General features: G+C 39.6%; 8 protein-coding genes across 8 annotated transcripts; 6 read left to right on the top strand and 2 right to left on the bottom strand.

The window, feature by feature from the left end:
* The first annotated feature begins 20818 nt into the window (after positions 1-20818).
* On the top strand, positions 20819-22892 carry LOC6043191 (luciferin 4-monooxygenase). Its single transcript, XM_001857207.2, has 3 exons — positions 20819-21139; positions 21199-21409; positions 21488-22892. Exons 1-3 carry the CDS (start codon positions 21005-21007, stop codon positions 22777-22779), a joined length of 1638 nt encoding a protein of 545 aa, XP_001857251.2. The 5' UTR covers positions 20819-21004; the 3' UTR covers positions 22780-22892.
* An 8142-nt stretch (positions 22893-31034) lies between these two features.
* On the bottom strand, positions 31035-31636 carry LOC119765102. The gene is made up of 2 exons (XM_038248245.1): positions 31527-31636; positions 31035-31461 (listed from the first exon to the last, which is right to left on the bottom strand). The coding sequence occupies exons 1-2, from the start codon at positions 31581-31583 to the stop codon at positions 31153-31155; spliced, it is 366 nt and encodes a 121-aa protein (XP_038104173.1). The 5' UTR covers positions 31584-31636; the 3' UTR covers positions 31035-31152.
* Positions 31637-43205: 11569 nt separating this feature from the next.
* On the top strand, positions 43206-45014 carry LOC119771189 (4-coumarate--CoA ligase 1-like). Its single transcript, XM_038266789.1, is given in 3 exon segments — positions 43206-43433; positions 43503-44809; positions 44811-45014. Coding segments are annotated over 3 exon segments (1569 nt in total). The 5' UTR covers positions 43206-43316; the 3' UTR covers positions 44956-45014.
* A 74-nt stretch (positions 45015-45088) lies between these two features.
* LOC119771187 (4-coumarate--CoA ligase 1-like) lies at positions 45089-47073 on the top strand. The gene is made up of 2 exons (XM_038266787.1): positions 45089-45447; positions 45509-47073. The coding sequence occupies exons 1-2, from the start codon at positions 45316-45318 to the stop codon at positions 47009-47011; spliced, it is 1635 nt and encodes a 544-aa protein (XP_038122715.1). The 5' UTR covers positions 45089-45315; the 3' UTR covers positions 47012-47073.
* Positions 47074-47142: 69 nt separating this feature from the next.
* On the top strand, positions 47143-49213 carry LOC119771188 (4-coumarate--CoA ligase 1-like). The gene is given in 3 exon segments (XM_038266788.1): positions 47143-47386; positions 47443-47517; positions 47520-49213. Coding segments are annotated over 3 exon segments (1596 nt in total). The 5' UTR covers positions 47143-47266; the 3' UTR covers positions 48921-49213.
* Positions 49214-53041: 3828 nt separating this feature from the next.
* On the top strand, positions 53042-54385 carry LOC119765309 (uncharacterized protein C7orf26 homolog). The gene is made up of 2 exons (XM_038248929.1): positions 53042-53208; positions 53277-54385. The coding sequence occupies exons 1-2, from the start codon at positions 53133-53135 to the stop codon at positions 54308-54310; spliced, it is 1110 nt and encodes a 369-aa protein (XP_038104857.1). The 5' UTR covers positions 53042-53132; the 3' UTR covers positions 54311-54385.
* LOC119765311 (ribosomal RNA-processing protein 7 homolog A) lies at positions 54361-55369 on the bottom strand. The gene is made up of 2 exons (XM_038248930.1): positions 55229-55369; positions 54361-55169 (listed from the first exon to the last, which is right to left on the bottom strand). Exons 1-2 carry the CDS (start codon positions 55254-55256, stop codon positions 54436-54438), a joined length of 762 nt encoding a protein of 253 aa, XP_038104858.1. The 5' UTR covers positions 55257-55369; the 3' UTR covers positions 54361-54435.
* A 9703-nt stretch (positions 55370-65072) lies between these two features.
* Positions 65073-66504, top strand: LOC119765464 (histone deacetylase complex subunit SAP30 homolog). The gene is made up of 2 exons (XM_038249342.1): positions 65073-65551; positions 65703-66504. Exons 1-2 carry the CDS (start codon positions 65375-65377, stop codon positions 66072-66074), a joined length of 549 nt encoding a protein of 182 aa, XP_038105270.1. The 5' UTR covers positions 65073-65374; the 3' UTR covers positions 66075-66504.
* Positions 66505-70561: the final 4057 nt, after the last annotated feature.

Below are 70561 nucleotides of genomic sequence, written 5' to 3'. Positions count from 1 at the left end.
TGTCGTGGTGAAGACGATTGGAGTGTTCTGTCAGCTATCACAAAAAAGTCAAAATTTCGCAAGCCATGGTTATATATACCAAAAGATGCGCAAGGATCTGGCCTTAACGCCAGTGATGTTAAAAATAAACGCTTTAGTGGCCAAAATGCCTCAAAAAGTGACATTTTTGAAAAAAATCTTTTTTACGGATTAAATCCCATTCAAAATTAAAGGGCGGAGCGCCAGCCCTTTTTACGTCCAATCAAGCTCAAATTTGGGATTTGGGCTCATTATGCCCACTGGAACAAACCCCTGAATGCCCGCCAAAAAGTCATTTTTGTTACCTCCTAATAATTATGCTTGAACAAAGTATTTTTATGTTTATTTTGAGCAGATTTTAGAGAGCCGTGAAATTGCCGTGAAATCCGTGGTTTCAAAAACTGACATGCCACGTAATTTCGATTTTTTGGCCGTGAAAAATCACTAGCCCTATTCAGAATCTTATGGGACCCCAAGACGGATCTAATTAGCCCAAAACGGTCAAAATCGGTTCTGCCGATGCTCAGAATTTGATTCTGAGTCGATAAGTATACGTGAAGGTAGGTTTAGGAGGTCAAATGAAGAAGTTCATTTTTTGAGGGATTTTATAGCCTTTCCAAGGCAAAAATACAAAGAATGTTACAGATCTGGAGCAACACTTGAAAGGGGAGGTACAACATTGCTTTTACGACATTTTGTCCCATTTAAACGCGAGTAATGAAAGGCCCTAAGAGCAATGTCCCCTTTTCAAATGTTGCTCCAGAGATATAATTGCAGTATCCAAGTTATGGTAAATTTTCAGTGTCTAAAAACCATAAACATGATACCCAGACTGCGAAAACACATAAAAAAAACATATATGGATCGAAAAAAGTGTTTACGTCCACTTTTCTGTGGCCACTCTGAATTTGGAAACACTGTGCAGAACCTTGGGGGTAGGGCGAACGATTGGCCACTCTCGAAGTGGTGACCTGCGACGGTGGCAACAAGATTGATTGAGGAAGTCGGTTTTGGCGACAACACCACCACCACCACCAGAGAGTCCGTGGGAAAATCCTTTCCTGTTTGCATTGTTGTGTGTCTTTAATTGATTCACGGGGGGGGGGGGCGGAATTTGTGAGACACGGGTTTTACATGTCATCAAATAATGGGATGGATTGGTGATGAACCCTTCTCACTTTTGATGGATTGGTGATGATGGAAAGGGCATTACTGAAGATTTTGGGGTATTTTTAAGGTAATTTTTTTTAAAGAGATTAAACAGTTTAATGGTGATAAATTTGAAAATTGATATCGATTTTCTTCAAGACTTTCCTATTTCTCTGAAAACAAAGCTAGTTGTAACAGACTAGTATGTATCACTGCGACCTCTCCAAATGTGTATTTGCAAGACTATTTTCTTTCCATTTTAAACTCCCTCCGGAGAGCTTGACATGGCACCGTTTTTCCACAAGTGGAGGTCTTTCGCTTCCGGATTATGTGGATGTGACAGGCTGAAGAACGACCACCGGGGCAGAGCACCCGAGGAAGAAGAAGACCCATGCACCATGTGGGAAATTACATTTACATATCCGGCGGGGTTGCCAGCCACGAGGAAAGCTGATGGGAGCAAGCGGAACCGCGGCGGCTCTAGTTTTCGCTGCTGTCTGTGAACGAAACCATTTTTATTCTGCTGCCCTCCAGACGGGCCCAACTCCAACAGCATTTTCCGTGATGAGCAGCGCGCGAAGAGATTCCTTCCCCGAGCAGCTTCCGGAGACAAAGCCACTCAATTATTCATACTGTTTTTGTTGAACATCGTGTGCGGAGGCCATACAAGGGGAACACTCTTGTATCAGGTTAGGAACGGAGTGGAATGTCACCGGCAGTCGGTTTTAATATCTACCTGCTGAGGACCGAGTTCACTAGGAGGCTTAGTTCAAGGACATCCCTTAAGAGAAAGGACTTTAAACACATTCGAATGCATTCCGGGGCCGGAACTTGCCGTGTCCCAGATGGTTCCAAAGCTGCATCGCAACGAGCGATCCAGGGCGGTAGTCTGCTTAATATTTATGAGCAAGAATTAGAAGAACAAGTTGAAGGACTCGCGGAACGCTTTCCCATATGACGCTCCCATACCGGTTATCGGCGCTTTACTCAATCAATACCCGGAATGATTGAAATCTTTCCCAAGTGGTCCACCCGTTCTTCTTGGAAGAGGCCACACCCGAAAGGATCAGAACTTTTTCTTCTCCCACCAGTCTCGCAAACATAACCTCTAAAGCCCACGTGTGTTTCACTCGGGACAACCAGCCACGTGTTTATGAAAACGAATCCGTCGTATCGATGGATATGTCCTTTGGGCATCGAACTTTGTTCGCAAACTCGCATCTGTCATCTCAATCTCAGCGCCGCCGGTCTTACGCTGGTGGGGTTACGGATTTCTGAGGAATCCGATCAACTTCTAGACTAAACGGTCTAATGAGTATTTGGAATCGAGTCGCGACGCCGCGGGAATTATTTCACGGAGGTTCAAGTAAATGCTTAAAACTGTGTTTTCGAACAGGTCTGAAATCGACATGTTTGATGCTTGTTTTATTATGTTATACTTGACGAAATTCTAAATCAAAATCCATCGAAATAATAATCCCCTTATATCAAGAAGGTACTCAAAACAACCAACAAAAGTCGTTATAAAACAATTATAATTGGATGACATCTCTGGCAAAGGCGTTCATGCACGCTGTGTTTCACAACAATTAAGTGCGCATCCTTCTGCTAACAAAAAAGAAAGTCAAATAAACCCATTTGACACTTCCACAAGCGGTGTTGACGCCGACGACGACGCCGGTGATAGGGCAAAGTGCAACAGCGGAACGATAAAAAGCTCCACACGACAAACTGCATCTGCATAATCATTGCCCGAGAGTTGCACAATGAAACCTCGCTGGTTTGACACTGATTGTTCAGATTCGAAAAAAAAAACAGTTACAGTTTTTCGTTTTCGAGTACAAATTCAACACAACAATTTTCACGGATAGAAATTCTGAAAGCAAACCCGTTAACTTATTGTGTTTCAATTTCACTGTAAATGTTTGCAAACCCGAACATTTTTTTTTTTTTCCAAAATTGGAAAAAATGTTCACGGTTTTAGACACATTTCAATTTTTATGAACTCAACAACATAAAGTAACCGGATTTACAATTCTTCCAAGAACGGGTACATTTTTGCAAAATATTGAAATGTTCAATAGGGATGGATCAAAGCAAGCTGCGCCTTTGGTCGGACGCGTTTTTTTCGTTCGTTTTCACTTTCTGATTGTCTGAAAATTGTCCTAAAATTTGTGCAACAATATAATACAATATTGTAATGTTCAATAATATGTATGTTGAGAACGGATTTTCTGATCAATTTGGTGTTCGGCAAAGTTGTAGATATAGCTTAGGACTTCTCATACCGGATGTTTTCCAGATCATTTTAATTCTCGCTAGTTCATATTTCAAAAAGGTCCTATGTACATACGAAATCCTCGGTGCATTGGTTAGTTTGAAAACAGTACTACAAAATTGTTTTGCCTGAAATCAAGGAGTGTCTAACTAAGAGGTGTCAAAGCATGGGTGTTTCACCACACCACGAGATGTCGTCATTATGTTCCACTGTCGTCATCATCATCATTGCAGATCTATGCATATGTTCGGGGTGTAATGTTTCGCAATCTACGTGTCGTACATCATAAGTTTGCATGTTACAACAACGCTTGTGACAGATGGCTACTGCCAACAGTGATGGTGGTGGCATGAGAGTAGAATCCTGTGGGGGGGGGAGATGTTGTAGTAAAATATAGCTCGTTGCACTGATATGAAAGCATATTATGCATGCATACATGATATAGACAGCATACTGAGAAGATACCTCCATAGTAACGCACTAACTCGATCAAAACTAATTGCTCCGACGCGAATCTGCTTATTGTGATGTACGACGAAAGTTGTAGTTTGACATATTTGAGCTGTTGAAATTCGAATTGAAGGGTCATGAATAAATTATAATCTCTTGGAGAATTATCTTTGATGAAATCACTAAAACAGAAATTTACCAAGCAGTCATTTTTTCAAGTTGAACTGATAATTTTTCATGTTTTCCAACTATTTGAACCACACAAAAAAACGTATTTCCATACCAAAGTACATATCTTAAAGATGTACATATCTTGAAGTTGTAAAATGTTTGAATGCTGCAAATTTTTAATTTCTGTCATACATTTTCAACAAATAACTCAAAATAATGCATGGATTGCAAATATTTAATCATTCTAAACGGATTTTATAGTAAAATGACTCTTTTGTAAGCCCCTTTTAGAAGGACTTTTAAAAAGGGGCTATATGAAGCGTTGTCCCGTCGCGAAAAATAACAATTGTTTAGTTTGCAATGGTTCGTGAAATCGGATTTTCATCATATTTCAGGTTCTATTATTTAAAAAAAAAACCTTTGAAATGCTTCTTAGAAATTATAAATTGGTCAAAAGGAACCAGAGTTAGGATTGAAAGAAAACATATGGTCCAATTTCGGTAATTTTCCGGATTATCTTAAGGTAGAGTCAACGCACGAATTCTAAAAAGGAGCTCATTTTTCGTGTCTAGAAGCAAATCGTGTAACAGGCCACTTTTTGATCGGTCTAGACTAAATCGACCCTCCTGAATCCGAATCTGCTTGTTGATTTTCCTGATTCTCAAAGAGAACCGATATATTCAAGATGGCGTCCAATATGGCGGTTTTAAGTTCAATCAACTCATTTGGGATCGCTGAACTCGAATATTCCCTCTTGAATACTTCAAAGTATTCAAGGATGGCGACCAATATGGCGAAGCTACACGGAGAAAAAAGAGTTCCCAAAATCGTGAACAAGCGTTCATGAAATTGGGAACCACGAACAAAGTGTTCAAATCTCATGGTACGCTATTGAAAAACGTGCCATGGAATTTGAATACTTTGTTCGTGGTTCACAATTTTCGGAACTCTTTTTTCTCCGTGTAGAACAGCGATTCTCAACGGGGGTACCGGGCCTACTTGATTTACATGGCAGGGGGTACCGGCGTAGAAGAAGGTTGAGAATAGCTGGTGTAGAATATTGGAAATTTGCATACAGAAATGTAACAGGCAATCAACAAGTCATACTTAACAAAGCAAAATAGTAGCAAAATGTACGTTTTTCAATTTCGATTTTTTTCATAAACACACACGATGAGCAGAGTTCTTCACTTTTATGTAGGGGAAATCTACCCTTTCCAATCAAACACCTATCTTCGTCATATGGAGAGTTTGATGCTCGATTAAAGCTCCAAAAATACTATTTGTGCTATAAACTTACCAGCAACAGCACCGCCTCGAGTAAGCACGCAAATGTATGCCACTTACTGGCCAAAAAGATCACATTTTATGCACTTTTGATCATAATTTGTATTTTGCAAGACCACTTCTCATCATTTTGTTGGCACACACAGTGACACACACAAGAATCCCTCAAACGCTTAATGAATATCGCCAAAATTAACTTTTCACTTTCGCTTACTTTTTCACGGCGCTTAAGATATGAAATTGTTTCCAACTACCGGCAACATGTTCTTTTGATCATTAGTAAGGCACTAACTTGAAGAATAATCCCGAAAAATGTAATAAATTAGCAAGCACCATCAAAAAAACAAACGCGCCAAGTCGTTTGACGTTTCAATTTTCACTTTGCATTCCAATCGAAGGCTGAAGAAAACCGAGCGAGAGACGAAGGCAAAAAAGAACAAAGGCTGGCCGTCAACACCACCAGCAGCACAGCCAGCGATGCCAGGAAACTTTCCCTATAAATGCCACTTTTCGTGAGTGTTCGTTTGAACTGTCAGCGCAAATGGCAACACTCGACAGAGTGTTGGAAGAAAAAAGAACTAAGCCGATATTAGAAAAATGGGCGTGGCCCAATGCATTCGCCTCGATTAGAATACCCTTGGGAATTTTTTTGTTAAATGCTTGGTAAAGAAATAGAATAACTTTTAGTGAAAGTGAAAATAAACAGAAATGTTCACAAAAACTTGCTCTACTCGTTGGTGTACTTGGTTTTAGTAAAATTCAAGGGAGACTTTAGATTATCCAGCATCATTCAAACACGACCGCTTATTAGGATTAAAATGGGTAGATTTCCCCTATAAAAATCAAAATGATCAAATTTTACCACGGACGAACGGACATGACACCAGGTTTGTCTTAATGATTCTATGTAATTTATCATGGTTACTAAAATTGCCGAAAAATTGAAAGAAATTGTATTTTTATAATAAAATCATACGACCATTTCAAAAAGTGCCCATGAGTTTGCATCATCAGCTGGCTTTGTTTACGTTTAAGACCACGTGGCGCGAAGATTTTGACATAAGCCATCTCGCCGTCCGTTTGTCCGTGATTTTACGATGTTGTTCCGTCACGCTACATTTTTATATCTCTTGACTCAAACTTTGTTTTTTATGTGTTCTGGAGTGTTTCTTATGGAAAATTTTAATAATTTTTCGAATTTTTATGAATATAAGTTCCTTTTTCCACAGGTTTTAAAGTTACAAGCAAAAAACGGAAGAATCGGTCTTATAAAGAGAATCAAAAATAGTTTAACAGATTCCATCCTGAAGAAACACTTGAGGTGTCGAAATTGAGCTGGTAAAATTGTTAGAAACAGGTAGCAATATAATGTTTAATTAAAATCCTGGACAATCGAATAGTTTCAGGATTTAATTCGTAAGTGCATCAATTTTTAAGAGTGGAAGAACACAACAATACCCCCTGTTGATGTGTACCTTCAAACACGTATGCCGGAATAATATTGAAATTACACGCTCCGACTCAAATTGCGATGATCATGCTCTCATCTCAGCACAATGCGCTCATTGAAACCCATCCACCGTGACCAAATTCGATCATCCTTCCGGCAATGGCAAATCGCAAATATTGAGATGGGAATCTTCACTCAACCAGCAGCAGCCGGGCACAATAAAAGCTGTACAAACACTAGGATCTCGTCGAACACACAACAATGACAAGTGCCCTCCCCAGTTGCCCCAAACTCCCTCCTACGACAACGAATGGCAGAACCTTTGACGTACACGCCTCTCACTCAAATGACTTTTCTTTTTCTCCTCCGCTTTCTACTTATGTTCAACAATGTTTACAAATCACATAAATCGTGTCAGCATGTGTGTGTGTAAATATGTGTGTTCGATCGCAGTGTGTTCTCAAGTCTGTTCAACACACACACACACACACATCAACTTTGGAAGGGGAACATGTTTTCCAAACGCTTCTGTTCTGTGCACTGTTGACTGAAAAGACTTCCGCCACGAGTTTGTGTGTGTGCTGTGTTTTCCGGTAGTTCTTCGAAGACGACGGCACTGAATACCAAGATGGTGGACACAACTGGTGCTTACTTACAAACTTAAATATTTGTTTTTATAAGAAATAACCGAAGAACTTTTCCTGACCCTTGCAGCAAAATCATACTGAACTCAAAAAAATATTATAATTTGATAGGCGTGTAACGTACAGTGGAGCAGAACCACCTTTACCAACACTCTTCTTGCACCAGAAGCTAAAACGAAAATCCTTGTTGCCATGGTTGAACCGAAACGGGATATTTATTTTCCACTGAATACAATCGAAATTTGATTAGCTCGTTTTACCCCCCAGTTCACCTCCCTCCGCGTTGTCATCGGTTCCACCTCGACCCTGTGGCGTGGCCACCACCGGAACCAAAGGCTGTTGCCACGATTCTGGAGGAAAAGAATGCAAATATTGCTACTGCTTGATGTAGATGTTTGTTTGAGACGACGACGACGTTTTCGGTTGGCTTCCGACTCCTATTTGGTGCTTTAATCTTGAGCTTGCTTCCCAACTCGGTCGAACGTCGGAATAATTGAACATGATTGATTTATGTGTTTGCTCACTTGATTCGGTACAGATTTTTTCTTTGTGGTGGTTTGCAGTCATGCATTTCGTCTTGGTTCTACTAGTACAAATCTATAGTTATTTTTTTATAAAAGGTCCTATAAGCTATTGTGGTTCATATGTTTATAGGACCCAATTCTGATTTTTTTGCCTTCCTCACTGAGGTAAGGCTATAATCCGGCTCTGAAAATGAACTTTTTATTAAAAGCTCCTAGACCCACCTTCATGTATACATATCGACTCAGAATCGAAAACTGAACAAATGTCTGTGTGTGTGTATGTGTGTGTGTATGTGTGTGTGTATGTGTGTGTGTATGTGTGTGTGTATGTATGTATGTGACCAAAATTCTCACTGAGTTTTCTCAGCACTGGCTGAACCGATTTTGATCGAACCAGTTGCATTCGACTTGGTATAAGGTCCCATACATTGCTATTGAATTGTTTGAAATTTCGATAAGTAGTTCAAAAGTTATGTATAAAAACATGTTTTCGCAAATATCCGGATCTCAATTATATGCATGTAAATGATGTTCGGATCCATCATCCGACCCATCATTGGTTAGGTAATTGAAAGGCCTTTCCAATGAGTCCAAAACATTGAAGATCCGGTAAGCCTGTCTCGAGTTATGACCACTTAAGTGATATTTATGTACTTTTTTGAAGCCGGATCTCACCTAAATGTATGTAAACTATGTCCGGATCCATTATCCGACCCATCGTTGATTAGGTAATTAAAAGGCCTTTCCAAAGAGTCCAAAATATAGAAGATCTGGCAACCCTATCTCAAGTTATGACCACTTAAGTGATATTTATGTACTTTTTTGAAGCCGGATCTCACTTAAATGTACGTAAACTATGTCCGGATCCACCATCCGACCCATCGTTGGTTAGGCAATTGAGAGGCCTTTCCAATGAGTCCAAAACTTTGAAGATCTGGCAACCCTGCCTCGAGTTATGACCACTTAAGTGATATTTATGTACTTTTTTGAAGCCGGATCTCTTTAAGTGTATATAAACTATGTCCGGATCCATCATCCGACCCATCGTTGGTTAGGTAATTGAAAGAACTTTCCAATGAGTCCAAAACATTGAAGATCTGGCAACCCTGCCTCGGGTTATGACCACTTAAGTGATATTTATGTACTTTATTGAAGCCGGATCTCACTTAAATGTATGTAAACTATGTCCGGATCCATCATCCGACCCATCGTGAGTTAGGTAATTGAAAGGCCTTTCCAATGAGTCCAAAACATTGAAGATCTGGCAACCCTGTCTCGAGTTATGACCACTTAAAGGTAAGAACAAGATTGTCCGTCAGGACTGAACGCAAACGCAAAATTTTGCGCCTGTCATCATAGCCTGCCAGTCATCGACCATTGAACAAAGCAACCCCTGCAGATTGTTCGACTGACAGTTGATGGAAAAATCGAACTGGCACAGCGTTCTGCGTTCACCACTGCGTCGAACGGACAATCTTGCTCTTAGCTTAAGTGGTATTTATGTACTTTTTTGAAGCCGGATCTCACTTAAATGTATGTAAACTATGTCCGGATCCATCATCCGACCCATCGTGAGTTAGGTAATTAGAAGGCCTTTCCAATGAGTCCAAAACATTGAAGAACTGGCAACCCTGTCTCGAGTTATTACCACATAAGTTATATCTGTGTTTTTTTTCTGGAACTGTGTGTGGAAATGTGTGTCCAAACCACTCATATTACCCATTTTTGGTAAAAAGTGAGGAAGGCATCAACCACATAGGTGGATTAGGTTAGTTTTTTAAAGAAAATTTAATTTTATAAAACAGAAAACTGTGGTCCGGAGCAGATGTTATGTTTTGACGATTTTATGATTTTATGATTTTATGATTTTATGATTTTATGATTTTATGATTTTATGATTTTATGATTTTATGATTTTATGATTTTATGATTTTATGATTTTATGATTTTATGATTTTATGATTTTATGATTTTATGATTTTATGATTTTATGATTTTATGATTTTATGATTTTATGATTTTATGATTTTATGATTTTATGATTTTATGATTTTATGATTTTATGATTTTATGATTTTATGATTTTATGATTTTATGATTTTATGATTTTATGATTTTATGATTTTATGATTTTATGATTTTATGATTTTATGATTTTATGATTTTATGACTTTATGATTTTATGATTTTATGATTTTATGATTTTATGATTTTATGATTTTATGATTTTATGGTTTTATGATTTCATGAAAAAAACGCTGTTTTTTGTTAGCTTTCCTTTCTTGTTTCCAATGAACCATTTCTGCCAAAACTGATAAACAACACCCTTTTCTCAAAATTCACCCTTCTTTGCAGATGCTGCAAATAATCTACCATTATCGCATGGTGAAAACTCAATCTTGACGAAGATAAATTGAGTTTTAAACGGTTTCCCACACTACTGATTGATGCCACCCCGCCCGACTCGTATAGAATGTGATTGACTTGAACTCAATCCTTTTCTTTTTGAATAAAGTTTTTTTGTTCGTGAAAGTCCCTCCTGTTTTCAAGTGGTGCCTCGTTGAACGTCCAACCGCATAAAACAACGATGACTTTTTCGTTAAAGTTGAAGATTTCGTCAGATTTCTGTAGAAGGGGCGGGAAAAAGGTATGCAAATTTCCTCGAAACCGCCCCAAAAGTGGTTTTGTGGCCTCTTCTGGGGAGGAAAGCTCTAGAACAAATCTGGAAGCGGTTATTTATGGTCTGGTCACCGCGCGGAGATCCTTTGACCGTTGAAGGCTTTTAACCATATTGGAAGGATCATTAATCTCGGCGGGATTGATTTGGGTTTTGGAGTTTCACCGCACAGGATTGCGTGCGCGGCGCTGTTTTGGCAGTTGCCGGCGAAAGGATTATTGAAGGGGATTTGCCTCTTGTTTTTATCTCGCAAAACGCTGAGCTTTTTTTTGTTGGGTTGGAAACAATCCTGAACCAGGGGAAGGGTGGAATTTGGCGGCAACCCGAAATCAAAATGGCATTAGCCCCAGCTACATTTGTTGTTTCGGGGAAGTCCTGAAAGCGAAGGGTTATTATGAGGTTGTTGTGCTTTTGTGGAGGGGAAAATCCGGCTTTTACTGCGTGTGGGAGGTAAATTGAATGTGCTTTACAATTGGAAATTTACAACAGTCAATGCAATTAGAGTAATTGCTCGCGAAGCTCTTGCATACGGTTGAACGACAATCAATTTGGATTGTTGCGAACGCGAAATGACGCACAATAGCTCGATTTCCAGCATTTTTTAAGAAGATTTTTATCAATTAACTAATGCTATTTAACCGCATTATTGATCGCTCTTCAAAGAAACACAATAAAAATTATAACCGTTGGTTTGAAATCTAATATTGATATGCTGCAAATCGATACAAATTAAATGTTTATTTCAAAGGACTGAAAGTTATCTGAATGATGCGATTTGTTTTAAATTCCTACTCGTTTCACATTACAAAGTTGCAGCGCATGGAAAAAAAAGGTTTAAAATAACCCTTGGAATGCACATTCCCGGAATCGGTTCCGTGATATCCGAAACCCATCGCTCCGACCCTTTCGAACCAGCATGAATCGAAATTGGTAAACAGATTCGCTCCATTTAACCGATTATCGGAATGCACCACCCCCTCGTACAAACGGTTCCCATGGGAAAGGCATTAGGAAAACCCGCCAGCCAGAGTTCAGCTGGGGCATTTTTCCGGTGCATTCCAGCGCGAATTCCAATCGAAATGTTGCCACCCGTAGCAATGTGTTCAATTTCACACGTGCCTCGCCAGGTGGTGGCTTCCTGGCCGAATTCCACACCCGCCGAAATTGCCATATTGGTGTTTATGAGCCGTGAGCAGCACCTGGACCTCCAACGGTCCAGGAATGCCCCTAGTCTATGTCCGGGATTCCGAAGGGTGTTGAGGTGAAATGCCTTGACTAATTGCCGACTCGATTACCGGAACGTTGACTCCTCCGCCAGCCGTCCGCCGTCCAGAATGTGGTAAGTGTGATGTAACTAAATCATCTCGTCTTAATTACATTCTAATTAAACATTAATCTGCCGGCGATGTGCTTCCAGAAGCTGCGCGCCGGAAGCTGCCAAGTCATGGCCTAAGAACTCTTGCAGCACGACGACCAAGAAGCGAGATGCTGAAGTGCAGCAGCCCAGGAGTGGTCCAAAGGGTGATAATGATGCTTATGAGCAAGTTTGAAATCTAATTAAATTTTACCGCAAAAGATGTATCGTTGTCTCCACTGCAGCTACCCAGGAATGTTGTGTGTTGTTCCAAGATGATGGCGATGATGCCCGAGGCTGTAGACTTGGATCGTCTTGGCCGTCAGGTGTAGTGAGACTAATTGTTCGACCTGTTTGGATGCACGATGATAAGGATTCAATTAGATTTGTCCTGTGTAAATTGTTTCTTTTTTTGCTTTGAATAAAAATCTTATCTTTTTCGAAAATTGATTTGACCGCCTCAAGGAAACCTGTCCCAACTCGGTAATTTCCACTGGCCAATTGAAAGACCTTCTAAACTCTGAACCTAGCTGAGAGTCACTTGACAGGAAAAATACAATTTATATTTATCTGTCACCATTTTTGGTGGGAGGCTGATATACTGTCCAGAGGGTTGGATTTTTTTCTTCTTTCAAGCGGTGATGTTGACTTTTTCCTCCTCCTGAAGAACATGCAGATTTGTGTGAATTGTCTTGAAACGGGACATCTTGCTAAATGGTTGGAATTCCCTGGCGAGCGAGGGATGGCCATTTGCATAAAAGAATTGTTTGTCTTTTTTTTTTTTTTCTTGGAGGCTCTTCACTGCTCTGACACTTTTCGGGGACGACGAATAATTCAGCGCTGAGGGATATGAATGAGGATTTTTGCCGGGAATGATTAGAAATGGCTGATTCGCAGCTTTAAGAGCTGGTGTCTTTATGAACATTCTTCAAATTTTAATATCTATGCAAAGCTGAACTACCTTCATTTAATATAGAGAAAAAACGAAAGTCAGAGGTTAAATTAGTTTGGCGTTTCATCCCAAAATAAAACGCCAAAAATTCATTTAATGTCAAATCATCTGAAAAGATCTTCATCAGTGCACAAAAGCAACCGATGGAAATAATTTGAAAGCTCTGCACCACGCTTAATCCACTTGTTTCACTTCCTTTCCGATTGGTATTACTGGCTGGCTAGTGGGTTTTGTAATCTGACGACAGGGGGTAGCTTTTCAAATATGTCAAATAGCTATACAAAAAAAGTGCACACTTTTCGACCAGGGTAGATGAACAAAAACATAAGGGCAATGGAGCATGGATCAGGGGTGTCTTCAAAAATATTTATCTTAACTAAAATAGATTTTAAAAATGCTTTTTTCAAATAATGCAGCTACTATTAAAAAAATTGTAACACAACGTCAATCCCAGCCCATTCAACCAATTCATCACTGTCAATTTCGTTCCGGAACCAGTTCACAATATGATTCCAAACCCCACGCCCTCCTGCTGGTCGATGGATTTTCCAATCCGATCCCAGTGTCCCATGGCCATCGTTGACGGGTGGTGCCAATGAAAATGTGAACCGCCCCAAATCCGTCCATCCGTCCCGTTGGGCGACCGGGGACGAATCCGAACGACGTCGCGGTCGAGGGGAGTTTTGTGGGAAATTGAAAAATAGAATTCCGAACCTGCCAGCTCGACACTGATAATCTCTTTCTCTCAGTGCACCAGCAGGTTTTGCGAATCCACCCCCCAACTTCAGTCCCAATTGTTCCTAGCTTGTGGGAGTATGTTTCGGGGTAAAACATGTAAAAGCATTTGTATTTCTGGTACCGGTGCCCGTACGAGGATTCCAGAAAAGAGCATACTATTATGCTGTGACTACCGGAAGAGTGGACTTTGTGCTGCCACTGCCCAGGACACGGAATTGTCCTAAATACTATTGTTGCGCGAAAGCACAGTGAGGCCCATATGAAAAATGAAAGGTCAAATTTAAAACATTTTTTTAAAGAAATTCAAGCAGATTATTCTACACAAAACAATAACTTTTTGCCAAACATCCAAAAACAAGTTTTGACCTGTATTGCTAATATTGTTCATCACGTAAAGCTTTGATAGGAAGGCCACCCATGCGTTTTCCGAGAGCCGAGAATTTCCGAACTGAAATTGAAAACTTGACTGTTCAGCAGCGAGAACAATGTCAAAGTTTTCACCCACGTCAGCTACCGACGGGAGGGTATCGAGCACACACATTAATATAGTATGGTATTTTAGCCAGATTGATTGAACTGGTTGACTGGTCGGGAGAGTCGACGCCATTGTTTGTGTGTTCGTGCTTGTATTGATGGGACAGCCATTAATTGCAGTGGATTTTCCGGGAAAACTTTTTCCCGTTGTAGTCATTGACCAATTTTCTCGATTTTCCTGGTCGGTCCATGGGATGCATTATTCGCTTTTAATTAAACTGCAACCGACAAACGTGGCAGGGTAACCCATTTAGATGTTGCTTCTCCGAAAGTGTGGGAACAATGCGAGAACCAGGATTCCTCGTCCTCGGGAGACCACGTGGACTATAGTCTTTGGCGCTGGTCTGTAATTAAGACGTATAAAAAGAGAGGCGATAAAAGTCCAGCTTTCTGCGCTGGGGCCAATAAATTCGCGGGTCCTAAAATCGTCTTCTTTCTTCGATGCTGGGGCTAGCAAACTAATTAAATTGTCGACGACGTGAAGCGATTAAATTTACGACCCCGGGGACATAAATTTTGCGTTCGGTCACTGATCGAATGATTATCACATTGTGGCGAAGAGAAAAGGTCTTCATTGAAATCAAATTTAAATTTGTTAAGTTTAATATATAAAACAGCAGAATTCTTTCAGAAAAATATGATTGTTTCCTCATTTGGAGCTACTAGAAAAAATGCCCCCCTCGATTCGTATTTTTTTCTCAACCTCCAGTCATGTTTTCGTTGCTACTTTAGCTTTCCAAACGAGACAGTTCGTGGACACCAACGAGCCCGAAGTGACTGGGACAGTTCAGTCTAGGGCGTCCAATTTTCCCGGGTTTTGAATTTCCCGGGAAACGGGAAAAATATTTTTGAAATCCCGGGAACTCCCGGGATCCCGGGATTTTTTTTAAAACAGTCATAAAATCTATATTTTCATTATATTGGTTATTTTTTCAAACTTAAAATCATAGAATCAGCTCAATTATATTAACTGGTGATAATCTACACTTCAATCTAAACATGGACGACAGCTTTTAAATAGCTTAAGGGGTTACATAAAGGTAAATCGGCATAAATGTCAGAGGATGGTATGAGAACACATTTAAACTTTTTTAAATCTATTTTCAAGCCATTAAAATATATATTTTCATTTGAAAACTTTTGGTTGTACCATTGCCGAGATATAACAATTTGTAGTTGGCAGTTTCAAAAAATGGGTGCCACGATATCTCAACACTGCTTGGACCAAATCGGCTCATAATTTTGGTAAACACTCGTTAAACTGGTTCCGTGTGCCTGGCGAAGGCCGATATTCAATAAAGTTTATTTTTAAATAAGATAAAAATATTTTTCTGTTTTTCACATAAAATCTAGAGAGCTTTTGATTCTTGCATTTTTCAAATATGCAAAATTCAAAAATCGGGCATCGTCATGCACACGGGAGGTCATGTGAGTCTTCTCCTCAATTTTAGGCAATTTGGTCTATATTATCTTGAAAAAAAAATGTTCACAAAGTTTGACAGTTTGCTTTGCGCATGGCAAAATTTTGTGCTTAAATCGTCTCTTACTCAGATTAATAATGAAAAATCTTCATGAAACTTTCAGGAATGAACATCTTTCAAGTGGATTTAATAAATTTTCTTTAATAAGTTTTTTTGTTGTATTTTCTACATGTTTGTAACCCCTTAAAAGAAATTAAAAATATATATTTTTGTTTTTTATTCTGTTTTGGCCAGCTGGGGAAAACTGGGACTAAAGTTCAAATAGTTTAATATATATTTTCCAATTTTTAAAATTATTAATATTCAAAAATGTAATAACCAGTCTTTAAAAAATAAAACGAGATAAATAAAATATATTCAAATTCTCATCGATTATTATGTATTCAACTATTAATGTATTTCTACAAAAAAAAATATTTCCAGGCCAAAATTAGTTTTTTTATTTCAATTTCGGGGATTCCCGGGAAAAATTATAAAAAAAACCCGGCATTCGGGAATTCCCAGCTTCGGAAAAATCCCGGGATTTTTGTCCCGGGAATTCCCGGGATGGATGCACTAGTTCTGTCAATAGTCGCCAGTCTTCAATAATATTTTATCATATTCAAATTAGATATTAGATATTTTTGGAAATTCTACATACCCTCAGCAACACTCTGGAAGTAGTAAATTTGGTGGAATTGCAATAGTAAAAAAAACACATCATAAGAGATAAAACGAAAGATAAATATGTAATTTTACATAATTTTCTGAGATAAGATTACAACAGGAAATGGGTAAATCTTTTCTCACCTTAGAAAATGTTCAAAGTAACACACCTTTGCGTATTTAATCTCTTTTTAATATATTTTCATTTTTTAAACATAAATTCAAGTAATATTACATCATGAAAGAGGTAATATGACATTTGGTGCACCAAATGTCATACTTTAAAAATTTACACCATTTTTTACTGAGACTCAGTTCGCTTCCTTACTGCAGTCGTGAGTATCTTTCCACCGGCACACCAAATCGACAAATATTAAAATTGTTATTCACTTTTCCCAAAGATTATGTCCCCTTCAGTTCTATCCCATTTCACCGGGTCCACCCAAGAGAAGATCCCTTAACGTGGTCCAGCGCGCACGCTGCAAAACTCAATAACTGCGGAAAATATTATTGATTGTGTTTTTGCTTGCTTCTTCGGTTCAAAACGCGGCAGAAATGTTGCTTGGGCAGGGAGCATCGCATCGCAACGGAAGTCCGAAAGACCGGAAAATACACGCGCCAAAAAGAATCGAATCATGCATACAGCGTACTCGACTTTCCGACTTCCGGCTGAATGCTGCCGGTGCCGTTGAGGAGGGAGGGGGAGTTCGGGACCTGCTCAACAGTACAGAAGTTATGAAAGTATACTTTATACGATTGTACGGGACCGTCATGTGGAGTTACTAACTTTTTCAACAATTTTCATTTCGCTTTTCAATTTTTTGTTAGCTGCAATGTAAGAATCTCCCTTCTCTCGTACGTGAAATATCGATAAAAAGAATGCTCTTCGATTGAATTTCAAGATTTTTGGGAAGAGATTTATTACGAACGCATTGCAGTGTTTGTAAAAAATGAATTCTTAGATAATTAGGTAATTTAATTATGTTGCTTTAACAATTACATTGGTGCAGTTGGTATCCTGAGCAAAGATATGGACTACCTTTCAACAGCTGATTTGTTCGAAATGGGAATACCTTTAAAATAGCTAAAAAATGAATTATAATACTGTTAAGATTCCTGTAAATTTCGTTTACTCACTGATATTTTTTGAGAGTGAGGGAGAGATTTTTTCTTTGTGTCTCAACAAGTCTCACTCTCATCTGTGAGAATGAAATTTTGAGATAACTTCATGTGGCCTAAATCTTTTTTCAAACCTAAACATTGTAACTTTATTTCTTCTATATTTTCATATTATCAAATTCATTCATGTTACTCTTGCCAACGGTTCCATCCACGGAACAGAATATCCGTTCCCTGGTAGGGATACACACCGGTAAGCAAGACGACATCGCATATATATTTTTTGCTTGTTTTCAAGTCAACTTCAATCCCTTTCGTCGAGAGCGAGACCTTCGGAGAGCTGCAAAAAAATACTGACTTATTGAAGGCAGTTTATGACGTTATAAAGATCTATATAGGTGAAACCCCTTTTGTACGGTTGAATCGTTCCCGACGGATGCTGTCGCTGGCTTGGCTTGACTGGGCTGTGTTTATTCAATGTATTCATGTTTTTTTTTCTTCCACCCCTCTAAGGCAAGTGGCGCCAATTCATCCCAGTGTAATCCTTCTGATCTTACGGTACGATTTTTTTATTCATGCGTTAGGTCGTCGGCTTCATAGGAGCTTGGAACGGAAACGGAATATTACCTATTTTCAATTGAGCCAGTTTTATGAATATTTGTCGTCAATTTTCATATTTACCGACTCGATTGGTTGAGTATACTTTTTGTGTAATGTTTTGCTCCCACATTTCATCGTTGTCGTGTTGTCTTGTTGCACGTCGATTTTGAGACAAATTGAGTTGAGAACGCCATTTTATGCAGCTCACAATGCCTCACTTTTGACTGTTACAAATCACCCAAAGCGCGTTTGACACACGCGCATGCCCGACTACCTAAACACTCCAGCGACAAAATTCAACCAAACCTCGGAACAAAGCACATAATGGTCGGTCTAGTTTAGTTTTTGTTTATTCAAAACGCGATTTTTTCGAAACGTCAAAAAGCGACGTGTGACAAGATAGTACGACAACGTCGATTTGTAGAAAGAAATTTTTTTTACATAAATGTTGTTTAAACTCGCATGGCGAACCCCAACGACTCTTGATTTAAGTGGTCCTTAAATGCTAATAAATTAAACAAAATGAATAAACTAGCGTGAAAACCATTTTACAGGAATACTTAAAATAACATAATCAATGCATTCATCTGCCAAACAATTAACCATTAAGCTCATTACTGAAACCCAAATTTCTATTGCATGCCCCGAAAAGGGGCATTTTCCATCAAACTCGTTCAATAATTTAAACAACCGTTTTCCACGCAGTAACGAGAGAACCCAATAACGCTTGAAGTTTCGATTTATTCTTTCTCAAGTGCACTTTAAACCCCTCATATTTTTTGTTCAACCTCCCTCCAAAATCGAAACCCGACCACTCCCGCCCACCATTCGAAAACATGTCCTATTTTTTATTGACCTCTCGAGCAATAAATATTATGATTGATGATTGTTAGCTCTTTCATCTTGGCTGTGTGTACAACACAGTGCTGCGTGTTTTTTTGTTCGCAAAAAATACCCGATTTTTTGCCACCCTCTCTAACTGGATGTTGGTGGATTCGATTTTTTGTCGAATTCAGCAGGGAAAAAAAACCTCTCCAACTTCGCAAATCGCCACAAATCACCATCCCCAATATGGGTTTTTATTACACTGCATGAGAGGGCTCGATGGGAAAAACTGAACTAGAATAGGACGGTGCGATCGATCCCGAAACGTTCCAATGAAAAATTGAAAATCAATTGAGAGCAACTCGGAATGATCGAACGTGAAAGGGTTGCAGGACCAATTATGATTGATGATTTTGATGTTATTGATTTTCGATGTTATTTAATTTGTTTTTGTTATTAGGAAATTACGAGAGGTGTACCGTTTTTTGACTCATTGTCACCCCCTCTGAAGGTATCGTGAGTTGCTTGAAACTGTTGAAACTCAATATGAAAACGGAAAAATTATCGAAGACATTTTTTATTACACTGAGACCGACACAGAAAACAAATGATGGTAATATTCATCCGGAAATGGTGACAGATTTTGTGGCAAAAAATATGATTAATTTTACCCCAGAAAATGATGAATTTTCATCAGTTTTTGATGAATATTCATCAGGTTCACATTTTTACACATTTTTTATGTAATATTACACAAATAAAGAGGTAATATTCAACCTGCCAAATTTTCAACATTCCAAAATTCAACTTTTTTTTCTGTGGAGCCACGTATTCCAGTGGTAACGCTTCCGCCTCGTAAGCGGTAGATCGGGGTTCAAATCCCGGCTCGGACCAACACACCTGGTGATCTTTTCCCTTCTGGAATCGATTGCTTAGTAAAGGGAAGGCAGTGTATCGTCACAAACTGGACCTTATCACGACACCTTAGGGAGGCGACCTATGGAATGTTAACATTAACCTTAACATGTTAACATTAAGTCGAGAATGAAACTGCCACTGAATCCGCTTTGTAAATGCCGGCCCCGATACTCTTCAAGGGTGTTCCCCTCAGGAACTGGGAAAGATTTACTTTTGAGTATTCCCGATTTTCGTCAAACCAGTTTCACTGAGCACTCACTGAGAAAAAAAGAGAAAATGACAAAGACTCTTATCCTAGCTCTTATCTCTCTTGTAAACACAGAAAAAAAAGTTGAATTTTGGAATGTTGAAAATTTAATAGGTTGAATATTACCTCTTTTTTTGGGTAATATTCCATAAAAAATGTGTAAAAAAATCAAAAACTGATGAAAATTCATCATTTTCTGGGGTAAAATTCATCATTTTTTTAGCCACAAAATCTGTCACCATTTCCTGATTAATATTACCATCATTTTTTTCTGTGAAGATTACCGATATAATAAATGTTCTAGCTATCAATTTCAGGATTGCAATAATTGAACGAATGATAAAATTTCAATCACTCTTTACATATTGTTTTGTTCGAAAACAATGTGATAATCAAATCTCGTCAAATAACAGAGACCATAATATCGTTCAACCATTAATGATCTTTTGAAAGTTTGAGAAAGTCTCATTTTCGTCAGTGAGAACAGTTTTCTTGTTGAGAATTGCATGTTGAGAAGATTCAATCGTTGATTGCGCAAGGCTATTTTACCCCACATCAGATTTCGCAAACCAGACAACTTATGCTACACCAACACCTGAACTAACTAACTACCTCATTCACACATCAACAAAAGTACCGCTCGCTAATCACAGCGCCTAGCACCAACACCAAGTCGCTCGCTCGGTGCTTATCAATCAACCGGTTCGGGCCCGGGCCACGTGCGTGCGTGTCTACACCTCTGTTTACCAAATTTGCCAGTCGATGTGTACGAACGAGCGCGAACCTAATCCAAGTTTTTGTCGGCTCGCTGAAAAAGGTCTCGTCGGTCAGTCGCGATTCACAGTTCATTCCGTCAAGTAGCCCAGCTTAAATCAACTCACCAGGGGGTGGGAAGAGCGATTTAGTCAAGCGCAAAGTACAAACTCCAAAACAGTCAGCAGCTATGGCGACCGGCACGCGTGACGATGAGCGGTTCATCCTGTACGGTGGTCCCGACCCGCGGGAATTGCTCCAGGATCGATCGCTGGGCGAGATGATCGTGAAGGAGCTGCGGAAGCAGCCGGACAACGTTGGACTGGTGAGTTGGTTGGAAATTCGGGTTGGATTATAGAGATCAACTTGATTCGTTTGCCCTAGGTTGACCCGGTATCGGAGGTGCAGCTGACCTACCGGCAGATCCTCGAGCAGTCGGCAAAACTGGCCGCTGGGATGACGGCGATGCTTGGGTTGACCAAGCAAGATCACACCGCCATCGTAAGCGATAATTGTCTCGAGTACTGCCTCGCCATGTTTGGTTCGATATTTGCTGCATCACCGCTCGCACTTTTGAACCCTGCCTATGTGGAAGGTAATTGCCGGACTTAGAGCGATAACGGGCCTCCCGATAAGTCGTATCGATTGATTTTTTTTTTGTTTGTCACCGCAGGTGAACTCGAGCATGGCATCAAGCTGTCGCTACCGAAAGTTATCTTTGTATCGCCGAATGCACTGGAAAAGATTGTAGCCGTGGTAAGGAAGCTTGGACTGTCCGCGAAGATTGTACTGTTCGGGGAGCATCCGAAGGCTGCCAGCTATGCCGAAGTTGTTTCGTTCGCTAAGCTACTGTCATCACCGGTCAACGTCGAAACTTATATGCCAGACTCGGTCGATCCCAATGCCCATGTTGCCTTGATCTTGCTGTCTTCTGGAACCACAGGGCTACCAAAAGGAGTTCAGTTGACCCACATCAACCTCATGACCACGGTAGCCCACTCCATGGAAGCTAGCAAGATCCTCGAATTGCCGGAACAGCTAGTTGCCCTTGCAGCAACTCCGCTTTTCCACGCAGTGGCCGGCGTGGGACTGATCAATATGATCACCAACAACTGCCGTTGCGTACTGATGCCAAAGTTTAGCGCCACACTCTTCCTGGAGAGTATCCAAAAGTACAAGGTCAACCTCATGACCGTAGTTCCACCGTTGATGGTGTTCCTTGCCAAACATCCCATCGTTGACAACTACGACCTGTCCTCGCTGATGACCCTAATCTGTGGAGCCGCTCCGCTCAGCAAGGAGATCGAGGACAAGGTTCGCGATCGGCTTGGAATTGCCTTCATCCGCCAGGGCTACGGTCTAAGTGAAACTACGCTGGGCGTGCTAATGCAAACCGGGTTCGAGAACAAGGCCGGCTGCGTCGGCAAGGTCCGCATGGGTCAGTGGGTGAAGGTGATCGAGCCCGAAACGGGCAAGATCCTCGGCCCAAACCAGCGTGGTGAGCTCTGCTTCAAGGGATCGCTGATCATGAAGGGCTACGTCGGGATGGAATCGGCCATCGACGCCGACGGGTGGCTCCACACCGGAGACGTTGGATACTATGACGAGGACGAGGACTTTTTCATCGTCGATCGCATCAAGGAGCTCATCAAGTACAAAGGCTTCCAGGTGCCTCCGGCGGAACTGGAAGCGATCCTCCTGAAAAATCCCAAAGTAAAAGACGCTGCCGTGATTGGAATTCCGGACGAACGGGTTGGTGAACTGGCCACGGCGTACGTCGTCAGGGAAGACGATGAGCAGGTCAGTGCGGAGGAGATCGTCAAGTTCGTGGCCAGTCAGGTGTCGCCGCAGAAGCAGCTGCACGGCGGAGTGAGGTTTATCGACGAGATTCCAAAGACGGCCAGTGGGAAGATTCTGAGGCGCGAGCTACGTGAACTGGCCAAGAACACCAAGTCGAAGCTGTGAAACTGTGGGACTGGAAATTGTGGTTTGGGTGATCAGTACACCAGTACTTAAGGGTATTTAACGTAGTTTTTGTGAAGACTGGCTCTTAAATAAATTGTTATTTTTATATCAAATATTGTGGATCAGAAAGTTCTGTTTCTCCTTGAACCACGCCACCAATTATTATACCGCCTCATTTGTCCCAATTTCCACCAGCTTTCCTCGCCCACAGAGCCACTCGAAATGCACTGCGGCAATTTTCCCACTGAGTTCAGTCGCAACCAGCTTTCCCTCCCCGTAATAAAGACATTATTCATTTGATAGTTGTCGTCGTCGTCGTCGTCGTCGTCGCACGCTCGGAGCTCATTTGATGATTAATGACAGTGTTGATTCCCCCTCACGAGGCGGGTGGAGTTCGGTGGGTGGCGGTTTTCACACCTCTCCACCTTCAAGCTATTTACCACAAATGCATACAGCATGCCACGTGCGCTGCTCCCGGGGTTGTGCCACGTGGCTCTCTCGTATCATCGCGCCGGGGGGTTGCTGAATGGGGGTCGTAAAAATAAAAGCTTTTTCATCTTTACGAGCTGATTTTGCGACCCCCCCCCCCCCTTCAAGCTGGCCTCCAAAAGGTGTGTGCGCTGTTCCGGGCGCTAAAACGTATGAACTCTCTTTCCCTGTCGCTGCCGTGATCCGTGGTGACGTGTTAACGATGTTAATTTTGGGCTTAAAATTTGCAAGAAAATAAACTTGTTCACGCCCCCAGCAGCAGCGCACCGTTGAGAGTGTTTTGCGAGTCTTAAGTTTAGGCCCTGGGTTTTACCTAAACCAACACCCCCGACTCAACTCGGGCGCGGGCCTTGCAAAAGAGGCACTTCCTCTTCAGGGATAAGGTGTGCGGAGAAGCGACATCTAACTGCCGAGTCATTAGAAGAAACGTGACCGGAATTGAGATGTGCAATCCAAGCGGGGATGAGCCGGGAGAGTTGTGTCAATCTGGGCCGAAACCCAGCGTAAATATTTAAACAAGGTTGACAAGCTGTTTAGCACCTTCATTTTAAAGTTTAGTATAGCCAATTCTTTATTCTATATCAACTTACAATCAGAGCTGTGAAGACGGAGTCGGGAATTTCGTGGTAAATTACATTTAGCCAAGATGAGTTGGAATAGAGTAGCGACTACGTCTGGTTATGGGTGATACCTAAAAGAAAATCACTTTAAATCCACTTTCCCAATAAGTGGTTGTTCGATCCCAGCCCAACTCCATCGACTTCCAAGGACTCTTACCGATATAATTGCGAAAGTTTGCTGCTCGACCACTGTGACCACCGCACCGCACCGCAGGTTGAAGAGTATAACCAACAATACCAGCTGCCTGCTGCCCTGCTGGGACCACCCAAATCCTCAACGAGAATCATTAAAGTTGCACGTGTCTTCGCCAGGAACGATTCGAATCGAGATTATTCCAATCCAGACCACGTTGCGGGAAGACCACCCACTGTGTTTACGGGAAGCTTTCGGTTGAACTCCCAACTTTGTTTTGCTCTCGACAGGTTCATTATGGAGCAATTGTACGGAAAATTCGTCACTATCGTCGATGGTCTAATTGACAGCTTTGACGGTATTGTTGCGGTTCTTGGGAGAAGCGGTTTCCCGAAATTTGTGGGATCATTAGTGTCCGTCATAGTTAGAGGGACCTTGCAGAGTCCGGAGCTCTTCAAATGTTTAATTACTAATCGTTATTTGCGCACTAAGAAAGCTTGAATAAGGAAACCTCCCGTAAACAGTTTCAGCGACGCTCGACAGACCCAATTTAGCGCAAGTAATTAGTACTCCAAATAAAGAGAAATCCCCAACTGATGAGAAATTCGTCCGAAAGCCTCCCAAATAGCCACGCAGGCATTACCCTCCTCTCGTCTTTTCTCTCCTCCACCAAATGGACCGTAAAAAAGCTTTCTTCTTGATGAAACTGTAAAACCATCACACTCCCTCACTTTGTCAAAACTCGCGTGAAAATAGTCCCCTTCCGTGGCGTCCCAAGTGACGACAAAGTTTTGGTGAGTCAACTTTTGGCGAATGGTTTTCTGAAAAGTGCAAGGAAATTGAGCGAGCCTTAACATTGGTAAATATTGAAGAATGATAGTGTTCTGCAAAAAATTGCTGATGAGAAAAGCTCGTGATGAGAAGTGAGAAGGAGGGACGATAAGCGAGTAGAGAGTAGCGAGAAGCGAGCAGTGTGGAGCGAGAAGCTAGTGACAAGTGAGTAGCGAGAAGCGAGTAGCGTAGAGTTAGAAGCGAGTAGCGAGAAATTAGTAGCGAGTTGCGTGGAGCGAGAAGTGAGTAGCGAGAAGCGAGTATGGAGTAACGAGAAGAGAGTACACGGAGAAAAAAGAGCTCCCAAAATCGTGAACACCCGTTTATGAAATTGGGAACCACGAACAAAGTGTTCAAATGGTACCCATGGTACGATTTTCAAAAACGTACCGTGGAATTTGAACACTTTGTTCGTGGTTCCTAATTTCATGAACGGATGTTCACGATTTTGGGAACATTTTTTTCTCCGTGTAGCGAGAAGAGAGTAGCGAGAAGCTAACAAGTGAGTAGCGAAAAGCGAGTAGCGTGGAGCGAGAAGCGGGTAGCGAGAAATTAGTAGCGAGATGCGAGTAGGGAGTAGTGAGAAGCGAGAAGCGAGTAGCGAAAAGCGAGTAGCGTGGAGCGAGAAGCGAGTAGCGAGAAATTAGTAGCGAGATGCGAGTAGGGAGTAGTGAGAAGCGAGAAGCGAGTAGCGAGAAGCGAGTAGCGAGCAGCGAGTAGCGAGCAGCGAGTAGCGAGCAGCGAGTAGCGAGCAGCGAGTAGCGAGTAGCGAGAAGCGAGTATCGAGAAGCGAGTAGCGAGTAGCGAGTGTCGAGTAGCGAGAAGCGAGTAGCGAGAAGCGAGTAGCGAGAAGCGAGAAGCGAGTAGCGAGAAGCGAGTAGCGAGAAGCGAGTAGCGAAGAGCGAGTAACGAGAAGCGAGTAGCGAGAAGCGAGAAGCGAGACGGGAAAAGCAAACAGCTGGTTGCAAAAACGAGTTGCGAAAAGCGAGAAGTTAGAAGCAATGCTTAAGTTGTGAGAAGTGAGTAATGAGAAGCAAGTAGCAAAAAGTGAGAAGAGTAAAGCCAGTAGCGAGAATCGAGTAATAAGAAGATGTGAAATGTACAATATGTAGGTCAAAGAATTGAGATTATATTTGAGAGTTTAATTCCTCGGTTTTAATTAGCAAATCAATTCCGTAGCCATTTCTAACATAATCACATATCTCTGGAAGAAGGCGTTTGTGAACAATGTATGGGCTGACCATATCCAGATGTGCTGGAATAGAAGGTTGTTTCGCATCGTGTCGTGCACCGAGTTCACTGAATGTTTGTTCCACCAATCGAAACTGCACCGATGGGAGTAATTAAAACTAGTAAATTGATTCCATTAGCACTAGAAATGGCCTAATTGTATGGGATTTTCTCCGAAGATCTCATTGAATCTGGAGACTCTTGGGAACATTCCAGAATTCACTTTAGGATCTTTTAGAGACCAGCTCGTTTGGTAGGCCCTTCCATTATAATGTCACTGTTGCCTAATGCTGGTGGTTGATTGGAATCGATTCAACAACAAATACACGACTAATTACTGGGTCATTGCAACCGGGGTGGTGAAAATGAGAATCACCTGTAAAAATGAAACCACTGACTGATTGCAATTGTGCGGGAGTTTAATTAACTGTTTTGAAAGCTGGTTATTTGAAGGATCAATTCAGATTCGATACAATAATGAGTTTCAAATGTTCCATCATTTTCAGATTAAGTCCCACTAATCCCAGATCACGATGCGCTGTAATTAAGCTCAAGTACACTAATTAAGATAAGCCACACCAGCATCACTCGCATTATTATCCCATTACCAGTCTGAGATATTGCCTCCGTCACACCCGAGATATTGCTTCATTAGTCGAAAATGATTTCCGTGGCCGTTGAGATGAACGTGTGACTTCCTGCTGTCATTGCCGATTCTTTTGCTTCATCACGCTTTCTGCCCAACCTCAAATATGTCCTGGGAGGGAGACGGTTCCCACCAATATTTCATCGAATGGCTTCCTGACAGTAGAAGAAGACGACATCGCAACGGGCCCTTTCGTTGACATGTGCTAAATTTCCTTGAAAACATGCTCCAGGATCGACCATCAATCAACCAGTATTAATATTGATTTGGGTTTTTTTCTTCTTCGGCGAAGGATAGCCCCTCCCCAAACAAAGTGTGATTGAAGACACGCTAACAGCCAGTTACGTTTGAAGATCTCCCCTACTTTTTTGGAGGAGTCCCCGGAAGATGAGAATATGTCAAAGTGACAGCTTGTGTATCAGAAGCATTTACACTCGGGGAGTTGCCCTCTCCTGGAACAAACCCGATCTGACAGCGACAAGTAGTACTACTTTATTTATAAAGATTGATGTGGTTCTCGAGGGGGTGGGTTTTCACCTCGTTGACTTGGAAGCAATGTAAGGAAAATTTGAATTGCTTGATGCCAACAAGAATGTAAAATTGCATAAAGTCAGTGTTATGATCTAAAATAAATAAATAATAATATATCAAAAAAAATATTGCAGAAGCATTAGATCGACATCTCCAAATGCTATGAAGACTAAGCCACTGGAACGAGTTCAGAAAACTTGTTGAGCCGTCACTTTCTCAATGTCTGTTCACACCAAATATGAGCAGCGCCGCTACGAACCGACGACGTAGAAAACAACACCTTCCGTTCCATTCCCTTGTGGCCAACCATACTTCGATCTCCATTTGCCGGGATTACACCACTTCCACAAACAATCATCACTTGTGTACTTATACTCGTATGCCTAGTATCTTGGAGTGTGCCGAGAAAGACCATTCAGTAACGGAAAAAAATCATTCGTGTATCTGTCAGCTCGACAACGACCCATTTTTAATGAATGTCGGTCCGACAGCCATTAAATCACGGGTCTTCTCCACTGTAAATTTTCCTCTTAGTTTTAAGTTCTAGTTAGAGTTTGATTTTTCCGTGAAGCCAGCAAACAACTGCCTCGGGATGCTGCTAGGGCTGTAGATTCCCAGAGCCGGCCAAGTGGCCTCTTCTCTACGCCATCCAGCTCGAGATTAGAAATGAGCCGTTCAAGTGGTGCTCGTGCGTAACTTCAATAAGTCGACAATAATAACGGCTCCTTTTGGCGTGTAATCCTCTTAACACTCTCGTCACTTATTCCTTGTTCGGGGAGGGGTGGGGCGATGTCCCCAAGGATGTCGTCCTTTTTCTGGATGGTCTGGTTGTTTGATTTTGCAGACTCTGGGATGGGACTCGCTAATGGGACTTTGGCTGAGTTGTAAACAAAACGGAGATGATGGGAGCACTTCTTCCGCCGATAAAGAAGGTGTTACATAGAGCAGGTACTTTGGGAAAATTGGCGATTTGGTATTGAGTCGTGCACATTTGGGATAAGAGGCGACTTTTGACTAGCGCTAATGTAGTTGTCTGCTCATAACTTGAGAGCTTAGTGAGAGTTACCCACCGGCCTGTCGTCGCAAGATAACGAGGGGATCAGGTCAGGTTGAAAAACTTCGATCGAAACATTTCCCCGAAAAAAGAAGGCCAAAAACACGACACACGTTTTGGGGTACAAAATCGCGAATTCAGATCAACTGCACATTTTCCCATAAATTTGCTATAAAAAGGCAGCAAATGCAGAACACCGCAAGAATTCCCTTTCTCCAGTTTCGGTCCCCGGACGAATGAAAAACGTGCCTCTTCGTTAGGGCCCATCGTGAAAAAACGGATGACTGAAAAGCTAAACGGAAAATTCTCTCCTCTCTCTCTCTCTCTCGAGCTGGTGGCTTTTCCGAGCTACGGAGACGAATTCCATTTTATAAATTACCTCATCAATTTCTCTTTTCTAAATATATTCATAACGTGAAATTCCGACTAAATTGCTGGTATTTTAGGGTTCGTCGCCGGGCGCTTTTTTGCCTTCTTGAAACTTTTTCTTTCTTTTCTTTTTGAAGGAGAGCAGGAAAAATGCTTGCTGGTGAGTCGAGGGTCGAGATTTTCAATGGCATCACTCTATGAATATTAGAGTGTTTTGGTGGTACAGGATCTTATGTTGTTGACATTCAAGGGATCGTTTTTGGCGAACGTAAGGCATCATGCTTAACCCAAATGAATGATTACGACTTGATTGTTCTTGTGTTCTGCATGCCTGTGAGGAATCTGAGGTTGTTGGTTTAAATCTCGTTAACCAATAGTTTTAAATTATTTAAAATCTCGTTCAACTACTTCATACCAGGGGGCAACATCTATATCTCACTACAGGCTACAGAACAAAATGGAGCTGTCATTCACGGAACCAAAACAAAGCCAGAACAAAAGAACAGCTGTTCATGACGGAACCGAAACAAATCAACTGCGCACTGTAAAAAAGTACAAAAACTGCTTGCATAAAATGGAAAGAAACTGATTTTTTTTTCATGTAAAATTGGTTGCCGGACTCTGTCATTTGAGTTTAAAATCGTGCTACAATTTTTTAAGGTTCATTGTTTTTATTTGTAAACCTATAGAAGTAATTTGCCATCAAAATAAAAACACAACTTAGAGTGAAAATCTAGACGGTTTAAAATGAGATAGAAGAAATTTATCAGTTTGTTCATGAGATTTTCCATCAAGATATGTTGAAAACAAAATTACATTCTACAAAATGAGATAAATTCACTTCTTCATTGGGCATTTTTTTGTTTATTAAATTTGATTTAGGTTATATTCTTTTTTTTTTTATTTTGCTAGCATACAGTTTTGCCTTCCTAAGACTAATAAGACCTAAGACTATAATCCTGCTCTAAAAATGAACTTTTTATTGAGAGCTCAGAGACACACCTCCATGTATACTTATCGACTCAGAATCGAAAACTGAACAAATGTCTGTGTGTGTGTATGTGTGTGTGTGTGTGAGTATGTATGTATGTGCCCAAAATTCCCGGTTGCATTCGACTTGGTTTAGGGTCCCATACATTGCTATTGAATTGCTTGAAGTTTCAATAATTAGTTCAAAAGTTATGTATACAAATGTGTTTTCACACATATCCGGATCTCATTTATATGCATGTAAACGATGTCCGGATCCATCATCTGACCCATCGTTGGTTAGGTAATCTAAAGACCTTTCCAACGAGTCCACAACATTGAAGATCTGGCAACCCTGTCTCGAGTTATGACCAATTAAGTGATATTTAGGTACTTTTTTGAGGCCGGATCTCACTTAAATGTATGAAAACCATGTTCAGATCCATCATATGACCCATCGTTGGTTACACAGCAAATTCTGATGTTCATTTTCAGTTAACATTTACAGGAAACTGCACTACTGAAATTTTCAGTTAGTTTTTCGCTGAACATCAGTTACAATTTGTATGGAGCTGTCAAAGTTTGCTGAAATTTCAGCAAGTTTTCATTTACTGAAAATTTCAGTAGTGCAGATTTCAGTAAATTTAACTGAATTCAGTAATGAGAAATTGGTGTGTATGCCTATACCTATAGGTAATCGAGAGCCCTTTCCAACGAGTCCACAACATTGAAGATCTTGCAACCCTGATTCGAGTTACGACCACTTAAGTGATATTTATAGATCGAAAAAAAAATAGCTGAAACATGTGTCCAAACCACTCATATTAACCCATTGATGGTAAAAAAATGTGGAAGGCATCAACCACAAAGGTTGATTAAGTTAGTTTTTCATAAAATTCGATTACATTTAAACATTTAAAGAAATCTTAAAAAATCACTTTCTTCTCTACTCCTTTACAATCTAAACTTGCTATATGAAAAAGGGGAGTTTTGCAAGAAACAGTTTCTTCAATTTAATTTCCTAAAACATAAGTTCAAAATCTTTAAAACTTTTTTGCAAACATTACTTTACAGTTGTAAAATTCTTCTCAATAATTATACCGTTAATCAAGTGAATTTAAACGAATTCTATTTCTGAATTGCTGATTTCCATATCCATATATTTTAATTTTTGCACTTAAGCCCCCTCCAAACAAAAATCCTGGCTACGGACTAGGTTGGTCCAAATCCGGGCGTTCTCGGGGCTACCCCCTGAAATCAAAGATTGACCCATTAATAGACTTAATTCCTCCGCAGGTAAAAAACTGAAACAGTTGCTTTTCTCCATAGGTTTTGACGATTTTTCCAACACAAGCTTCAAGCGATTAGAGGGAGGGGTTCCCGTGGTCAGAACGAGCTAAAATTTGAAGTTTAGCCTAGTGATGGATCAATTTTTGATTTCAGGGGGTAGCCCCGAGAAAGTCCAGACTTGGATCACCCTACTACGGGCCTGTCCAATTGTTTATCGTTTAATACACTCCACAATATCGGCAGCCAGCTCACACGGGTCGTGATTATCCGTACCGTCACATTGTTCCGCCAAACGCCTCATGTTTTGACGAACCTGTTCCGTTTTGGCAGCTGCCAGCATGGTGACTAGAAAGCCCTCCTTATCGAACCGTTGTCCATCGTGGAACCCCAGGTACTGCATTATGCAGCTGTAGTAACACTTTGTGGTTTTAGTTTCCGGCGTCTGCAACGCTTGGAACATCTCGACGTCCACATCCGAGGCCCCTTCCTGGTCACGGCAGCTTACTTCGTTCTGTGTTACCTTTTTAAGAAGAGTTTAATTCGTGAATGGTTTGGAGAAAACGTGGTGTAGCGATTGGATCACACCGTCATAGCCACGACTGTTGACAGTGCCAGCAAACAGAATGCACACAAGATTTTCATTTTACTTCTATTTGCACAAAACTATTACCAGACTATGAACAACAATAAGATAGAACCTCGAGTATATAACACGTGGAACTGTCATAGTTTCAACAAAATGAAACTTCATGGTGTTTAATCTACAAATCTTCCTGTGATATTGTGCAACAGCGAAACAAACCTATTATTAGAGAATAATCTGTTGCGTAATCTTTCAAAGCAGAGTACAGAATGGTTTAATAAGAGTCATAAAAGTTAATAAACACAACTCGATTTTTTTCTTTTAATTTTATCTTCAGATAGTTGAAAATGAAAAAATAAATAAAACACAAGTACATTAGAGAACAATTAATATTTTCTCGACAAAAAAAAACAAAGAAAATGTTCAATTATGGATTTCGATTGTTGAAACCATCCTGAAAAAAAATTCAAACTGAAAATGCGCTTCATTGTCTACTGCAAACTATTTATACCGGAAGATCAAAGTTGGGGACACTATTTCCGGAGCTGCCAACATCAAGAGCTCGTTCAGAACAGAAAGATCCTTGAGTTTTCCAGAGATTGTTACAAAAATGAATACTAAAACTCTTCGACGAAGACGAATCAAATTTAAATCCAGCCATAATTCACTCGCAGCACAGTCGTGCCACCGCCGTCCTTTGATCTGATTCCGATGGGGGGCAGCATTAGACTCCGGTCGAGCAGACGACTTGAAACGTATATGCTAATCGGCGTGGCGTGGCAGCTGGCTGCAAATTAAATTGTTGAGGCGAAATTTATACTCCACTTGTGAAAACACTCGTCCCCATCGAGCAATTGGCCAGCAAAGAAGCGTCCGGACACTGGGACTCAACTGCCATGCCGGAAAGAAAAGTTGCAGATTGAATAATATACATGTATATTTCATCTCTAGAAGCATGCAGAAAACACACACACGCAGGCCCCGAGGATCCTCCAGGCGGTTCCGGGAAATGATATAGTGTAGAGACCCCCGTAAGGGACACCCGGTCCAGAGCAAGAGAAAGACTCCTCCGGCTGGCAGCTTCTAATTCAATAAAGTCCCGAGATTAGAATAAATTCCATTTTAAGCGCAAGCCAAGCGGCCACTTCTATGGCAGCAACATCAACGACGGGGAGAGGGGACAGGACACTTTTCTCCATAAATGTTTTGATATGAAAAAGAAAAATATCCGGCTGGTGTCATGATTTAATCATATGCCATCGTTCAAGAGCTTTAGTATGGCAAGTCATATGAAAAATGTGAAACTATATCACATACTATATTGATTAACACATTTTAAAAATTTTATTAGTTTTTGAAGAAATAATCACAAATATTATTTGGGGGTAACATTGGTTCAAAAGAGATAAAATCGACGCCGTCGTGCTAACTTGTCGTACGTCGCTTTTTGACGTTCCGAGAAAAACGTGTTTTAATGTTTGACCTTGAACAAACAAAAACGAGAGCACGCAATGCAAACAATAACAAACACGTTTTGTGTGGTTTTGTGATCAAATCGTCCTGAAGTTTGGTTGAATTTGGTTGCTGGAGTCCAGAGTTATAATTACGAATGTTTACGGTAGTCGAACTCGTACCTGTGTCAAACGCGCTCTGACCTGAAATCCCTTTGGCCAATTGTCGCACCTACATTAATTTTCAGGCTGTGTCACGATAGCTTGACAAGATTGAAACTTTTTTCATATGAACAGTGACAAAAGTGCACGGAGTTTTTTCGGTTTTTATTGAATATCTCAGGATTGAAAGCGAATTTTGGGGATCTGTGAAGGTCAAAAGGTGAGGCATTGTGAGCTGCACAAAAGGGCGTTCTTCACTCAATTTGGTCCAAAATACACGTACGCAAGTTAGCACGACAGCGACCAGGGATATCAAATCCTGTTTTTTTTTCGACGTTTTTTATTCAATGTTCTCAAAAATGTACACTGCCCAAACGCGAGTAAACCCCTCAAATGAAATGCTATTAAAATCAATTCCCGTAATTTCAATCAATTGAAACAAGATCCGCACACAAAAGAGAGGCACACGTGGAAAATCATCAATCACCACCACCCCCAATTTTAGCGCGCTGGAATGTTCGCAGAATCCGTCCGTCACGTGAGGGTACCGCAAGCTGGAAGCCGTGGCGGATCACGTCCTGTCAATAAAACGTGCATATTATCCATTCCGAGATGAGTAGAAAGTCAGTCGTCACTGCTGCCGCCGCCGCGACTCCGATGTCTGATGTATTATGGACGAGTGGAAATATGTGTGTCAAAAATCGAACAAAATCTCGTTCGCAAAAGCTGAAATATCGAACGTCACATCTCTCCGAGCACGTCCGAATTTTCGCAGCGAAAAGTTGGCTTCCCTTTTCTTTGTATGGGACTGGGCACACGTAGGGCATAAAATAAAGGCAGTTCTGCGAAAATGTTGTCAAAGGTCTGAGTGACGATGTCATGACGAATTTGTAAACTCAAACTGGATGTCAGCTGTCTAGGGATCATCCATAAACTACGTGAACACTTTTTTTGAAATCTTAGAATCCCCTCTCCCTCAAATCTGTCCACGTGGTTTATGGATGGTCTCCTAATTTTGTAGAACATTTAAGTATTACTCGATTCCATCGCATATAAATGTTATGGCTTCAATTCACTAATGGGCACTTTTCAAACAAAAAGTCAAACCTAATTAAGTGGATGTTCAGCCGGAGGCGACGTGCAAACACGTGAACACGGTCAGTTCTGCGGCAGACATTTTTGTGGCTTCGTGACAGAATTCGTTTGATGTGGCGCAGGCCTACATAGTTGAGGCTGAACATTGTTGGTCCAAAAGGACCAATAGTGATGAGTTTAATATTAATTGTACATATGATGAGCTTATACCAAAAGAATCCAATAAAGTTATTTATTATTTTATTACTGAACAAATAATCGGATCATGACTGCACATTGAACATGATATTGATAATTGAGGTGACATACTTAACATTGCAGCACAATTTGTATTTAAAATATTTGTCCCTGAGCTGTGGCTAAAGGGAGGTTTTAATGAAAAAAAATATATTTTAAAGGTCAAATTAAAAAAAGACAAAAAGTACACCAAATACCTTATACATTATTACAGTAAATAATTATCAAAATATCGGTGAATTAATTTTTTTAAAGTCCTAATTTCATACGTCTTGAAAACTTGAAAAAAAATGATCTAATATGAATTTAACTCATAACCTCATAACTTACATGTCATAAAAAAACAAAACACAAACAAACAAAAAACCAAAAAAATGGCTCAGGCAAAAAAACTGCTTACCTAAATGTGGCATTTATGCCAGGTTTGTACACTGTAAATTTTGTGTAATGCTGTGCAATTTCGTTTAATTTGAGCAGTTCTCTACGAAATCGGTCTTTTTTCTTGAATTTTAATTTTTGTATTGTTCAATCCGTCTGAAACTTTTATGATGCTTTCGGTATGTCCAAAGAAGCCATATTGCATCATTAGTTTGTCCATAGAATTTTCCTTACAAATTTGGCAACGGTCCATACAAAAATGATGTATGAAAATTCAAAAATCTATGTCTCTTGAAGGATTTTTTTGATCGTAGGTATGGATAAGGAGTACACTGAAAAATATGATACACGGTAAACAAAGTTTTGGTGATATTTAATTTAACTCTTTGTCACAAAAACTTTATTTGCAAAAAAACACTATTTTTATTTTTATTTTTAGATATGTTTTAGGGGACATCAAATGCCAACTTTTCAGAAATTATCAAGTTGTGCAAAAAATCTTTGACCGAGTTATGAATTTTTCAATCAATACTGTTTTTTTTTTTCAAAACAAACTAATTATGCAAAATGGATTCTTTGGCAATACCTAGAGCTAAAAAAATCGAAATTACGCGGCATGCCAATTACAAAACTTTGAAATTTCACGGCAATTGCACGGTAAAAAAATATTCTTTAATCAAAATTATAAACAGAAAAATGTCTTGAAAGTTAGCAGTAGTTCTAGATACAAAAACAAACTTCAGGAGGTACTTCAGCTTTATCGACAAGCCCCGCCCTGAAGAACGTTTGCACCAATCGAGTTCAAACGTTATTTAGAACTTCCGAACCCTTGTCAAATCGACAAGGATCCAGCGCGTATACAGTTAGCAGCAGTATGCCAGTATGCCTAATTCCAGTCATAGCTCACTAAGTCGCGATGGCCTAGTGGTTAGCATTTTTGCTTACTAATCCAAAGGACGGGGGATCGAACCCCGACTCGAGCGACTTTTGATTTTTTCGTTCATGTTCAGAGTTTCAAGAATTATATTTCCTATACTTTCTCGTTGGGAGCATATGGGAATCGAACCCAGAAACATTCGCTTACAAAAACTAGAATTATTAAAATAATTGCAATAAAGATTATTTTTTGCTTTCCTTCATTTCAGCAATAGAGAAATTTCAGTATTTTGATAAAGTTCAGGCAAAACTTCATTAACATCATTTTTTACATTTATTGATAATTCAAGAAAAAATATAACACATTGCAGAACAATTACAAAATATGATTTCAACATGTATAATTTAACTTTGCAATTGAATTAAAACACATAATTTATAACCAATAAATTTAAATGCAATTTGTTCATCGTTGTTTAGTCACGGATGAACGGACATGACACGCGGGATTTCAAAAAGTGAAGCAGGTTTTCTTTTACTTCTTCTTGGTGAAAACCTGCGCAAGCGAGATGGCTTGTGTCAAAATCTTCGCGCCACGTGGTCTTAAACGTAAACAAAGCCAGCTAATAATGCAAACTCATGGGCACTTTTTGAAATGGTCGTATGATTTTATTATCAAAATACCACTTCTATCAATTTTTCGGCAATTTTAGTAACCATGACAAATTACATAGAATCATTAAGACAAACTTTATGCGAAAAATTGTTTCTACTTCGACAACCTGAGTGTAGATGGCGCAAGTGATAGTTTGATTCAGAAATTTGAAGAAAATTTGTTCCTGGTGTCATGTCCGTTCGTCCGTGGTTTAATGTCGTTGATTATTTAAAATACATTTTACAAAAAAAATAAAAATTAAAAAGCTATATTTGCGTTTTCTTTCAAAGTTGATTAATGTTCTTTTAAAATCTATTTAGATTTTTTTGGAATAAAGAACTAACTGCATTTTGCTGAATATTCTAATGAACAATATCTTCAAAAAATGGTTGTTGGTTTGATAAGAAATACTTTTTTACTTTTAGCCCTACATACCGAAAGCACCATAGAAGTTTCAGCCGGATTAAAAATGCAAAAAAAAATCGAATGACCGAAATCTGAGAGAATTGCTCATTTGCGTTTCATAAAGAATCATGTAGGAGCATGAGGTTTGCGATCCCCAGAAATGTCAATTTTAAATTAAAAAAAAAATAGATGAGTCGAGCAGCATTGTGAAGAAAATTATGCAGTGAAACAAGTTAAAAATAAAATTGTTTGACCAGCAAAAAAGTTCCTTTTTCGGAGTAACTGTTTGACACCGAGTGTTTAGAACAATTAACTTCACCATTATTAAATGGAAATTTCTTCAAGAATGCATCATTCTTGTGAAGAGCAACATCGAGATTTTAACTTTTTTGTTGTTCTAAGGGCATCTCCAGCGCTAGGGTGCAAATCAAATTTGCACCCGGCTCATGAATACCGAGATCAAATTTGCCACCTTGAAAAAACTCCGTCATCCCCACCGCTAGGGTAGCAAATTTGCCACCGAAACAAGCCCACCGCGGGGGGCAAATATGGGTTTTTATCATTTTTGCTCTCGTTTACCTTCAAAATCAATAAATATGTGTTGATTCATGCCTAGAAATGCTAAAAGTTTATTAAATTATTTAATCCTATTGAAAATTTCAAAGAATTTCATTTTTCGAAAATGTCGAAAGTTAAATCATTTGCTACCCGATTTGATTCCCACCAAATTTGCTCTCGAGTTTGCCCCCGAGTCTCCCACCGCGCGGAGCAAATCAGGTATCAAATTTGATCTCAAGTTCATCTGTAGAAGAAAAATATGTGTCGGTACCTGTCGGGTACTCATTTTCTGATACCCGACAAGTACCGGCAAGCCGGGGGCAAAGTTTTGAATGCGTGTTTCGGAGATTTTTGTATGTCTGCACTTGTGTATGATTCTAAAATTCAAAAATTTAAAAATTAAAAAAATCGAAAATTCAAAAATTCAAAAAGTTAAAAATTCGAAAATTTTAAAAATTTTAAAATTTTAAAATTCAAAAATGCAAAAATTCAAAAATACAAAAATGCGTTTCAATAGTTTATTTTTTTTTTTCAAATATTCAAAAAATTCAAAAAGTAAAAATTTGAAAATTTGGAAATTTAAAAATTCAGAAATTTAAAAATTCAAAAAAATCAAAAAATTCAAAAATTCAAAAATTCAAAAATTTAAACATTCAAAATTTCAAAAATTCAAAAATACACAACAATACAGAGATTTTTGTATGTCTGCTCTTGTGTATGATTAAGAAATTCAAAAATTCAAAAATTCAAGAATTCAAAAATTCAAGAATTCAAGAATTCAAGAATTCAAAAATTCAAAAATTCGAAAATTTAAAAATTCAAACAGTTAAATATTCAAAAAAAAATAAAATTCAAAAATTTTAAAGACAAAGAAATTAAATAGCTTGATTTTTTTTTAAATATTCAATAAATTCGAAGATTCAAAAAGTCAAATATTTTAAAATTTTAAAATTCAAAAATTTAAAAGAAAAAAAAGGCCGGATCTCAGATATTTTAATGAAAACGTTTATTTTTTTATTTTTTCCATTTTTTTTAAATAATTTTCAATTTTTTTATATTTTTATTTTTTTATTTCTTTAAATAAGTTAATGTTTTTAAATTTAAAAATGTTTTTTATGTGTTTTTAATTTTTCCCCTTTTTTAAATTTTGTTTTTTTTTATTTTTTTTAATGTTTTTAATTTTTTTTAATGTTTAAATATTTTTTTAAATGTTTTTAATTTTTTTTTATTTTTGTTTAAATTTATTTTTTTTCATAATTTTTTCAATTTTAATTTTTAATTTTATTTTTTTATATTTTTTAATATTCTTTAAATATTAATTTTTTTTTATTTTGTTTTTTTTTTTTCAAATTTTGTCATTTTTTTTAATTTTTATGATTTTTGTTAAACTTTTTTAATTTTCTTTAAAATTTTATTTTTTTTAATTTTATTTTTTAATTTTTTGGAATTTTTTAAATTGTTTTAAAATTTATTAATTTTTTTTTATTTTTTTATTTTTATTTTTTTAGGCTGTTACAAATATTTTTCAAAGTTTATGTCCCTCGGCTCTGACCGAGGCTCTGACCAAAGTCGAGGGGGATGCAAAAAAATAAAAAAAATATAAAAATTTAAATTACAAGCCTAGGTTTCAACATTTGGATGAAAAAAGTGTTTTAAAATGCTTTTTACAGGCGTACAGTTGCTTTCCAATCATTAGTTTTGAAAATATCGAGTTATTGACGGAATGTTTTTTTCCCCAATTTTTTTTTGTGGGACTGTACATTGGTATTTTATGAAAATTTAAAATGTTTTCAAAGGAGTTAAACGTGCTAAATATGATTATAAACGCGGGAAAATGTATTTTAACTGGTTTTCAGTTGGTTAAACTTTAATTTTCATTAAAATTTTGAAGTTTTTCGAAAAAAAAAATTGCCCCCTGAAGTTGGGCAACTTTGAAGGGCGACATTAATTTTGAAAAATATTTGGAACGGCCTTAAATTTTTTTAATTTTTTAAAATTATTTTAATTTTTTTTAAATTTTTTAATTTTTTTTTTATTTTTTTCAATTTTCTTTTAATTTTTAGGCTGGTACAAATATTTTTAAAAGTTTTTGTCACCCCCCCCTTCAAAATTGGCCCGAAAAATCAGGGGGCAAAAAAAATATTTTTACAATAAACTTCAAAATTTCAATGAAAATTCAAGTGCAACCAGCTGAAATCAAATTAAAATACATTCTTCTGCGTTTTAAATCATTTTTAGCATGTTTGGGTTTATTAAAAATCTTAAGATTTTTGAAAATTTTCGATGCAAAATTTTTTTTTCGATACAATTTTTGTTTTTGTCAGATCTTAGATTTTTTGAAAACTAATGATTGCAAAACAACTGAACAAGTGTAAAATGCATTTTAAAACACATTTTTCATTTAAATGTGTAGACTATGGCTTGTTATTTAAATTTTTATATTTTTTTATTTTTTTGCCCCCCCCTTGACCTCGGCCAGGGCCGAGGGACAAAAACTTTTTTAAATATTTGCATCGGCCTTATTGTTGTTTTAATTTTAATTTTTTTTTTTGATTTTTTTTTATTTTTTTTTAATTTTTATTTTTGTTTTAATTTCAATTTTTAATTGTTGTTTTATTTCGTTTTATACATAAAAAAACAATCTAATTTTTTTTCCGTGCATGATTCAGTTTTCCGTGCATCATTCCATTTGCCGCAGTAGCAAACCAGCAGAATAGCGGGTAGCAAAGTGAAATCTCGAAGAACTGAGAGAAAATTTGCTACCGCGACAGGTACCGCGGTGGGGTTGACGTCGGGTGCAAATTTGATTTGCTTCGATGTTTGCTTCCCGCGCTGGAGATGCACTAAGCCATGATCTTAAATTTGAATCTTTTTTCACCTTGTTTTTTTTTTTATGCGAGTATTTACCTTTGCCTAATTATATCACTGATCTAATTTCTGGTCATCCTACTCAGCAGGTGCAATGCTTTACCTAGTTTTTTGGGCTTAAAATGGGTTCATTTCCCCTACCTAAAGACAAAGCTCAGCCCGATGGGTCAAGCCAAAAGAAGGAAATACCAAAGTTGTAACATGTTGCAAAAATATACACGCAGGAAAAATCAATACCAAAATGAAGGTGCCTTTTTAGATCCTTCTCTTTTTGGGGAGAAATGAATTCCGAATTGTTCGGTAGGGATAACTCTTCCGTCGGAGAATTATGTGTGGTTCGATGGAGGGGAATTCCATGATGAGCTTGATGATGTTGAAAAGTAATGGCAAAAAATAGGGACTTACATCGAAAAGTTTGCTTTCAGACAGAGTTTGCGGGTGTGCAGACAAGTTAAACGGGGCGAAACAATTTCGGCGTTGAACTTTTGCGGTGGAGTTTTGGACGAACATCATCTGGATTTTTGGAGTTTTAAACCGGTTGGTCTTCACCGTTTCGCCTTACTAAATCCCAATGATTCCACAACGTTTAGTTTCAATTCTATTAACTGTAATGAACCCAGGAATTCCAAAAGTATACACTTCCTGAAATTTCCATCATATTTGTACAATCTTCCCAAAACAACCAAAAACTATTCCCACTCACAGAACCAGATAAGTGGCCATTTCCCGCTCCAGATCACACTCCTCGTGGCGTTGGGGCGTGGACCCCTCGACGTGCTGGTAATTAATAAACTCGTTTCAAATTCAAACACACTTTGCTGCTGCACCGGAAATGCACTCCGGCAGGATTATGCCCGCAGGCACTCTTGAGAAAGTCAAACTTTCGACTGTTGCCGGATCTGCGCCCGCCCCAGGCATAGTGTAGGATTAAGCTCCCCAGGGGAAGTGTTGCCAGCCGCAATCCTAGGGATATGCCGGGAGATTATTAATTGGGTACTAAAGCCCTATGTCAATTTTTAGGTACAACGGTAGAAAACACGATCAAAAACCATTTCTGATCACTTTTTTTCATTTTAATGCAAAAAAAAATAAAGACACGACAACATTTTTTCGATGGATCAACTATAGTCCCCTTGAAACGAGCTGTCAAGTAGGAGCTTTTCTGTCAAGAAGGACCGCGAGGTTAATTTTTCAAAATGGATTTAAAAATCCATTTTAAACTCTTTGTGGTCGTACAAAGGGTCATTGTACTCAGAAAAATAAGCTTTATCGCTGTAAACAATAATATTAGAAATCTAAGCTTCATTTTAGGACCCAATTGCAGCCCTTTTCCTGCTCTGCGCGCGGTTCCGAGAGTTATGAGTTTTCCGAGAGGATTTTGCCGGAAAAGTGAAGTGGCTGAGGTTTTCCGAGGTGATTAAGCGTTTTGGGGGTGTGATTATGGCTTGGGAAGAAGGGTCTGGGCTCATCGAATGATCATTGTTATTCAATGCACAATTTCAGGAACACCTCACACAGATTTTTATAATTTTCCGTTAGATTTTTTTTAAAGAAACTCACTTAAATACAGAAGATAAACAATTAGGACAAAAATTGTTCGAAATGCGTTGCATCGCATTGAATTTATTGTTTCAACAATTATTGAGTCTACGTGTCCTAATTGAATTGTAGATACGTTCAGTTCTAACTGCTCTCGTAGTGGATTCACACCTGGCCAAGTACCTTCTTTTTTACCCTCTTTCATCGAACGGGTCTTCATTGTCTTTTGTCTATGTGAGCAACTTGCCAACTTCGAAGTAAGACAATCACCCTAGTCATCACCTCCGAACCATCGTTGTGCAGGTGGCTTCTTATCACATTTTCCATTATTTTGAACAAAAATATACATTAATTGTTCAATCAATTGTTCAATCTTTATTTTATTTACTATTCACATCAAATTATTCAACAAAATATTTCAAGTATTATACTTTTGTTGAATTATAGAATTGGTTGAACATCTTATTGAAATACAGCTAATGTTCTACATTCAATTCTTGAAATTTATTAAAACTCATGTCAAGACAACACGACAGTGACGATCCCTAGGCTACGCCAGGTGAACGAGAGATTTGTCCAGCCCCATCTCGCATTATTTTTTTCTCGTTGAATTCTAGAACACGGAAAAACTGGTTCAAAATAGCAAACCTCCAAACTGGTACTTGTTTTCTTGACAGAATCACTTCAACACGAAGGGCCAAACCAAAAACGTTATCAAACCAACGGAGTGTCATTTTATTCAACAATAAAACAAATCGATATTTAACATTTTTTTTCCGTGCAACACCCGCGACGACTAGAATAGGTGCAGACCCTTCTCCCCCGAGCGAAGGAAAAGTTTTGCGTGACAAGAAAATTAAAGAAAAACTTTTCATTGTCACCCTATTAGTGCTCTTGCTTGGTCATTTCTTCACCGACCCGCCACAAGATTCTTCTTCGGACGGAGGACCTTCGCGAGATGTTGAATCGGGGTTGAGGGAAGTGACAAGAAAACCATTCAATCGAATCGAACGTTATTCAATTAAACAATTATCCCAGCCCGTGAAGCTGTGACAAACAAACAGGGCGCCGAGAGAAGATGAACCTAGGAGTGGGTAGGAGGGAGTTCTTTTGTCAACTTTTGGGTAGCGATTTATTTAAGGACATCGCAGGAAGAAAAAGAAATGCTGCTTTATTGACGTCACACTTGTTAAATTGATCGAAACATGATTTACTGATGGAATTGATCGACGATTGATGAACAAGAACTTACAAGCATTCATTCATCAAAACTCACGAACACATTTTCAACAAGTTTGACTATCTTCACCAAAAAACGAACCTCGCCTCACACAACCACCACGTGCGCTGGAAACACATATGTATCGTCCATTGCTCCACACACCGTCCATAGCATACGATCGCGATCGTACGAAGCCGGTTAGCACCTAAATTCGCGTTCATTCGGGCTTCGTCCATCGTTTTGTCAACATCAAATCACCTTAACCGAACCCTCTGAACAGCCAACAGTGATTACATCAACATCTAGGTCATCGATCTTCAGCCTATACCGTTAGTTATTGTGCAACATGGGTACGGATTTGATCATTTCCGGAGGACCGGAACCGGTTGTACTACTGCAAGATGGTTCGCTAGGCGAAATGATGATCAAGGAACTAAAACTTCGACCTTCGAACATTGGACTGGTAAGCGCAAACGCCCCATCGCTAGAAATTCACCGACCCGGACTAATCTGAATTGCTAATTCCACACAGATCGACCCAGTCAGCGGCAGGGAACTGACCTACCGGCAAATACTGCAATACTCGTGCCGAGTGGCCCACGGGTTGAGGGCGCTTGGACTGCGCAAGACGGATACGGTAGCGATCGTCAGCGAAAACTGTCTCGAGTACTGTTTCGCCATGTTCGGAACGATCTTCGTTGGAGCTCCGCTGGCGCAGTTCAATCCGGCCTATTTGGAGGGAGAACTCGAGCATGCCATCAACATGACAAAGCCCAAGATCATCTTCGTTTCGACCGGCGTTGCCAGTAGAGTTGAGTCTGTCAATCGAAAACTTAAGTGTGCGCAAAAGCTGATCGTCTTCGGATCAAGTTTCAACGATTTCCTCAATGAAAATACTCGCGAAGAGTTCACTCCGGATCCAGTGTCCAAAAGCGATCACGTCGCCCTAATCTTACTCTCATCCGGAACCACTGGTCTTCCAAAGGGAGTCCAGCTGACCCACGCCAACATCATGGCCACGATCGCCCACTCCAAGGAATCGGCCAAACTGCTCGACCTCCCCGATCAGCTCGTTGCGCTAGCAGTAACCCCACTGTTCCACGTACTCGCAAGTGTCGGACTTATCAACATGGTCACCAACAACTGCCGTTGCGTACTGATGCCCAAGTTCAACGCTCACCTGTTCCTCGGCAGCATCCAAAAGTACAAGGTCAACCTGATGTCCGTGGTTCCACCGTTGATGGTCTTCCTCGCCAAACACCCCATGGTCGACAGCTACGACCTGTCCTCCCTGATGACCCTGTTCTGTGGAGCAGCACCACTCAGCAGGGAGATCGAGGACCAAGTCCGCGAGCGGCTGGGGATCGCGTTCGTTCGGCAGGGCTACGGCATGACGGAAACCACGTACGCAATGCTGATGCAAACCGGCTTCGAGAACAAGTCCGGTTGTGTGGGGAAAGTTCGTATGGGTCAGTTGGCCAAGGTTGTCGACCCGGAAACGGGGAAAATTCTAGGCCCAAATCAACGAGGTGAACTCTGCTTCAAGGGATCGCTGATCATGAAGGGTTACGTAGGTCGAGAGGAAGCCATCGACAGTGAAGGATGGCTGCACACCGGGGACATCGGGTACTATGACGAGGATGAAGATTTCTTCATCGTCGATCGGATCAAGGAGCTCATCAAGTACAAAGGATTCCAGGTGGCACCAGCAGAGCTTGAGGCGATACTCCTGAAACACCCCAAAGTGAAGGACGCGGCGGTGATTGGCATTCCGGACGAGAGGGTTGGCGAACTGGCGACCGGCTTTGTTGTGGCCGAAATGGGCGAGAAGATCACCGAGTGAATTGATGCAGTTTGTGGCCGAGCATGTCTCCCAGCAGAAACAACTCCATGGGGGTGTAAAATTCATTGATGAGGTTCCTCGGACAGCCAGTGGGAAGATTCTGCGCCGAATGCTACGGGATTCTTTGAAATCTAAACTGTAAATGGTGGTGGTGGTTTCATTTGTTGACAATAAACGGTGAACAGGTTTCTTCTTCATAAATACGATTAAGTTTTACTTCAGGTATCTCAAGAGAGCGAGAGTATTCAGACTCTCTTCAACTCGCAAAGCAAAAGAGAGAGCGAGAGTATGGTAGAATGAAAACATTATTGAACTTCGTCTGTGCGGCTTATCTTCCGACCCATTCTCAGTTTCATTCGTAACACGACCCACTAAACTTGCTTCGTAATAGCCGGTCCGATAACTTCGTCTTGTGGAAGGACTGTAGGTGACTCGATATCTCGGGTCGTTCAGCTGATAATTACGGCAGTACATCTCGTGCAGTATCAGAGAAAACACCGTCATGGCAGCGCCGACCGAAGAACAGTACGTATTCTACGGTGGATCGACCGACGAAAGTGTTGAAAATGGGTGCCGATCGCTGGGCGAGTTAATTCTCAAGCGTATGCGTACGAATGGAGATGATGTTGCGTTTGTAAGTGTGGTACAGTCGCATGGGAAGGCCATTTCACTCAATTACCCAACTTGTTTTCCAGATCGACGGGATAACGGGCCATGAAACGACCTTCGCCGATATGCTGGAGCAATCGGTACGGCTAGCTAATCGCTTTCACCGGATTGGTATCAAGAAGAACTACGTGGTAGCGATTATGTGCGAGAATAGGATTGAACTGGCGTTAGTGTCACTTGCCACGATCTACCTGAACGCGATCCCGATTCTGCTGAACCCAAGCTACACGCCGACGGAGCTTGAGCATGTGTTGAAACTTGCCAAACCTCGAGCCATTTTCGTGTCTCCGATCGCCCTTAAAACGCTTCTAACCGTAGCTCCAGCAATCCCTTCCCTTAAAATGATCACCCTGCTTGGATCCAAAGAAAAGCCGAACAGCAAAATTACTCTGTTCAGCGAACTCTTCGACAGAAACAAGCTAAAATCTGCCCGAGCCTTCACTCCTCAACCGGTGAACCTACGCGAGCAGGTTGCACTCATGGTTCTCTCCTCGGGAACAACCGGACTCCCAAAAGCCGTCCAACTAACCCACTACAACATTATGTCCGTCATGGCTTATATTCGGCAGGACGCAAAAACCTTCGGACTTCCAGCAAACTCGCGCGTCTTGGGACTGCTTCCTTTCTTCCACATCTACGGCTACATGATGGTCCTCAGCTCGTTCTGCAACGGACGCACAATGGTTTCGCTGCCAAAGTTTGAACCCGACCTATTCCTATGCACTATTCAGAAGTACGAGATCATGGGCGCTGCCCTCGTTCCACCGCTGATGGTCTTCCTCGCGAAGCATCCCCTCGTGGATAAGTATGACCTTAGCTGCCTAAGAGCTATCTCATGTGGAGCCGCTCCGTTGAGCAAAGAAATCGAAGAAATGGTCCTGAAACGTCTACCGAACCTGCTGATGATCCGTACCGGCTACGGAATGAGCGAGTGCTCGCTTGGTGCTCTGACGAGGAACTCCGACAAAGCCGGTAGCGTCGGCCAGGTCAACCGGATGTTCTGGATCAAAATCGTGGACACCGAGAGCGGAAAGACGCTTGGTCCCCACCAGGTTGGAGAAATTTGCGTCAAGGGTCCGATGGTCATGAAGGGATACCTGGACAACGAGAAAGAAACTCGCTCGATCATCGATCGGGACGGCTGGCTGCACACCGGTGATACCGGCTATTTCGACGAAGATCACGATTTTTACATCGTAGATCGGATCAAGGACCTAATCAAGTACAAGGGCTTCCAGGTTGCTCCAGCCGAGGTCGAGGCGGTACTGCTGACGAACGCAAAGATCAAAGACGTGGCCGTGATTGGACTGCCGGACGAGGCCAGCGGTGAAGTGCCGATTGCGTTTGTTGTCACCCAGCCGGATGCACAGCTCAGCGACGCCGAAGTTAAGGCCTGGGTTGCCGATCGACTGTCCCGCCAGAAGCATCTACATGGAGGGGTGCGCTTCGTTGCGGAGATTCCCAAGACGGCCAGTGGCAAGATTTTGAAACGGGAGCTTCGCAAATTGGTGACGAAGGCCAAATTGTGATAAGGATATGTTTTGTTGTTGATATTTTGCAAAAATAAAAGTTCTACTTCCTTACATTTGTATACCTTATAATCACAAGACAAACAAGCTATCTCCCATGCAAACTACCAAGATAAACCCCTAGCACAGATAATGAACAATAAAGTATAAAAATAAATCACTCACGATAGAGAGTTCAACCGACGACGTTCAACAGCTGATAACACAGCCCAACTCCAGCATATTGCTCAGTTAAAGACGATCCTCGCACGGTGAATGATGGAACCAAGCACTTTCTACGGAGGACCCCTGCGAGGCAGTATCGACTGTGGTTGTACTTCACTGGGAGCACTGATCATCAAGCGACTGAAGCAAAACGGTCAAAATGTTGCCTTTGTAAGTTGTTTGAATAACGGTAAAGATAGGCGTTGTAACGACTTTAAATGTTGCAGATTGATCAAGTCACTGGAAGAACGACAACGTTCGAGCAGGTACTGATCGGCTCCATGAAGGTCGCTGGCCGTCTTCAAAAATGTACGGAGTTGGTAAGGGTTCGATCGTCGCGATCTCGAGTGAAAATCGCGTTGAATACCCGATCGTAACGTGTGCCATCATCTACTTGAATGCCACGCTTGTACTGCTGAATCCAGCGTACACTCCGACAGAGCTGGGTCATGTGCTCGAGTTGACCAAACCAAAAGTTGCCTTCGCTTCAACAAAGTCGTTGAAGTCACTGCAGAGCTTTAGCTCTCACATTGGGACGGTTCTTACTTTTGAAGATCACGTTGCTGATTTCTTGAACAACAACGAGTCGCAAGATCAACTCGTTCCAAGCCCAGTGATCCTCAAGCACGATGTGGCGGTCATGGTTTTATCTTCCGGCACTACCGGTCTTCCGAAAGCCGTCCAGCTAACCCACCACAACGTGATGACCGTACTTGCGATCATACGGGAAGATCCTCGCTACACAGATCTTTCCGTTCCAATCAAGTCGCTGGGTCTGCTTCCGTTTTTCCACGTCTACGGCTTCATGTTGACCCTGAACACCTGCTGCAACGGCTTCCCAATGGTTGTCCTGCCCCGCTTCGAACCTGCACTGTTTCTCCAAGCCATCCACACCTACAAGATCACCATGTTGAATCTCGTCCCCGCCCTCGTAGTATTCCTAGCCAAACACCCTCTAGTATCCCAGTATGACCTGAGTTCCCTCAAAATGATCCTCTGCGGAGCGGCTCCCCTCTCCAAAGACATCGCTGATCAAGTGCTGGAACGACTACCTCACGTTCAATCTGTCCGGACCGCTTACGGAATGAGTGAATCTACGCTGGGAGCTCTGTCAAACTCGTTTGCCACCACCAAGCCTGGAAGTGTCGGACGAGCGCAGAAAACGGCCTGGATAAAGGTTGTAGAAATCGACAATGTCTCGATCAATCTCGGACCAAACCAAGTAGGCGAGATTTGCGTCAAAGGGCCGCTCGTCATGAAGGGATACTACAAAAACCCGGAGGCAACCAAGCAGGCCATCGATCCGACGGGTTGGCTGCACACCGGAGACACCGGCTACTACGATGGGGATGGGTTCTTTTTCGTGGTCGATCGGATCAAAGACCTGATCAAGTACAAGGGTTTCCAGGTGGCGCCGGCAGAGATCGAAGCGGTTCTGCTGAGCCATTCCGCGATCGCTGACGCTGCCGTTGTGGGAATTCTGGACGAAGCCAGCGGGGAAGTCCCGGCTGCTTTCGTAGTGCTTCAGCCGGGACAAGCGCTGACGGCTGAGCAGGTTGGCAACTTTGTGGCGGCAAAGTTATCCTCGGCAAAGCATCTTCGAGGAGGCGTTCTCTTCGTTGATGAGATACCCAAGAATGGCAGTGGCAAAATTTTGAGGAGAGAGCTTCGCCAGCGGATTGGCTCGACGAAGGCAAAGCTGTAGAAATCGTCATATCAATATGTTGACTAATTGAGTGTACGATTCCCAGAATAGAATCAAACTTCTGCAAATCAATTAAATTTATTAATTTACCAGAACTGTTTAATTTTTATACTTTTGCGGCCGGTCAACACAAATCAAATTTAATTGGCCAGGTCATCACCATGAGCTATTTTCACCCGCCGCCATCAGTCAATATTGAATCGGACAATTTTTGCACAGCTTCCGGGCAGGGTGAAATATGATGCAGTTGGGTTTCACCTGGTGGTCGTTGGAAATATAAATTTTATCAAAAATAAAAAACATTTCTGCTTTTTTTGCCACAGGCAACGTGGTGATGACTGCCAAATGAACCGTGCGTGTTACCACGATGTGTTCACACCAGAAGGGCTTTTTGATGTTGATTTAAGAGAGGTCATTGGTTTGACGATTGAATTTCAGTTTGTTTGAGTTTGATTTTATTGTGTTTTTTTTTTTTTTTTCGATGTCAAAGGTATTTATAAATTATCTCAAAATAAAAATGCTATTATTTTTTTCAGTTTTTACAAGCTTATTTTGTGTATATTTTTTTCTGCAGAATTTAAAATCGTTTTTTTTATAAAACCTGATTTTTAATCTTTGAAATCAGTGCTTGACGATTTCTTTTTTTTAAATCGAAAATTCTGATTTAAAAAAATCGTTTCTGGCTTTAATTAGGAATAATTCACAATTCACTTAATTATTAGGTGTATTTTGACATTTTCGAAGTTATAAAAGCAATGCCTTGCCCTAAGAACGCACCCAGCTATTACCGAGATCTAAAATAAACGAAGAAAGATCGATTAAAATATTCAGTTCGCCAATTATAAAAGTTAGATCGGAAAACAGACAAAATTGCCATCGAGAATTTTTTCACTCAGTTAAAAAAGCAATTTGCTTATCGTTTAACCCACTTGGGAACATTGTATCGTTTGGTAGCATAGATAAACCATTTAAGCACCACGGATAAACGCTGTAGCAAGTACATAAAGATTCAAGACATTCGAACAATATCTTGCTTTAGCAGCCTAGATGTTTCCACATTGAAAATGTACCTCAACAACGCACTCAACCCTACCACCAACTGCTACAAGACGGTGACACCCTTAAGAGGAGATGCCATCATCTTTGCTGTTTCACGTTGGTCGGGAACAATCTTATTGCTTTGCCATCATCATGGTTTTTATGGTTATTTTTATTTCGCGAGTTTTGGTATGTTCCGCGCAGAACTGTGAACTTTGCGCGGATTTGAAAAGATGGTAAAATTTTAAAGCTTTTCCTCTCACGAGCGATTGGAGCCGAACGAGGGCGAGTTTTCCCCTTTCTATACTAACGTTATTCTAAGAGATACTTAATATGCAAACTAGCGCCCAGTCCGTATAGTAGTGCTCCCATAAATCAGACTCCATTCCAGGCGATTTAACTGTCGTTGCTGCAATAATCATTTCCAGAGGAGGTGGGAAACCACTTCGAGTGGTTCACCGCACCAACCCACCAGTTTTAAGCAAATTTTCACAATCGTAACCATTTGGCCCCTAATGGACGAGAACTAACTCACCGAGGAACGAACTTAAAAATTAATTAACGAAATTGATTTGCCTTGGCCACCGCCCACCCCCCTAAAACTCCAAAACGATGAGCCAATGAACCGGAAATTAGGAGATGGCCTCACCACCAACTCCCACTCTTCGCTTGAAAGGACAAAAATGACTGTGCTTATTTCTGTGCATCAAATTAAAAACAGAACAAGTAGCGGAAGCAGATCTCGAGGCTTGGAGGTCGAGGTGCACTTTAATTGTCCGCTCCTCAGTGATTTTTTTTCTCGATGAATTAAAACGTGATAATCCCCTTGGTTTAAACCGGCTTTAGTTGGGTATATACGAGGCATCTTTTGAAGAAGACGTAAGCCAAGCGTTTTCTTTCTGGTCATTGCTCATTTATTTCATTCAATTAAATTCGGGTTTGTTGATGAATTATCCAGATAAAACTAGTTTTGGAGCGTTTGGTACGGTATGTCTACGCATCCTTCCTTCCCTGTAGATTGTTTGAAATGTAATACGTTCTCAGAATCCTCTCTGCGGTAAACACAACGTGGTAGGGCTGGCCCCCTTTAATTTTTGTAATACATTCCACAAGACTTTCCAGCATGCTTGTATTGGACTGGCTGCGTTTATGTTAGATTAGATTAGATTAGATTAGCGTGGTGATTATTGCATTCGATCGTAATTTCTCGACTCACGATCGAGACTTCTCGATCGTAATATTACACAACCCCCGGTGCTTGGTCACTTTTTCGTTTGACATTTTTTTAGTTTGTACCCCGTTCGTTGGTCAAAGTTAAACTAAAAAGCGACGAACTGTCACTTTTTACACGGCGCTCACGCACACTATCAACACAATCAAAGGGGTGTCAAACTAAAAAGTGACCCCGTTCGCTTGACAACAGCTGGGTGTCAAACTTGAGTCAACTTGTCTGTGCTTGAGTGTAGTAGATTGAAATCATTCGATAAAATTTTTTTTAAATTAAATTTTTCAAAAAATTTCAAAAATTCCAACATTTTTAAAAATTACAAAGTTTTAATTTTTTATTTTAAAAATTTAAATGTTATTAAAAATGTTTTGCAATTTTGTTGATAATACAACACCAACACACATTTAAAAGCACTTTCAATCAAGCCAAATACAAATTTACGGCAAACTGTGGTAGTACTGGCCAAAAGAGTGCTGAACTGGTATTTTTTTTAGATTCTCTCCTCTCTGAACGTATTCGTAAGTTGATCGGGTCGACGGGTACCGAGAAAGCAAAGAAATTCACGAAGTAGGGGAAATAAACCCATTTTAAGCCTAATAAGCGGTCTTGTTTGAATGATGCTGGATAATCTGGAGTGTTCCTTGAAATTCAGTAAAACCAAGTACACCAACGAGTAGAGCAACTTTTTGTGAACATTTCTGTTTATTTTCACTTTTATTAAAAGTTATGCTATTCCTTTTACAAGCATTTTAAAAAATATTTCAAAAACGCATTCTAATCAGTCGTGTGCATTGGGCCACGCCCATTTTTGTATTTTCAGCTTAGTTCTTTTTTTCTTCCAACGATCGTTTGGGTCTGCTTCGTGCTGCCAAAATTGATGAAATTTTGAGCGAACACTCACGAAAAGTAGCATTTATAGAGAAAGTTTCCTGGCAACACCACAAGCGCAGCTGGTGGTGTTGGTGGCCACCCTTTGTTCTTTATTTGCCTTCGCTTCTCGCTCGGTTTTCTTCAGCCTTCGATTAGAATGGATGGTCAAAATTGAAACGTCAAAAGACTTAGAGCGTTTGTTTTTTTGATGGCACTTGCTAATTATTTACATGTTTCGGGATTATTTTTCAAGTGAGTGACTAAGTAACGGTGAAAAGAACATGTAGCCAGTAGTTGGAAGCAATTTTATATCTTAAGCGCTTTGAAATCGTTAGCGCAAGTGAAAAGATATTGATGGCGACTTTCGCTAAGCAGTTAATCTCTGATCTTGCGTGTGGATGTGTGTGCCACCAAAATGATGAGAAATGGACTCGCAAAATAGAAATTATGATCAAAAGTGCATTAAATTTGATCTTTTTGGCCAGTAAGTGGCATACATTTACGTGCTTACTCGAGGCGGTGCTGTTGCTGGTAAGTTTACAGCCTAAATAGTATTTTTGGATCTTTAATCGAGCATCAAACTCTCCATATGACGAAGATAGGTGTTTGATTAGAAAGGGTATATTTCCCCTATTTGTGTCGCTGGGTGAAGCGATTAAGCAAGTCACTGGCAGCCTGAGAGTAGTGTTCGCTCGCGAATGGTTGCGAACTCCAGTCGGCAAAGATTCACTCGGCGATGTTGTTAGAATAGCGGTGTATGACGAAAATGGGTATATTGCCCCTATATGGAGCTTTCACATTTAAAAAAAAAGCATGCATCCTTGCAGGATATTTTTATTTATCAAAAGCTCAAGTTTCGGCACAAATGCTCTGTCGCATTTTGGTTTGTGTCTTAGCTAACGCACACTTGAACCAAGAAAATTTCTTTCTCGTAAAAAAAAATCAAGCTTTAACCCGCTTTACTGCTGTAGTGCTGTCAAACGTTTGTGATTTATGTTGTTTATCAACAAAAAAAAGTCAACTTTTGCAACAAGAGGAAATTTTTTCAGGACCATTTTTCGGCACAAACATTAAAAATGAGCAGCCAGGAGCGCCAAATTTTACGCAAAATGGACTTTCCGGACATGGCGCGGGAGGCCCTACCGTTAATCGGTGAATTATCCCTAAGATTAACGTCCAATTCGGTCGGCTAACTTTATCTTCCTCGTCTCCCTCCCCAGAGAACCTGCTAATCAACCGGAACAAACACGACATCGCAATGGACCTGATTGCGGAGTTTGTGTTCCGCGAGCGCAAGGAGGACCACACGCGCTCGCAGGCCCAATTCCAAAAACATCCGGCGATGCCCCGGCTCTCGTCAATCGAGGAGTTCCAGCTGGTGCTGGTGCTGTGCGAGTATTTCTCCCGACCGGGACCGGACGCGACGCGGAATGCGATTTTCTTCTCACTATTTGGCGGGTCGATCAGCCGGACCAGCGTGCTGAACAAGCTGATCAGTACGGCGGTTTCGGGTTCGATCGCTCCGCTGCTGTGCGCGGCCGGCACGTGGATGCAACAGTTGGGTTGTACGTCGCCGCCGAGTCTCGAGTTGGCTCAGTGCATCGTGAAGGACTTTGTGATATTTTCGAGTAAATCTTCGGAGCAGCTCAAGTCGTTGCCGATGGTGGCGCCACGGTTCGCGGCGAATTTTATGGCTGCCGTTACGGACCTTTATTTGAACGGGGGTAAGGGTCAGTTGTTGGCTCCTCCGGATTTGCTGCTGGACGTTATAACCGAGTGGGTTTCGGAGAACCCTGCGCTCTGTTTGGCCTCGCAGCAGCCGATGGCACTTCCGGCGGGGGCAATCGCAATGCCCGTTCAGTGTCCGTTGGCAGGATTGATCCGTTGGTGCGTGTTGTCGCTGCTGACCAGTAGTAAGCAGGAGTTGTACAGCAAACTTCACCTGGCAGTGCTGCAGAGTCTACTGGAAGCTACCCCTCCGCTGACTGCCCCTCCCAGCGCACTGAACGCTCAACACCTCGGCCTGATCATCAACTGCCTACAGGCCGAAATGGAACAGATTGTCAAGTCGGGACGATCCCTAAACGAAGAGTACATTCACAACAGTTTAGAGCGGTTTGCTCAAGCCGTTCAGGTCGCCCTAACTTCCCGCTGCATCTTTGGAAACATTCCCCAGCTCGTGTGCCGACTCGAGACACTGCCAAGCAAAAACAAACTTCTTCAAATTGTCATCAACGCCAACAAGACCGTGTAGCCGCCCCCGCCTTCGGTAGAATTAGCTTTCGTAAGTACAAAACTCTCTTCTGTAAAGTATACATTAACAGTTTATCGCAAGCAGCTTCTTTATTGACGCCGAACAAACCCTTGCCTTTCCCGTCCTCAGTACGGCTTAAACCGCTTCGTCTTCTTGATCTGCTCCATCTTCTGCAGATCCCGATCGTACTTTTTCCTCAAACTGACAATGTCGTTCTTCTTCGACTCGCGAATCTGGAACGTGTAAAAGTTCTTCAACTCCTTCTGCCGCCGGTCCTTGCTCATCTTCTCCTCCATCTTGCTGATCGTGGCCTCCCGCTGGGTAAACGTGTTCACGCTGGCCTTCGTCACCGTAACCCAACCCTCGTCATCCGCCTCGCCGCCCTCCTCCTCCACCTTCTTTTGCTTCTGCACCTCTCGATCATACCCGGCCATGTACTCATCAATCTCGCGCTGCAACTCCACCGGATTCGGCACGTCCTGCTCGAACTCCCGCCGCCACTTGTCCATCCCGGTCACCAACTGCCCATCCCCGTTCAACGCCCTCAGCGAGCACTTTTTGTCCAACACTTTCCGCGCCGACGACGCCTTCTCAAAGACCACGTAAGCCACCTTGAACTTGTGCCCGGCGTCTTCCTTTTCCGGTTCTTCCGAGGGTTTCTCCTGCAGCAGGACGCTGGCTACGGGACCGGCGGCACTGAAGGCCTGCGCTAGGGATGCGGCCGTGGCGTACGGGGGGACGTTCAGCACAAAGAGCGTCCGGCCAGCGGGTTTCAGCCGGTTGATCGTGCGGGATTCATTTTCTTTTACGAGTATCCGGTGGAAGGCGCTGTCTGAGGGGTCGAATTTGAGCGGGTGTTCTACAAGGAATAATCATTAAATTAACTTTAAAGAGAAGCAAGCTATCGTCAAAGCGTACCCGTAAATTCCGCGGCATCCAAACTCATTTTGAAATTATTTTAAACTACTGATTCGCTCTGATTGCTTCAAAAAACTGCTTTATTTACACTTTTGGATTCCTCGTGCGTTTCGATAGGGTTACCAGTTGCAGATCATTCGACTGTCAAAACTTCTGAAGGTGTGTGCGTGTGGGTTGCAAGAGTTGCCAGATAAGTTTAAAACAAACTTGCAGTCTTTTGCAGTATTGTTTACAGAGATTTGATTTTTCTGCACACAACGTTGGCTAAACTTTCTGTGAAATTGCTGTAAAGTTTTACATTTTACATTTAGCATTAAAATGAAAAAAAGTAATCAGAAATGGGTTTTAATCATGCATTGGTGGTTTTGAAAAAAGAAACAAGAATTGTCATAGTGCTTTAGATAAATAATAACGGTGCTATTTTATAGCTGAAAAAGTGAAAACAAGCGAAACATTGAAAAAGTTACTGTAAAACATGAAAACAACAGATAGGCAAAATGTAATGATAGGGGGTGGTAGAATAGGCCAAATACTACCGAAAACAAACATAAACTAAAAAAGATAACGAACGAAGTTGACTTTATAGCTGTCGGCCACCATTGCTAGTACCAACCACTAGTGTCTTCCTTTTATCTACAAGGACTTCGCCGCCCTGGGCTCCTAAGTGTATGAAAGTATGGTACGGAGCGACGGCGCCGAATACCCCATATTTACACAAAGAATTTTAGAGCGCCCGCCGCGGGATTCGAACCTGCGACCTCTGGATTGTGAGTCCAGTGCGCGGTCCGATTGATCCACACGGGCGGGACACTAAAAAAAGATAAATGCAAATTAAAATACTAAAAATTAAACAAGAAAATCACAAAACATCAGAAATTAAGTTTTTCGTAGAACAAAAGTTGCTCAAAATGATGTCCTGAGAACGGGAAAAATACATTTTCTCGATAAAAAATTGGGCAAAAGAGGGTTATTACCTATCTACAATCACTTTACTTAGAAAATTGTACTTAGCGTAGGAATTTGAATCCATGCAAAGGAATCTGATCTTCCCCAATGATAAAGTAAGCAAATTGGTGACTTGACGTATGGTTTGGAAAATTTCAAAACCTACGGCAAGTTGACGTTTCTATATCAAAGGTAAACAAACAACTGCATAGCAACGTATAACAGCCCAGCAAGATTGCTAAGTTGATTGTAGATGACGACAGTAAGTTACGTACTATTTCTAAGCAATTTATCTGTTCTACGCAACTTAACTATTCTAAGTAAAGTGATTGTAGATAGGCCATTAAATGTTGTAAAATCTGACACCAAAATCGAAATGAGATGTTAACGATCTTAGAAACATCGCAATGTTAACAAATTCATAAACATAGAGTTTACAAATATTAAAGCTTTAATATGCGAAATTGCTTACAATTAATTGATTACGCTGATTTCAGTACGTTGAGGAAATCGAAACATGACGTTATATTCTTCTAAGACATTATTTTGCTGTTGTTTACTTTCACATGTACCAACATTAGCTACATATCAACTTTAAACTGCTTACCTTCAGATAATGGCCAAATGCAACTTTTCATGTCCAGTATCAAAAACCATAAGGTTTGATACCCATATTGCCCCAACTCTTATGGTTTCGGCAGTAGTGGCCGGCCACTCCAGGTGGTGGCCAGTTCCAATGATCGACTCCCGCTCATGCCGGCTGGCATTTCTTCGACGTCCAACAACAGAATGAATTTTCGGAACTGACCGAGCCATGTTTTGTCGGTTTAGATCGGGGACGTATGCCTAGAGACCCTAAATAGGGAGACTGGTCTAAGTTTGCTAAATCGATCTGGCAACGTATGTGTCTATTTCGGTACGTGAAATTCACTTCGATCAGTCTCCCTATTTAGGATCTCTACGTATGATCCGCTTTCTTGCACTCATTTTCCTATGCCTCCATATTCGCGTTTTGCCCCGTCGACGATCCGAAAATTATGAGGTAGAGTGGGGGTGATTTTAGATATGGGTCATTCCATCTGAAGCGGAACAGCATTTGAAAATTACCCTCTCCGATCCTGCTCAAATTTGGCAGGGCTGTTGATACTATCAAAACATGCAAGAATCCCGAATTTCATCCAAATCGGACCACCCCCTCCATTTTTGTACCCTCCCAAAAAATCGACTTTTTGCCGATTTTTGAGCAAAACCCCTAACTTCAAACGGCGATAACTCAGGAACCACAAATCTTAGAGGGTCGGTCTTAGACTCAATTTTGAAGGAAATTGGACGCCGAATCCATTTCCGTGATCGAAATGTTGATTGATTTATTTTTTCTACCTGTATTGCGCAATTGAAAACTTTAAACGGCCGTATCTCAAAACACCCCAACTTATTTTTTTGATTTGACCTCACCATCGTGTTCCCCGGCCAATTTTACATAAGAATCACTTATCGACAGAAATGAATATGTTTCGTTCCAGAGATATCGAATTTTAAAGTTTAGTGTTTTCGAAATTGCCTACATGAGCTTCATTCGCTGCATCTGCTAGAAGCACACAGGTGGGCTGATCAATAACTACTACCTGGTCATTTATTGAAATAATATTTCATCATAAATAATCTTTATCAAATTGGGCAAAAAAATAACTGTATAACACTGTAGGAAACTGGAGTTTAATCGCGAATGTTTATTTGCTCAAAAAAATTAATGGAGTGAATTTCTGTGCTAACCCACAGTACAGAGCAATAACGACACACAGTAAAGGGCAGAATTGGATTCCAACGAAGCGAGCAGGAAAATGAAATTAATCTTGTTAGTAACACTGAACAATAAGTGCACGATAGATTATTGAGTAAAAAATATGAATTAAAATGAATAAAATTTGTTGATACGTTGTACTCTAGTGAAGGACGATCACAAGGAGTAGGAAAAGGATTTTTGGAAATTATAAAACTGAAAAATGTAAGAAAATCACAAAGTTTGATCTGCTGCAAAGCGGCTAATTCCCCTAATTTAGTTGCGATGATTTCTACACCGTCCGAACAACAGTTTTTTTTCTTCTTTCATTCTTGGATTCTTGAAACACAATACGGCTGCTGTCCTCACGTATAAGGATTTTTTTTAATTAAATGTACCTTGACCAAAATCATCTTTTAATCAAATGAAGCTGGCTTACAATATAAAAATTGATTTAATATGATCAATCTTTTAAACCATAAATCAGATTTGCCAAATTATGGTTAAGTGTCAATAATAAACTTTAATAATAATAATAATAATAATAATAATAATAATAATAATAATAATAATAATAATAAAGCAGGTTTTGGGGTTTTTGCTGAATGGCACTTTTTTGCTACCGCTTATGATAAAGGCCCTAGTCATGGCCTCGGAGGTACTCTAAAACGGTTAGCAACATGTAAAAAACGGTGCATTCAAAATAATCCAATAAATATTCCTTTCACAAAAATAGATTGATCAAGGTAGGGGAACAGCATCTAATTCCAGCGTTCCTCTAATGTTGCCATATCAGCGCTTTGGCATTCAATTACAGCTGATTAAAAGCGTTTTCAACTGAAATCGAGAGAAAAATAGCTCAAAAAGAAGTGAACAAGCAAGTTTCTATCAAAAGATTTGCAAAATTTGTTGTTTGAATAGTGAAAATGAGCAAATTGGACGAAACTAGGCACGAGGACTTAATCTGCCAAACATACGAGAATTTCCCCTATTAGCCATTTGAATAAATATTTGCGTAAAATTATAAAAATATAAATTAAATTAATCATCTCCCAGAACACCAGGTAGCAGTTATTGATCAGCCCGCCTGTGATGCGGCGAATGAAGCTGATGTAGGTAATCTCGAAAACACTAAACTTTAAAATTCGATATCTCTGGAACGAAACATATTCATTTCTGTCGATAAGTGATTCTTATGTAAAATTGGCCGGGGAACACGATGGTGAGGTCAAATAAAAAAATAAGTTGGGGTGTTTTGAGATACGGCCGTTTAAAGTTTTCAATTGCGCAATACAGGTAGAAAAAATAAATTAATCAAAATTTTGATCACGGAAATGGATTCTACGTCCAATTTCCTTCAAAATTGAGTCTAATACCGACCTTCTAAGATTTGTGGTTCCTGAGCTATCGCCGTTTGAAACTAGGAGGTTTGGTCAAAAATCGCCAAAAAGTCGATTTTTTGGGGAGGTACAAAAATGGAGGGGGTGGTCCGATTTGGATGAAATTCGGGATTCTTGCATATTTTGATAGTATCAAGAGCTCTACCAAATTTGAGCAGGATCGGAGAGGGTTATTTTCAAATTTGCATTTTTTCGTGCACAGTTGAGATGGAATGACCCATATATCAATCTCAGGGTTGTTACGGACGGCGCGGATCGCGCGGATGGCGCGTTTCGCGCGGATCTGGCGCGGATTTGCTGGCTAATTTTGCTCAGGCGCGGATTTCGCGCGGATGGCAATTTTGAAAATGTTTGTTTGTATTTTCTTAGTACGAAACGTCGAAAAATGAAGATAAAGATTATGTAGATTTTTTTTATATATATGTTTCTTGTCATTTCTTAACATCTCCAGCTCTGAATATTTAATTTCTTTTGAGTTTTGAGTCATGATTTTTAACCTTATTTATTTTTTTTTATTTTACTGGATTTATTCAATTTTTAATTCTTTAAATCAAATATTACAAACTTTTCCCTAAGAAAGACATAAGAATGTGTAACAAAAACTATTATTGGGGCTTTTTCTGGTGGGCGCCAAATATGAGCTTGATTGGACGTAACAGAAGCTGGCCTTCACTTTCGAATTTTGGGATGGAATTTAATCGGTAGAAATATTTTTTTTTTCTAAATTTAAACATTCTTGGCAAAATAAAAAGATCAGGACATTCCAAATTCAAACCTTCAGAAATTCAAAAATTCGAAAAAATAAAATGTTTTAATAGTTTTTATAATAACAAAAAAAATCAAAATATATATTAATTTTTTTTCGAAATTTCTAAAATCGTTATTTAAAAATTCTGAAATTACGAAATTGAAAATTTTAGCAATCTGAAATTCAAAATACAAAAAATTGGGTAATCAAAAATTTGAAGATTTAAAAAAAATCAAAATTCAAAAGTCAACATTTAAAAACTAAAAAATATCAAATTCAAAACAATATAGAAATTTTTTTCTCAAATCCAAAATGATTTTAGTATCCAAAATATATATTATTTTTTTTCTCAATATAGAATTTTTTTCTCAAATCCAAAATGATTTTAGTATCCTTATGCTTATAAATTCTAAAATTCATAAATTCTTAAATCCTAAATTCTTAAATTCTTAAATTCTTAATTCTTAAATTCTTAAATTCTTAACTTCTTAAATTCTTAAATTCTTAAATTCTTAAACTCTTAAATTCTTAAATTCTTAAATTCTTAAATTCTTAAATTCTTAAATTCTTAAATTCTTAAATTCTTAAATTCTTAAATTCTAAAATTCTAAAATTCTTAAATTCTTAAATTCTGAAATTCTTAAATTCTTAATCTAATCTAATCTAATCTAATCTAATCTAACCCTAGCGCAGCCAGTCTTTCGAGGGCATCCTGGAAAATGCCTTAGGTTGATTAACGCCTAGCATCCTCTTGTCATTATTAACAATTGCAGTGCCCCATTGCATTAAATTGCATTGAAACATCACAAACGTTAAAGCGGCCAGGCCAACTGCGTAAAGTTCACCGCAAAGATGATTCGTTGAATTGGATTGAGTTTGAACACGAATGTTCAAACAGCAATACAGTTCTGAATCTGCAGGGGAGGAAGAAACGTGGGGATCCCCCGCTCACGTTCCTGTTTTTAGAGCAATGAATCGTTGGGAGCACCATGCTAAGAAATTTTGGTGCTCCGGGACCCTCGAGGATGGGACATTGTATTTCCACAAATGCCCTGGACACTATTTGCCATGGTTATAGCGCCACAACTCGCTCTCTGTTGATGAGATAGTGTTAAAATAATTATTATGAAAATACAAATTTTTGATTCACACAAAACATTAAAATTTCGTTCAGATTAAGCTGATACATGAAAAATGATTTCTAGTATAACAAACAAATAGCGGAAAACGTACACAGAAATATGATTGGAAAATAAAAAATGTGGACTGACCTTGATTAATAAACAGAACGCCAACACACTCTGAAAACAGGAAAAATCTTACCTCACATAACAGCTTCTTTAGTCCCTACCGTTCTGAATTATGTTTTCCCTCGCTCACCAACTTTGGCTCGGCAAGCCAGTCAGAGAACGCTTTTTCACCAGTCGTCAGGTAATGCACCAGCCGCATCGCACAGCCGCTTTCGCATTTAAGCCGAGTAAACGCTGCAGCTCAGCATAGCAAATTCAGGTTGCCTCCAACGCCCCCTCCGATGCCGTCAGAGTTTCCTACTGCATACCAGCCTGAATATCCCAATCCACTAACACCAACGCAATCCAGTTTTGCGCACACCTTTTACTGCTAACAATAGAGATATCCACGCGCGAGAGTGTGTAAGTTTGTACAAAATTTACACGCAGACTTAGGCAAATCGAGTAGAATGATTCGTCTGTCAAAATCAGCTGTGTTCTTTGTTATACCACGAGCACGTGGTAAACAGCTGGTTTTACAGACGATTGATCTACTCGATTTGCCTATGTCTGCGTAAGAAAAGTGTAAACAAAATCAGCTGCTTGGAATTCAGCCAATCACAATCGTTCAAAACCAAAACAATACTTCAAATACAAATACTAACACAGAATCATGGTGTGCGTGAGAGAAACCGTGGAGATCTCTATTTGTAGCTCATTTTGTTTTGTTTTTCGCGTATTAGGGGAAATATACCCATTTTAATCACACTAAGCCGTTCGACCAATTCTCATCACTTTTGCCGTTTCTGCTATTAAATTAACATTTTCAGATGTTTCAACAATGGAGAGTTGCTTGCTCACTTTTATTTGAGCTATTTATTACTTTGGAACAGTCAAAAACACTTTATATAAGCTGTAATTTATGATCAAAGTGCTGCTCTGGCGTACACCTTCTTAAATTCTTAAATTCTTAAATTCTTAAATTCTTAAATTCTTAAATTCTTAAATTCTTAAATTCTTAAATTCTTAAATTCTTAAATTCTTAAATTCTTAAATTCTTAAATTCTTAAATTCTTAAATTCTTAAATTCTTAAATTCTTAAATTCTTAAATTCTTAAATTCTTAAATTCTTAAATTCTTAAATTCTTAAATTCTTAAATTCTTAAATTCTTAAATTCTTAAATTCTTAAATTCTTAAATTCTTAAATTCTTAAATTCTTAAATTCTTAAATTCTTAAATTCTTAAATTCTTAAATTCTTAAATTCTTAAATTCTTAAATTCTTAAATTCTTAAATTCTTAAATTCTTAAATTCTTAAATTCTTAAATTCTTAAATTCTTAAATTCTTAAATTCTTAAATTCTTAAATTCTTAAATTCTTAAATTCTTAAATTCTTAAATTCTTAAATTCTTATATTCTTAAATTCTTAAATTCTTAAATTCTTAAATTCTTAAATTCTAAAATTCTTAAATTCTTAAATTCTTAAATTCTTAAATTCTTAAATTCTTAAATTCTTAAATTCTTAAATTCTTAAATTCTTAAATTCTTAAATTCTTAAATTCTTAAATTCTTAAATTCTTAAATTCTTAAAATCTTAAATTCTTAAATTCTTAAATTCTTAAATTGTTAAATTCTTAAATTCTTCAATTCTTAAATTCTTAAATTCTTAAATTCTTAAATTCTTAAATTCTTAAATTCTTAAATTCTTAAATTCTTAAATTCTTAAATTCTTAAATTCTTAAATTCTTAAATTCTTAAATTCTTAAATTCTTAAATTCTTAAATTCTTAAATTCTTAAATTCTTAAATTCTTAAATTCTTAAATTCTTAAATTCTTAAATTCTTAAATTCTTAAATTCTTAAATTCTTAAATTCTTAAATCTTAAATTCTTAAATTCTTAAATTCTTAAATTCTTAAATTCTTAAATCTTAAATCCTAAATTCTTAAATTCTTAAATTCTTAAATTCTTAAATTCTTAAATTCTTAAATTCTTAAACTCTTAAATTCTTATTTCAAAATTCTAAAATTCTAAAATTTTAAAATTCTAAACTTCTAAAATCCTTAAATTCTAAAATTCTAAAATTCTAAAATCTAAAATTCTAAATTTCTAAAATTCTAAATTTCTAAAATTTTAAAATTCTAATTTTAAAATTTTAAAATTCTGAAATTCTTCAATTCTAAAGTTCTTTAATTCGTAAATTCTTAAATGTTTTTATTTTTAAATTCTTAGTTCTTAAATTCTTAAATTCTTGAATTCCAGAATTTTTGAAGTCCTATTTTATGTAAGAGATTTTGAAATTATGAGAAGACATTATTTTAAATACCAGAAATTGAATTTCTTTCGGAGTGAAATTTTAGCGAGGATTTTGGATTACAAACTGTATACAAAATCTTAGATTTTGAATATTTAGACTTTCGAAATTTAAAATTTTATCATATTATAATTTTAGATTTTGATTTAATTTTGAGGTTATATTTTTGAAGTTTAATTTTTAGGTTTTTAAATATTGTATTTTCTTTTTTAAAGATTTTTTTTTTCATGACCCTTGCCTTGACCGTCTCTTAAGGATTTTTTTTAAATGGATTTATTGCTTTCATTCTTTTGGAGCATTTAACCATAAAACGAGTTTTTTTTATCAAATACTTTCTGAATTGGTTTTTCTTCATTAAAAAATAAAATTTCTCAAATGTTGGTCCCGATATTTTTTTATATGGCTTGGATTTTGTTCGGTTTCGGATTTTAGGTCGGCGCGGATTTGGCGCGGATTTTTTTTTCGACTCTCACGTAACAACCCTGAATCTAACTTGTGGTTTGGTTGAGCGTTTTAGCAGAATGCATTACAACTCGTCTCTTTGTATTCATATCAATCTCACGTCTCTCGATTAACTGATTCGGAAACGTTTGTTCAACCAACCAGCGTGCACCAAAAAGAGGGGAAATTTGCCGAGAGGGGAATTCGTCACGTAACGCTTTCGCTTCGCAAAAATTTTGGATTGACACCTCGCATAGAAACCTTAGGACAAAATTTTTTGTCAAAAAACAACCTCATAGCTCTGCTGAAAAAAAGTTATTACTACACTCAACCCACGGCGGTTGGCAAGGTTTCTCTAGAGACCCTAAATAGGGAGACTGGTCTAAGTTTGCTAAATCGATCTGGCAACGTATGTTTTGAGCCTGGCAACACTGATAAGTTTTGCTGGGCGTAAAGGCAAATGCTCGTTTGGATACGTCAAACTCGTGTCTGTTTGGGTACGTCAAATTCACTTCGACCAGTCTCCCTATTAAGGATCTCTAGGTTTCTCCCGTTTCTCCAGTTTTGTCAAATAAATAAATATTGTTTATTGCGAGATAAAATCACGTTTCTCCATCGCTGTGAGTGACAGGAGATAATTGCCGCCTAACTGCCGCAGTGTAAAAATCAGAAAGTTGAACTGAAATTCTGCGTTGATTTGGTTGTCAACTTGGTTTGTTTTGAATATTTTCCAAAAAGTCAGCTGAAAACATCCTTTGACAACAGCCAAAAATTTGTTCTGCGGTTGTCATGCGACTATGTATTATCTTGCGGTCGTATCACCGCGCGTGAACTCTAATTATTAACGCCCGCAGTAATATCCACCCAGAAAATAAATTTTATCGCAGACTTTCCCTAAAGCACCCACAAATTTGGCAGCACTGTCAAATTTTCAACAAAAACGACACACACAAGCGCCCTGTGTAAAACCAACAACAACAACACACATTCTCACCGCGACGACGACGACGACGACGCGTAGGCCAATCTTGTCTGTTTTCCTTAATTTTCTTGTGCAGCAGACAGAAGCCATTTGCGAGAACGATTCCGGGTGTGAAAAATTCCGCTTTTCGCGATCGATTGTGGCCCACTTCCGGTCGAAAGTAGCCCGAGTAGCTTCCAGAGACCATTTCCTTGCGAGTTCGTGTGAAAAAATGTGCTTAAAGTGGTGAAAAGTTGGGAAATTTGTGGTTTGAAAAATTCTTCCGAAAAAATCAGTGAAAAAAAAGATAAAGTTTTTTTTTGCGTGGCTATGAATAACAACGGGTTCAGCACCGGCGAGGAGGATTCCCGGGGGCCGGCGGACCAGGTGTGCTGTCTGCTGGACGATGGCGAACGGTGCCGGAATCAGGCCGGGAATGCCAGTTATAGTAAGCGGATCCAGAAAACGGTGACGCAGCGGCGTCTCAAGCTGAGCATCGACACTGCTGTAAGTTGATGAAATCTAGGTTTTTGATTATGTAAAATTGTTTAAAAAAATGTCAAGGAGCATTAAATTTTAAGAATTTTTAGCTTATTTTATCAGTTGAAGAATCAAAGTAATAAAGCGCTAAACAAGAGTTTGTACTGTTTCCCTCCAGGCCCGCCACATCTACATCTGTGACTACCACAAGGCCCGCATCCAGTGCGCCCGGACCAAGCGCCGTCGCCGCGACTCCGAGGACGACAGCAACGAAACGGACACCGACCTTCCGGAAGTCGACCTGTACCAGCTCCAGGTTAACACACTCCGTCGGTACAAGCGCTTCTACAAGGTGTCAACGCGGCCCGGCATCAACAAGGCGCAGCTCTCCGAGACCATCATGAAGCACTTCAAGACCATTCCCATCAAGGAGAAGGAAATTCTCACCTACTTTATCTACATGGTCAAGTCCAACTCGAACAAGCTCGATCAAAAGAACAACAACAGCAGCAGCAGCAACGCGAATGCCACGGCGAACGAGGCCACCTGAAAGTAGCTTCCGGCTCATCTTCCCCCGCGGGGGAGAGAGAGCAGCGGCATGTATTGAGGTGCAGTAGAGTAGGAGATCGCAAGATAACGGTACCGTCGGAACATTGCCATACTTTGTAAGTGCGGAAGGTGTTGTTAGCTTTCGATTCCCTGCGAACTAAAAGATCGATTTCTACAGTTTACTTCTTTGTACGTGAAGCGATTAGCTTTTTAAAACTAAAACGTTAAGATATTTTCGTTTTATATATTTTTGCGATTAAATTGAATGTTTTCTTTTGAATATCCCCCGTTCGATGAACGGTTTGCTTGTTTTGACCCCACTCAAATGGTACGGAATCGTGTTTCGAATCGTAACGATAGGCAAGTCAGTATAATATTGTGCTCTAGCTTGTAGTATTACCGTAACAATAAACATAAATATGATACGGAAATCTTGGTGAGTTGTTTTAATTCCTAAATTTAAAATCACTCGAGAAAAATTTAAATGTTTTATTTTTTATTCAGCAAATAAACCTACTACAAAAAAAAATTCTTAAGTTTCTATACCTTTTGTTTTTATTTTTTATTTTTTTGTTATTTGACTCCCAAAAGCCTTCCCTTTGACCCAAGAAGCCATTTTGTGTCAATGGCTCTCCCATACAAGTCTCCGTTAGGGCGCCAAGAAAAAAATTACAATTTTGGAAAATCGGAAAAAATCCTAAGTGAAGTTTGTATTGAAAAAGGTGCAGGTGGTTATGTTACACATGACCAGTATGACAAAGAACTTTGCAAGATGATTGTTGAAATTTTCGATAAAAATGTCCGGTCCAAATTTCCCCATGATTCCCTTATAATTACATAAGACAACTCTTTTGTGAATAGTTTTAAGACATAATATCAACGTCCTATCGAACTAAGGGGACGGAAATTGCAAATGGAGCTGCAATAGAAATCAAGGTGAAATCAATCGACTTTCCCTCACCACTCGAAAGTTATCAAGATGCGGAAATGTTTTTGCAAGGCTGTTGCAAGCAATTGGCGGCAGCAAAGTAAATTTTAACAGCAAACATTAAAACTGCCCTTTCAAGGGCTCTAATTGAATTCGAAATAGTTATTCTATATTTCCAGAAACAGAATTTCGCCGCGGCACAATAAAAAGGCAATCGCAGTAATCGATTTATTACTTCCTGCGTAAAATAAGCGATTTATTTTAACTGCGTAACTTCAGATAATGGTCAGATGCATGTGCAGTATCAAAAACCATAGAGTTTGATACCCATTTTGCCCTAACTCTTATGGTTCGGCAAATGTCCCCTCATCGGAACATCCGCGGGGCCTCCGGCCGCTCCGGATTGTGGCCAATACTTCCGAAATTTCATGTCCAGTATCAAAAACCATAATGTTTGATACCCATATTGCCCCAACTCTTTTGGTTCGGCAAATGTCTCCCTTCGGAACATCCGCGGGGCCTCCGGCCACTCCGGATTGCGGAAATGTTAAATTTCATGTCCAGTATCAAAAACCATAAACTTTATCGCAACCACAACCAACTTGACCTAAAGGGAACTGGTTCTCGATCAACACGGAGACCCCTTCTTGATGCCGTTAACCGGAGCCTTCCGGGATCAGCAGCTTGACCACATCGGTCCCTAACGTTCTTCCTTGATGGCCTGCAGCGACAATCCGTCCCGTTCCTGCGATGGCTCGAGCCATTTCGGCGACCTCTCCACGTCGTTGACCGGGGGAAATTTCTGCTGTCCCTTCTGATTCTGCAACTGCTACTCGATGTTGACTCCTCGGCTGTCAGAAAATTATGAGCTTGAGTGGAGATGATTTTAGATACATCAATCTCACGTCTCTCGGAGAGGATGATCGGGAAAGGTTTGTTCAACCAATCAGCGTGAAGGAAAAGGAGGGGAAGTCTGCGAAGAGGGGAAATCGCCACGTAACGATTTCGCTTCGCAAAAAATTGGGTTCCGATCTCGCACACACAAACACTCACTACCGTACCCAACCAGGTTTTTAAAGAATACTCTTTCGTGTGAATTGGCCCTGAAAAGGGTCATTTTAACGTCCTATGACGATGATAAAACCATGCGATGATGACACTCCAAGTTGCCGGCAATTTTCCCTCCCGCGCCTGCTCTGCCTCTCTTTCCAATTTTTCAATTCTCTCCTTCCTCTCGGCGGCTCTGCTGTGCTGCTGCTGCTTCTCGATCCTCCTCGTGCAAAGCTTCGGACTCGTTTGAGCTTCAACCGGCGGCACGGCGCTCTTTTATAACCTCGCTTGGCTGTGACGGCTCGACGCTTTCGAAGCAGTGGCAGAGAGCAAAATTTGCTAAGTGCTAGATACTTGAATCTGATTAATGTGTTCGGGAAAGGTTGCGCTCAACCAATCAGCGACCGGGATTTTCCCGGTCTGAATTTTATTTTTCATCTTAACTTTTGAGTACTTTAACAAAGTTTTATCAACTTTGTGAGGTAGTCTACTTGCAATTTAAGACTTCCCCTTTCGTTTGGTGGATAAAGCATGCAGATTGCTTGAATTGGGTGGAAGATATAAGCGTTTAAACGATTACACAAATCGTTACACTTTCGCATCGCGAAATTTTGGATTGACACCCGTAGACAGTGCCCTTAGGACAAAGTTCTTTGTCAAAATTCGAAGAAATGTATGGGGAAAAGCTAAAATTTCATAGTTCCGCCAAAAGGTGGCGTTAAATGTGTCGGATCATTGTCCAGTGTAAAACTTTATGATAAACAACTTTGTCCAAACCGGAAAACGATCCGATTTATTAACGTTTCAAAGACGTTTTTGTATAAAGCGATTTTTTTCACCAACATTAACGATAAAAAAAGTGACCCTTAACCGATTTCGCTCAAAATTTTCACAGCTTCTTACACTCGAACCCCGATGGTTTGACACCAACTGTTGTCAAACGATCGGGGTCACTTTTTAGTTTGACACCCCTTTTACACGGAGTTCACAAACACAACCAAACGTTTGTTTTGATAGTGTGCGTGAGCGCCGTGTAAAAAGTGACAGTTCGTCACTTTTTAGTTTGACTTTGACCAACCAGCGGGGTACAAACTAAAAAAGTTTCAAACGAAAAAGTGACCAACCACCGGGGGTTGAGTGTATTACAGAGCGGATTCGCTAGTTCGAATGGAACTGCAGGGTTGTTACGGAGAAGTCGAAAAAAAATCCGCGCCGTCCCAAAACCCAATCCGCGCCTTATTAACAAAAATAATTTCGCGACAACATACAAGAGAGTTTATTTTTTATGAATTAAAATATTTTGGAACAAAAATCAAGAGATCCATCAAAAGGAACACAACAATCACAAACGATTAAATAAAATTGTATTCAATAAATGCAACGGGTGAGTTTTCAAAAAGCCGTAAGAGCCACCGTGACCTCTGACACTAATTTTCGTTTTTCTCGAAAATGAAACAAAATTTCATTTATTTTAAGTATGGGGCACTTGAAGGACGTGTAGATGAACAATCTGGAGCATTTTTGATATTGGTTTTTCGTAAGTAGGACGAATACCGATGCAAAAAGGACTTTGTTTACCAATGGCTCTTACGGCTTTTTGAAAACTAATCCGAGATTTATATCAAGAATAGCCACATGAGACCGAATCTCAGAACGCAGAATCTTGAAACGCCGAAAATTTTATGGATAAATTTATTTTTGCTAGGATGAAGTAATCCAGAGGGAAAAGCCATAACAATAATTTTGGCAAAAAGAGAAATTCTAAATATGAATTAAAACATTTTGAATTATAAATATGAAAAATAAAAAAATCAAAAATTTATGGAATGAAAATGATTACAAATTTGAAAATCTTAAAAATTCATAAATCTAAGGAGGAGGCAGGGGGGCAGAATGGTCCGCCTAAGTAAGTAAAATACTTGATACTTGATGATTCTCGCCAAAGAGTCACTCATAAAAATCGAACCACCAAATTTGTATTATTTTATTAAGAGTTTAAGAATTTAAGATTTAAGAATTTAAGAATTTAAGAATGTAAGAATTTAAGAATTTAAGAATCTAAGAATTTAATAATTTAAGAATTTAAGAATATAAAAAATTAATAATTTAAGAATATAAGAATTTAAGAATTTGAGCAGTTCTCTACGAAATCGGTCTTTTTTCTTCAATTTTAGTTTTTGTATTTTTTAATCCGACTGAAACTTTTTTGGTGCCTTCGGTATGCCTAAAGAAGCCATTTTGCATTATTAGTTTGTCCATAAAATTTTCCGTACAAATTTGGCAGCTGTCCTGTATGAATATTCAAATATAAAAATTCAAAAATCTGTATCTTTTGAAGGAATTTTTTGATCGATTTGGAGTCTTCGGCAAAGTTGTAGGTATTTTCAAATCAAGACTAACATTTCAAAAGGGCCAAACATTCAATATTACGCCCTTTTAAAATGTTAGTCTTGGTTTAAAAATTTTGAAAAAAATGTTTTCGAAAAGATCGGAAAATTTCACAAATGTTT

Source organism: Culex quinquefasciatus, chromosome 1 (genome assembly GCF_015732765.1).
Source record: "Culex quinquefasciatus strain JHB chromosome 1, VPISU_Cqui_1.0_pri_paternal, whole genome shotgun sequence".
In the NCBI taxonomy this organism is placed as follows: domain Eukaryota; kingdom Metazoa; phylum Arthropoda; class Insecta; order Diptera; family Culicidae; genus Culex; species Culex quinquefasciatus.
This window is presented reverse-complemented; position numbering and strand designations above follow the sequence as displayed.

Bases quoted from the DNA above. Each gene is read 5' to 3' on its own strand.
- LOC119765102 (XM_038248245.1), bottom strand. From the start codon at position 31,583: ATGAAAATCTTGTGTGCATTCTGTTTGCTGGCACTGTCAACAGTCGTG. The intron at 31,462-31,526 runs GTGTGATCCAAT...CTTCTTAAAAAG, and splicing joins CAACAGTCGTGGCTATGACG to GTAACACAGAACGAAGTAAG.
- LOC119765309 (XM_038248929.1), top strand. From the start codon at position 53,133: ATGAGCAGCCAGGAGCGCCAAATTTTACGCAAAATGGACTTTCCGGAC. The intron at 53,209-53,276 runs GTGAATTATCCC...CTCCCTCCCCAG, and splicing joins GGAGGCCCTACCGTTAATCG to AGAACCTGCTAATCAACCGG.
- LOC119771187 (XM_038266787.1), top strand. From the start codon at position 45,316: ATGGCAGCGCCGACCGAAGAACAGTACGTATTCTACGGTGGATCGACC. The intron at 45,448-45,508 runs GTAAGTGTGGTA...CTTGTTTTCCAG, and splicing joins ATGGAGATGATGTTGCGTTT to ATCGACGGGATAACGGGCCA.
- LOC119765311 (XM_038248930.1), bottom strand. From the start codon at position 55,256: ATGAGTTTGGATGCCGCGGAATTTACGG. The intron at 55,170-55,228 runs GTACGCTTTGAC...TATTCCTTGTAG, and splicing joins GGATGCCGCGGAATTTACGG to AACACCCGCTCAAATTCGAC.
- LOC6043191 (XM_001857207.2), top strand. From the start codon at position 21,005: ATGGCGACCGGCACGCGTGACGATGAGCGGTTCATCCTGTACGGTGGT. The intron at 21,140-21,198 runs GTGAGTTGGTTG...CGTTTGCCCTAG, and splicing joins AGCCGGACAACGTTGGACTG to GTTGACCCGGTATCGGAGGT. The intron at 21,410-21,487 runs GTAATTGCCGGA...TTGTCACCGCAG, and splicing joins GAACCCTGCCTATGTGGAAG to GTGAACTCGAGCATGGCATC.
- LOC119765464 (XM_038249342.1), top strand. From the start codon at position 65,375: ATGAATAACAACGGGTTCAGCACCGGCGAGGAGGATTCCCGGGGGCCG. The intron at 65,552-65,702 runs GTAAGTTGATGA...GTTTCCCTCCAG, and splicing joins AGCTGAGCATCGACACTGCT to GCCCGCCACATCTACATCTG.